At 55.9% G+C, this 52,168-nt stretch overlaps 4 protein-coding genes and 1 long non-coding RNA gene across 6 annotated transcripts; 3 read left to right on the top strand and 2 right to left on the bottom strand.

Moving 5' to 3' along the window:
* Positions 1-890: 890 nt before the first annotated feature.
* Positions 891-14,551, top strand: TMEM8B (transmembrane protein 8B). Its single transcript, XM_063128812.1, has 13 exons — positions 891-945; positions 1,787-1,976; positions 3,466-3,673; positions 4,005-4,138; positions 4,605-4,876; positions 5,835-6,187; positions 6,517-6,613; positions 6,872-6,979; positions 8,373-8,531; positions 9,147-9,325; positions 11,368-11,514; positions 12,676-12,792; positions 13,839-14,551. Exons 1-13 carry the CDS (start codon positions 891-893, stop codon positions 14,181-14,183), a joined length of 2,364 nt encoding a protein of 787 aa, XP_062984882.1. The 3' UTR covers positions 14,184-14,551.
* A 1,164-nt stretch (positions 14,552-15,715) lies between these two features.
* LOC134400396 (uncharacterized) lies at positions 15,716-16,769 on the bottom strand. Its single transcript, XR_010025578.1, has 2 exons — positions 16,521-16,769; positions 15,716-16,020 (listed from the first exon to the last, which is right to left on the bottom strand). It is a non-coding gene; the product is annotated as an uncharacterized LOC134400396 (long non-coding RNA).
* A 547-nt stretch (positions 16,770-17,316) lies between these two features.
* LRPAP1 (LDL receptor related protein associated protein 1) lies at positions 17,317-28,471 on the top strand. Of its 2 annotated transcripts, none has more exons than XM_063128344.1 (8): positions 17,317-17,507; positions 21,014-21,158; positions 22,497-22,621; positions 23,665-23,785; positions 26,594-26,755; positions 27,225-27,307; positions 27,545-27,721; positions 28,061-28,471. In XM_063128344.1, exons 1-8 carry the CDS (start codon positions 17,340-17,342, stop codon positions 28,124-28,126), a joined length of 1,047 nt encoding a protein of 348 aa, XP_062984414.1. In that variant the 5' UTR covers positions 17,317-17,339; the 3' UTR covers positions 28,127-28,471. The 2 variants fall into 2 exon arrangements, with proteins under 2 accessions (XP_062984414.1, XP_062984413.1); XM_063128343.1 differs by having other exon boundaries at positions 21,011-21,158.
* A 7,862-nt stretch (positions 28,472-36,333) lies between these two features.
* LOC134400394 (beta-1,3-galactosyltransferase 5-like) lies at positions 36,334-38,246 on the top strand. Its single transcript, XM_063128728.1, has one exon. The coding sequence runs from the start codon at positions 36,642-36,644 to the stop codon at positions 37,671-37,673; it is 1,032 nt and encodes a 343-aa protein (XP_062984798.1). The 5' UTR covers positions 36,334-36,641; the 3' UTR covers positions 37,674-38,246.
* Positions 38,247-40,677: 2,431 nt separating this feature from the next.
* LOC134400395 (uncharacterized) lies at positions 40,678-44,849 on the bottom strand. Its single transcript, XM_063128729.1, has 4 exons — positions 44,463-44,849; positions 43,743-43,823; positions 41,649-41,798; positions 40,678-41,102 (listed from the first exon to the last, which is right to left on the bottom strand). Exons 1-4 carry the CDS (start codon positions 44,800-44,802, stop codon positions 40,774-40,776), a joined length of 900 nt encoding a protein of 299 aa, XP_062984799.1. The 5' UTR covers positions 44,803-44,849; the 3' UTR covers positions 40,678-40,773.
* Positions 44,850-52,168: the final 7,319 nt, after the last annotated feature.

Genomic DNA, 52,168 nt, shown 5'->3' with positions numbered 1-52,168 from the left:
AGCACGCACAGCAGTGTGCTGTTGCTGGGGAAATCCCTTCCACAGGCACGTGCCCAGCTGCCGTGAGGACTGGAGCTCTGCCCAGAGGGAAGCCTGAGCGGAGTGGGGTGGCAGAAGATGTCGCCGTCCCTGCTAATCCGACAGGCCCGGATATGGCCCTGTGCACTATGGGCTCCACTGCACTGCTGGCCTCCAGGGAGAAGGCAGGCTCAGGGTGGGAAGGGAGCAGGTCTGTCCCAAGGAAGGAGGGAAGGCAGGCAAGGCGGCAGGCAGGCAGGTAGGCCTCACTGGGCCTGGGCGCAAAGCAAGGCAGGCAACTGATGGCCTTCCCTAGTGGGGGAGGTTAGGCCGGGGGAGGGTTATAGTACCTGCCCTGCTCTTCCTCCGTGGCTTGGAGTGCAAAGAAGGTGAAGGCAATGGGGCGCCCCTTCAGCAGCTCCAAGCAGGGGCAGGGGAGAGGGAGAAGAGCTCCCTCAATGTGGGAGACAAAAGGGGGCTGCTTGGGGTCAGAGGTCCCGTGCTGCCGGGCTGCTGCTTCTAGGCCAAACCTGAGTTTAATCATTAAGCCTCAAGCCATGGCAACCATCCTGTCTCTGGTGGCTCCTCAGAACTAAATCGGAGCTGCCGTTTAATGATTTAAAAGGTGTTCATTTGGGAGTGAAGCGGCTGGCAGCCCTCCTCCCAGCTTAAGCAGGAAGGCACCAGCGGGGAGGCCGCTGGAGCACTGGCCTGGCGTCCCCTGCACTGCCCGGCACAGCGATGCTGAGGGGAAATGGTTATTGGCTTGAAAGGGCTATTCAGGGGAGGGGGAGGGAGCCTTCTGCCTGGAGGACAACAGGCCTGCCAGAGAGAAGTGAGGCCTTCGTGTCCTGGGCACAGCTCTGCCTGGCATGCCGAGCCCAGCTGCCGAGGTGGCCAGGAGAGGTCTCTGGTGCTCTTCCAATGGTGGGAAGAAACCTCTTTCCCCAGGCACAGAGCAGCCGAATGCTGGGGTGTTTCTGAGCACAGCAGCTACAGTGCCTGTTCACCTAGAAGCTGCACTGGGTTACAGGAGGCTGGAGGAGGGTGGGGGGGGAGGGGGAGGAGGAGGCGGCCTTCCTTTCCTCCTGCCAGAAAGGGAGCGCTGGTGTGGCAGGGAGACTGCTGGGGAGGCCAGCCTGACGGAACACGAGGGAGGCAGGCAGGCAGGGCGGGAGGAAGGGTGAAGCCACGCAGTGGCATTTTCCTCTGCACCCGTGTCTGTGCGGCTGCCAGCTGAGGATAAGCTTTCATGCATCCAATAGAAGTGGACTTCAGACCATGAACGCTTACGCCAATGGTTACAAGTTAGTCTCTAAGGTGCCACAAGCCTCTTTGTTGTTTTTGGGAAGGAGGAGGAGGAGGAGGACCCAGTACGGGGTGCATTTCCTGCACTCCCCAGGAGAGGACAGTGGGAGTGGCCGAAGGGGCAGTGAGGTCCAATGGCTTCAGTCTGTAGAAATGTATCAGGGACTGCGGGACTGGAACTCAGCCCCTTCCTCCGCATTGTCTGCACCGAGTCTTCCGTCTACACACAATGTTCGTCTGTGCTGCATCCAGACTCCCCCCCCCCGCGCCCACAAGCTTTGCCTACAGAATCTGCTCTCAGATCCAGAGGGCAAGACTGGGTCCTGCCATAGGGGGGAGGAGAGGGGGGAGTGTCAGTGTCTGTGTGTACTCTGTGCTTAGTCCCAGGTGGCGGGGAGGAGTTCTGCAGCCCCCATGTCGCCGTCCTCCTCCTCCTCTTCTCTCTCTCTCTCTTTCTCAGAAGGACTCTTCGTCACGGACTATTTCACCCGGACCCCTCGCAAGCTGAACCCCTTCCGCTCCTTCACGAGCATCGAGCTCTTCCACTTCCGCATCCCCGAGGACACGGCTGTGGCCGTCTGGAACCTCATCACCTTCAAAGAGCAGGGGGGCACTTTTGGGGACCACTGCCCAGATCGAAGCATCACCGTGTGAGTCGGGGGAGCGCAGCAGGGGGCCGCTCCACGCCCTGCTTTTCTTGCCTCTTTTGCGTGCTCAGTCCCAGGCAGCTGCTCCCATGTCCAGGGTTTCCCAAAACTGGCCTGGCTGCTTCTTCCAGGGCCAAGAGACCAGTGCCTGAGAAGGCTTTGCCTTCCATCCTGCCGCGGCGAGACCATCATGTCACGTCTCCCCCTATATATCCCCCAACCTTCTGGCCAATTGGAAACAAGGGGAATTCCTGTCGGGATTCCCACCACAAGCATCTGCTAGTCTTGCGCGGGACTCGCCACCTCCGAGTCCCCCGAACTGTGGTGATCAAGCGGCTGTGGCCCTCTGGGGCCTGCTGGGATGGGGCTCTGCTGGCATCTTGATTTTATTCACTGTGAAGTTTGTGCCCCACTTCTCTGCCCTGGAGGACTTCAGGGGGAGGGGGCTTGTCTTTTCATGCCCCATGCGCGCCTGTAGCCGTTGAGCTGCCTCTCAGGCCGCCTACTCCTGGGGGGGAAGCTTGTGGGTCTGGCCCAACCCTTGCGGACAAGTAATGGGCAAAATGGGTCTCTGCTGCCTGAAATGTTCACTGAGCCCCCACATGACTCATCCTTTGCGTCGTCCACACCAAGCCGCTCACACACATGTGCAGTGCTGAGAATCGATATTAATAACCCAGCATTGAAATGAAATGTTCTACGAGTAAGTGGAAGACAGAACCACTTGCCCAGAGCCTTCAGCCCCCGCCCCTTCAGAAGAAAAGGAGCGGGTGGGTAAAAGAACCAGTTGCAAATCCAAAGCCCCGTCTCCCTCAGCAGAAGCCAGGAGGACCTGGGAGGAGGAGGGGGAGGGGGAGGAGCACCCCAATCCTTCCCCTCCCTCTCCCCCTCCCCCTCCCTGTGGGAGATGCCAGGCCAGGCCAGCAGCCAGGGGAGAGGGGGAGCGTGATTTGGGCACGCCAATAAGAGCTGACACATTGCAAGTGGGAACCAGGATGGACCAGTCACACTTTGGTTCAGCCACTCAAGCTGACCTGCCACAGAGGTCCTGAAGCCCCCTGCCCTGGGTTGCATGAGAAGTGGGTGCAGAAATGCTCCTCTGTTTGATTCCAGAGCAAGACCTGCCTGAGCCTCGGAGCGGATGGGCCACCAGCCAAGGTGCCCTGGGAAGGCCAGGCTCTCTTTCCTGGGAGGCTTGAAATGAGAGGCTGGGCAGGAATTGGTTACGGCTGTGGCACAGGAGACTACTGCCCTGCCCAAAGGAGGGGGTTAGACTAGATGACCCCTAAGGACCCCTTCCAACTCCCTCTCCAAAGTGATGAGAGCCTCCCTTTGGACCCTTCCAATATCCTCTTTGGCTCCATGCTTCCTTCTCAACCCAAGTCCCCCTGAAGTCTGCTCTCAGCGTCTCCCTCCTCTCTTACACATACCCTAATCCATGCCCTCCCCCGCTGTTGGCTCCATCCCTTACCTTCCCCCCTTTCCTTGGCAGGTATTTCCGCTCTGGGGCGCCCCCCGTCATTAACCCACAGCGCACCCACTTCCCCAGGGACACGGCCGTGCCAGGCTCCTTTTCCCTCACTCTCACCTGGACCTTGCCAAACAGGACCACGGGGGTCTTCAACATCACCGGCCCACTGCCAGGGGACTGGTTCCTGGCTGCCCACCTGCCCAGAGAGCAGGGCAAGATCTCCGTCAAGGTGAGACTCTGGAAGACCTGTGCCAGGCGCTTGGCCGGGCCGATTGGCGGGCGCCTCGATGCCCCCGAGGCAGAAGGAAGGAAGGCCTGGGAGGAAAGGCATTTGTGTGTCCATGGTGGAGGGAAGCGGCCCTCAGAGGCCAAGGGCTATGCCTGGCTTCTGGCCCCCTTTGCAGCCCAGAGGCCTGGGAATCAGGCCCACCAAGGCCATGCTGGCTTTGGTTTGCGTACCCAGAGACGTCCCGGGGAGCTGCGCTGGCAATGGACGCGGGATCCCTGCAGGGTCTGCAGCGGGCCTGGCGCCTTCTAACCGCCCCCCCTCCCACCTGCAGGGACTCGCCGAGGACTGCCAGTACCTCTTCCAGCCCCAGCTCATTGTCCAGCGCCTCGTGGGGATCGCGGTGCTGTACCCAGGCTACGTGACTGAACACGTCCTCTCCCCCCACAGCCCTTCCCTACTGTACAAGTGAGTGCTGGAGAGGGGGCGGAGGGGGGAAGGCGCTTCCCCTGGGGAGGGAGAAACAGCGCCTGCTCAGGGAGGGGGGCTGGGGAGGCCAAAGGGGCCCCTCCGGGCCTCACTGTCCCCTGCGCAGCTGAGGGCAGAAGGAAACAGCACGGGGGAGCCAGAGGGGGGGGGGGAGAATCGATCAGAAGAGCCACCCCATTGGGCTGCATTCATACAGGTCACAGCATTTCTTGGCAAAAATATGGGTCCCCCGGTTGGTGCAGAAGTGCCCTTGCCTCCCACTGGGAGCGACGTGCCCACGGCATGTGGCAAAGAGAGATGCAGAGCCCAGAACCAATCCTCCTGCCTCCCTGACAGAGAAGAAAGAGCCTTCCTCCAGCCGCCCAGAGCAAGTGGCGGGCACGCCCCCCCCCCCGAAGAGCTCTCAACTGAAGACCTCTCTCTCCCCCACCCACCCACCCACCAGGGTCTTCATCCCCAGCTACACCTCCCGGGTGCTGGTGCAGCTGCGCAGCTGCCACGGAGCCAACCAGAGCGGGGAGGGCTGCCCGCTGTGGCTGAAGGTGCGGGGCAAGGCGCCCCCCCTGCACAACTCCACCGCCGTCAACTGCCGGGAGCGCATGCCCTGCCGCCTGGCTCTGGAGCTGCCCTTCTGGCAGAACTGGTATTACGTGCTGGTCGAGAAGGGCCCGGCCGGGGCCGGCAGCATCAGCTTCCAGCTGGTGGTGCAACTGAAGGGTGAGTGGGGAGGGGGGCAGGGGAGGGGGCCCCTAAAATGCCCGTGCGGCAAGCAGGGAGGCAGGCAGAAGGTTCGGTCCCTGGCAGCACCTCCACTTCGAAACAGAGCTCCAGGAGCAGGTGACGGCAGAGCCCCTTCTCTGCACAGGCCCCCAGGGAGACCTGCCTGGGCTTAGATGGACGACTGGCCTGGCCTGGCCTGGGCAAAGCAGCAGCTCTGTGGGCCACTGAAAGGGCGAAAAGCGGGGGGGGGGGGAGAGAGAGAGAGAGAGAGAGAGAGAGCATGTGTTGGAGACAGAAGGTGGGGCCAGCAGGACGCCAGGGTCCCCGAGCCTTCCATGTTCTTCCCCTCGCCGTCCAGCCCAAACGGTATTCAGTGCAGGGCGTACAAAGCATCATCATCTCAAAAGAGATAAAACAGGGAACGCTAAACAAGAGCAGCAGCAGCAGCAGCCCTAGTAGTGAGAAGACCCTGGCCCTGGCACTGCCCCCCCCCCCCACACACACACAGAAGGAAAAGGGTTCCTGGGCTTGTGTTGTGGAAGTCAACAAAGACCAAGCCCTGGGGACGTCCTAAGAGGCCGGTCCACCAAGAAGGTGGCATCAGGGCAGAGAATTCCAGATGTCCGGCAGGCATCCGTTGACCTTCGGGCCAGAAAGGCCGCAGGGGTGAGCCCCACCCTGGACTCCACACAGCTGGGGAGGCCACGCTACCCTCCCAGGCAGTTGCAGTCTTAGAAGGGTCCATAATGGGTCCATCTTAGGGAAAGGGGCTTCTATGGGGAAAGATCTGGAAGGCAACGGATGAAGGCAACCTCTGGAAAGGGATGGGCCAAAATGAGAGGAGGCCTGGTCTGCCAAGAGCGATCCCTTTCCAGGAAAGTGGAGAGTGCCATGGGGGGGGGGGGCTGCTGCCGGGTGGTGATCCCACGGCCTGACTCTGGCCTGCCTCCCACAGACTGCTCCCAGCCAGGCCTCAGCCGAACCCTCTTCCAGGTGCCGGGTTCCAACCTGAACATGCCTCACTCCTTTGGCTCCCCGGGGGGGTTGGCCCTGGCAGACATCCCGCCCCCCTCCCTTCCGAACAGCACCCGGCACGTGGCGCCCGGCCCGCCTCCCGCAGCCAGCGAGCACTGCTGGCCCATCCGGCCCACCCTGCGCAATGAGCTGGACACGTTCTCCGTGCACTTCTACATCTTCTTCGGCCCAAACGTCTCTGTGCCCCCTGACCGGCCGGCCATCTTTGCCATCAACCTTCTGCCCGTGTTGGACAGTGGTGGCACCCTCAACATGGAGCTCAAGCTGAACGTGGTGAGCCTGAGGCCCGGGGGGACACGCAGCCAGCTGGGCCCGGGCCAGAGGGCCTCCACCGGGGATGGGGAAAGAGGCCCCCAGCCTGGGCCTGTGGGGAGGGAAGTGGGGCATGGTTGGGCAACGTGGTGGGAGGGCAAGGAGGCCGAGGGCCGGACACCGCCAGTGAGGGGCATCGGCAGGAGGAAGCGGCCCCTCCCTTCCCCAATATTTAAATATCCCTCCTTTCTGTGCCAGATGGGACCCTCAAGGCGGCTAACACACATGACTGAAACGAGAGCAGCCGCCTTTTACAAAATAGTAACACGACAGGGTGTCTGTTTCCGTAGTCCTCTCTGCGGGGGGAGAACGCCACCGTGTTCGCATGCTTGAACCATGAGGTCCCTTTGGCATCCGAAGAGAATGCATCGGTCACCTGTGAGACAGGTAAGGGCCAGGCCACAGCCACCCCTGCCCTGCCCTGCCCTGCCCTGCCCTGCCCTGCCCTGCCCTGCCCTGCCCTGCCCTGGGGGCCATTCCAGCAGGCAAAGGCTGCTGTAGCATGTAGCTGCTGCTGCTCCTGGCTTGCAAGGATACCGTTCTTGTTGTAGCGGAGAGCAGCAGGCAAGCAAGCAGGAGCTCCAACCTGGGGGTGGGGGTGGGGCTCCTCAGCCCCCTTGCTCACCTGCCGCTTTTCCTTGGCAGAGCTGCTGGCGGGGTTCCTCCTGTCCATCAACGCCACCGCCCCCCTCACCCGCTTGCGGATTCCCTACCCACAGACGGGGAGCTGGTACCTGAGTCTGCGCTCCCTGTGCACCACGGATCGGGGGTAAGACAGCCAGGCAAGGCAGCCTGCTTTGTGGCCTCCACAAATGATCTGAACGACACAAGCGCTCCCCATCTGTGCCTGTTTTGCAATGTTTATGCTGCTTCAGATGGCCGTACAGGCTGAGGGACCAAGAGTTGAGCAGGGCCATGCAGAGTCCTTGACTGGAAACCTGCCACAACCCCGCCCCCGGCTCCTGGGATGGCATCAGGAGTCCCCCGCGACCTCTGAGTCCACTTGGCTTTTCCTGTGGCCCTGTGGCTTCCAGGCAGAGGGAGTGCAGGGGCTCCAGCCCAGCCCAGCGCAGCCCCGCTAGAGGACACAGGCAGGCCCAGCACTTGCTCAGGGAGGTGGGAGGGCTTGGGGGCAGCAAGTGGAGGTCTGGGCCGACCCCCTGGCTGGCACACGCCCTTCTTCTGCAAAGGTCCTTCATGCCTTCCACTGAGGCCCCTGCATGCTGGCATCCACTTTGCAGAAAGGGAAGGAACCCTGGCCCAAGATGGCCTCTTCCCAGACAAGGGCAGACTTTTCTGCATCCCCGAGGCCTCCTTTATCTTGGCCCCAGAGGCAGAACGCGAGGCCTGGTTCAAAAGAGAGTGGGGCCCCAGATGCGCTATGGCAACGCTTTCGTCACACATGGGAATAAGAATGTGCAGCCCTCTGGGACTTCCCCGCCCACTATGGCAATCAACACCAACACTGTCCACCAGTCCTCAGCAGGTGGGCATGCGTGCGGGCGAGGAGCCAGCATAGCCACGGTCTGGCCAGAAACAGATGGGCAGGACCCCCCTTCCCTCTGTCTTGGTCTTCTTCAGATGTGTCTTAAGCCAAGAATTGTGGCTTTATATAGCTAGGTCATTAGTCCAGCTGTTGGCCAGGCCACTCGAACGGAGGCATGACGTCCCCTGTTCCCATTCAAGCTGCAGCAAGTGCAAGAGAAGGCGTCTCCCTCTGCCCAGGCGTGGAGGAGGCAGCCCTGAATCCGTAGGACCGACTGTGGCCGAATCTACACCAAGCAGGATATTGCACCATGGAAGTGGTATGTAACAGGCAGGAGCCCCAGACTAGACCGCGTTCATACTGCTATATCCTGCTTGGTGTGGCTCCTGCCTTTTATATGCCGCTCTCATAGTGCAATGTCCTGCTTGGTGTAGATTAATCCCCCCCCCCATGTTCATCCTCACTTCCATCCTGCCACCAGTTAAGCGACCCACACCCCAATACTTCCTGGAAACCTTCCAAGCCCCTGGCCAGGTGCAGGATTACGAGGGGCCACGGAAGGAGCCCGAGGCACACGCACCCCAAACAGGCCCTGGGACCAGCAGCCGCCCTCCCCCCCCCCCCGCGCCTCGGCCCCCCTGGCGCCCCGCTAACCGGCAGCCTCCCTTCCGCCCAGACTGGAGCCCTGCGCCAACGTGACGGCCGAGGTGTACCTGCGCACCTACCTCTCCCCCTGCCTCAACGACTGCGGCCCTTACGGCCAGTGCAAGCTGCTGCGCACCAACAACTACCTGTACGCCGCCTGCGAGTGCAAAGCCGGTGAGTTGGGATGGCGCCGGGGAGGCGGAGCTCAGGGGCCCTTCGCTGCGGCATCCCGAAAGCCGAGGCGGTCGAGGGGCCTCCCAGGGGGGCGGGGGGTTTGGCCTGCTCCAACAGAGCCTCGCCTCTTGATTCCAGAGCTGGTCGCGAGAGTTCAGTGGCGAGGTAAAGGCTCTCTGCACGTGCTCAGGGGCACTCCCTACACGCGTCCCAGGCTCAGGCTGCCCCCGAGCATCGCGGACGCCTTCCGGCCCGAGCTCCGGCGCCTAGTCAGCCCCACCTTCAGTGTATCAACTCCCGGGCTCGGGGGGGGGGGGAGAGGGAGAGGGAGGCTCTTTCCCACGGCGCCCTTCATGGGCGCCCCCAGGCCCGGCTTCCCCTTGCAGGCTCTCAGCGGGGGACACGGAGAGAGAGCTGGGCGCTGGCCTGCCTGCCTGCCTGCCTGCCTGCCTCCATCCCGGCCAGAAGAGGCTGGCGGGGGGGCGGGGGGAGGTGCAGGACGGCAGGAGCCGCCAGTTCGACTTGCGAGGCAGCCTGGCCGAGGCCCCCGCAGGCTTCTGTGCCTGACTCCGGACACCCACCCACCCCGCATCCCTCCATCCCCCCCCCCCCCAGGCTGGAGCGGCTGGGGCTGCACGGACAACGCCGCCGCCTTCTCCTACGGCTTCCAGCTGCTCTCCACGCTGCTCCTGTGCCTCAGCAACCTCATGTTCGTCCCGCCCGTGGTCATCGCTGTGCGGAGCAGCTACCTGCTGGAGGCGGCCGTCTACGCCTTCACCATGTTCTTCTCCACCGTGAGTGATGCTTTGGGGGGCTGCTCTGGGAGCCCCACTGCGGGGGGGGGTCGCGGGGAGGAGGAGCAGCCCCCCACACCCATGTCCAGGCTTTCTCAGGACGTCTTGCCCAGGGGAGGTCTTTAGCTGGGAAAAGGGGACCGAGTGCAGCCCTTTGAAGAGGGCCGGGGGTGGGGGGAGGTCTTCTGGCCCCCTCCTCCAAGCACGTCTCTAATCCCCCTTCCAAGCCATTCCCATGCGAGGCCCGTGCAGGAGCTTCTGGCAGTGAAATCCTGCAAGGGAACCGGGCTTTGCATGGAGGAGGAGGAGGATCAGGCCCCGCTTTGGTCAGCTTCCAACGGGCTGCCAATCCCTTCCCGTGGATGACCTCAGACTAGGTGGAAGAATTCTGCCTCCCCCCAGGCATCATTTAGATGTTCATGAGTTTCACTCCGGTCCTTTAGAAGTTCTTCTCCTAAACCAAGAAGCCACAAACACTTTATTCTAGGTGAGAACGGACTGGCACACTGATTTGGGGTGGGAGGCTGGACTGCGTCAGCCTGCAGCTGAGTCCCTCCAGATAGAGAGCTGGACGTCAGAGAAGGGGGTCTAACCGAGCCTTGTCCCTGACATGCTGCTTTTCTAAGTGCAGGGAGTTGCTTTGTACAGAGGAGCTCTCGAACCTGGGAGCTCTTCCGCACTTTCCCTCTCAATGGCCCGGCTCAGACTCCCAGTGCAAGTGGGCAAAGGCCCCGAGGACACGGCCCGCATGTCAGCAGCATTTGGGGCTAACCAAGCAATGGACCAGCATCTTCTGGCCCAAAAAGACGACCAAAAGGCAAACAAGAAGCACCTGTTTGGACGAGGAGCAATCCTGGGAGAGCAGCGTTCTGCTCTCGTCTGCCTTGCCTGGCTGGCTCCATGTTCTGCTCTCCTCCGTGGTGCCTTCCACTGCCGCCACCGAACCAGCCGCCACTCGTGCTTTCTGCTCTGCGTTTGCCAGGTGTTCCTAAGCGGTCCCTTCTCCTCCAGCCTTCTGAGGGGCAGCTGGTCTTCCCCGCGACCCCAGAGAGTGGAGAAGGAGTTTAGTTATGTATTATTTTTTACTACATTACTATAGTGCCCACTAACCAGAGCTCTCTGGGCAGTTTACAGTAAGTTAAAACCATAAAATACAACACAATAAAACATAGTATGAAATTTTAAATGTTTGAAAACACTAAGTAAAACCCAGGAGCAGTTACAGCCCAGGGAAAGCCTGAATGAAAAGGTGTCTTTTCAGGAGGTGTTTAAAAGATGCCACATTTCCTGCCCCCTGAACTGCACGAGGGAGGCTTTTCCAGAGGGTGGGGGCCGCTACCAAGAAGGCCCAACGTTGAAGTTCTTCATGGCGACATTCTGCTCACTTTGGAATGACCAGCAAGAGCTCCTCTGACAATCTTATAGGTTGCCTGAGTGTATATCTATCTATGGGAAGGTGGTCTGCTAGGTATCCTGGGGCTTTATAGGATATTAATAGTATAACCTTGTACATGGCAGCCTATCGGGATGCATGATTGGTCACTTCAACTTCTGCTCCTAGCAAAGAACCTGGTCAAATGACCTCTGCATCATTCAGGACTCTCTGTTTACAAGCCAGAATCACCAGAGGTGATGCTCAGCCTCTGCATTGTGCTGGCAAGTCCCCGCCCACCCCTCCCCAATCAAACCTGGAACTCACTAAATCCACAGCACCCAGGTCCCCAGCAAGAATGTGGCTCCAGGAAAGGCCCTGGGCAGAGAAGCAGACATGACGGACACCTCTGTGTGGGTCATGTGGACACACTCCATCCACCATTGTGTAGAAGTGAAGACCTGCAGTGGAGTGACCCCCCAGGGGTTCATGGAGAGGCAGGTGTTAGGCCCAAGGCGGCTAGCTGGACATGGCAGTGGGGAGCACGTTCACTGGCTGGCCCTGGGTCTGGCTTGGCCTGGGGCTGCCTTCCACAGCTCCTGGAAGAGGCTGCATGGGTGGGGTGAGGAGGGTCTTTGCACGGCTGACCCACGCTCTTCCCTCCCACTAGTTCTACCACGCCTGTGACCAGCCAGGCATCGTGGTCTTTTGCATCATGGACTACGACGTGCTGCAGTTCTGTGACTTCTTGGGCTCCCTCATGTCTGTTTGGGTCACCGTCATTGCCATGGCTCGGCTCCAGCCGGTTATCAAACAGGTAAGGGAGGGGAGGGAGGGGAAGGGATGGTGCCATTGGGTCTTCCAGCCAGAGGCCGAGGCCAGAAGGGCAGGGGAAGGACTCCCATGAGATCGCATCTCTTTCCTTCTTACTGTTCCTAAATGCCTCATAGACAAATTCTCTCTAGGCATTCTGCAGACTAGAACGCGGTCCCAGTGAAAAACCAGCACAGCCCTGGCAGCCAAGTGCCAAATGCCATAATAGTGAGGAGCTTGGGAGGTTGATAGTAAAAGAAAATGGTTTTTTAAAAGATCAGGATACCCTGAAGTATAGAAGTAGAGCTTCCAAATCACAGGAGGTCCTGGTTCCTCTCTATTCGGCCCTGGTTAGGCCTCATCTAGAGTATTGTGTCCAGTTCTGGGCTCCACAATTCAAGAAGGATGCAGACAAGCTGGAGCGTGTTCAGAAGAGGGCAACCAGGATGATCAGGGGTCTGGAAACAAAGCCCTGTGTGGAGAGACTGAAAGAACTGGGCATGTTTAGCCTGGAGAAGAGAAGATTGAGGGGAGATGTGATAGCACTCTTCAAATACTTAAAAGGTTGTCGCACAGAGGAGGGCCAGGATCTCTTCTCGATCCTCCCAGAGTGCAGGACACGGAATAACGGGCTCAAGTTAAAAGAAGCCAGATTCCGGCTGGACATCAGGAAAAACTTCCTGACTGTTAGAGCAGTGTGACGGTGGAATCAGTTACTTAGGGAGGTTGTGGGCTCTCTCACACTAGAGGCCTTCAAGAGGCAGCTGGACAATCCTCTGTCAGGGATGCTTTAGGGTGGATTCCTGCATTGAGCAGGGGGTTGGACTCAATGGCCTTGTAGGCTCCTTCCAACTCTGCTATTCTATGATTCTATGAAGAAATGCCTGGCTGCAAAAGCAATGCACAGGTTGCCCGGTGCCATTTTTGATGCTGAGGCCTGCAGCACTGTCCGCTTTGCCTGGCTCCTGCTCAGCAGAGTTTCTGGGTCCCTTGCTAGCCCAGCTACTTGGGTCTCCCTTCCTTTTGAGAAAGCAAAGGGTGATGCCAGGACCTGAATCTGGGGTGTTCTGCATGCAACCAGCCGCTGAGCCTCCTGGGTCCCCCAAGAGGAGGAGGATCAAGCCCTGTTGGGGATTCACGCACACACCCTCTCCTCCCTGGGCAGGTGCTGTACCTGCTGGGCGCCATGCTCCTCTCCATGGCCTTGCAGCTGGATCGACACGGCCTCTGGAACCTGCTGGGACCCAGCCTCTTTGCCTTGGGGATCATGGCCATTGCTTGGGTAAGGACATGCTGCTCTTTGCTCCCTTCCTCACTCCGAAAGGCGAAACCTGGATCCCGGGTCCCAATCCCTTTGCGTTGCACAAACGCTACACCTGAGCCCTTCTCACCTCTAACGTTTAGGAGTTCAGCATCCTGTTCTCCAGTCTACCCCACCCATCCCTTGACAGTCTTCCTAGCGTTGCTGCCCCACTGATGTCACTAGGCTCACACTGCTGGGGTTCTATGGGGACAGGTTGGGAGAGAAACATGCAAAGCGGCCTGGCTAAGGCCTGACACTGCTTGTTCTGGTTCAATCCAGGGGCGGGGAGCTTTGCTTACAGGGGCAGTCATAATGGGGTGGGGTGGGGTGTACAACCTCTGCCCTCATTTTAGTCTTTTGTCCTGCTTACAATTCCAAGGGGTGAATTAGAGGCTGAATGGGGTAGAAGACCACCACTGACTTCTGGCAAAGCGTCACCTCTTCCATCTGAGAATAAGGCTGCAATTCTAAACGCAGGGGGCCTGTTCAGAAGACACCTCAGTCCCTGCTGGTTAAGGTTTTTGGTTAAACAGCAGGGTTTAAGGTGTCTTGTGCAATGCGCTTTGCTAAACCCTGCTCACTCACTAACCCCAGTCAGACCAGCTGCTGCAAGGTTAGTGGTTCTAAACATGGGTTAAACAGTGGCGTGCAACAGCACGGCTTGTGGTTAGTGCAAACCGAGAACCACAGCAGTTTTTGAACAGGCACCGTTACTAGGGAGTAAGCCCTGTTGAGCACAGCAGGACTTGCTTCCTAGGAGAAATGCCAAGTGCCCATGTTTGCATTCACGCGGTTGGCAGCTGTGGTCCGCACAGGGCCACCCTGACCCCCGAAAGGCACAGCCAGGATGCGGCAGAAATGCCCCAACATTGCTGCTGGGCATAGATCGGTGACCCTGAGAGGAAACCCCCCCCCAACACCATCCCCTTGCAATGGCCAGGGGGGGATCTAGCCCTGCCCACCTTCCCCAGGCCCTGGGCCTGGCCTTTGCCCAGCTGCTCCTAACAGGCTCCTCTGGCTCACAGACGGCTCGCAGCATCCGCCGGCGTCACTGCTACCCACCCACGTGGCAGCGCTGGACCTTCTACCTTCTGCCCGGAGCACTGATTGCCGCCGCTGCTGTGCTGCTCTACGCCTTTGTCGAGACGGAGGAGAACTACTTCTACATCCACAGCATCTGGCACATGCTGATTGCTGGCAGCGTGGGCTTCTTGCTGCCCCCTCGGGCCAAGGCCAGTGCCACCAGCCTGGCAGGCCCCCTGCCTCGCAGGAAGGGCTGTGGCTACCAGCTATGCATCAATGAGCAGGAAGAGCTGGGCCTGGTGGACCCCATCGCCGGAGCCTCCGTCACCAGCGTCTGCACCAGCTGATGGAGGGAGGCTGCCTAGGGGGCTCTGGACAGACTGGGTCTGCTCCCTCTCGCAGGGGGCCATGGACACAAATGCCCCACAGCCATAGACACACGTCCCGTTGCTGGGGCTTTGCGCCAAACTCCCCCCCCCCACCTCCCAAGTGTCCTCTGGCCTCCCGTGGCCAATGGAATGTCTGCTCAGATGGCTGGCTGGCGGCTGGCTCTACAGTTACAGGCAGCGGAGAAGGGGGAGCCCTTCCGCCTCCACAGGACCCCCACAATCGGTGATGCAGGACCTGGGCAGGAGGCTGCCTGTGCCACAGTTCCCTCTTGTCCTCCCAACAGCCTCCAATGCACAACTTCTGCAGACCTAGCCATGGGCAGAGCTGGAGCAACAGGAGAAAGGAAAGGCACCTTCCCATGTGCCGCCCTCTCCAACCGCCCAGCGCGAGGGGCGCCGTGCCCCCCAACGGGAGTGGGATTAGGAGCACAGAAGAATGCTGGGCAGCTGCCTCCAGGCTTCCCGGGAGCTTCTGTGGGGTGCAGATGACCCCACAATTCCACACAGGAAGGTTGTGGCATCATCATTACCAGGCTGTAGCCTAGAGCCCTGCTGTGTAGGGCAATGGTCTGCCTGGAGCGTGTCGCCTTCTCCCTCTCTCAGCTGTTTCACGGCTTCCCACACCTCAGACGGCAACGATGCGTTGAAACCTGAGAAGCCCCAGCCCCAGCCCCAGCGAGAGGAAGTGTGCGAGAACAGGAAGTGTGCGAGAACAGCTTGCTTTTGCGAGACCACGTGTGGGCTGCTGGGATCACACAATGGCAGAAAATGCAGCTCCGGCTGATGGCTCAGAGACACTGGGGCCCTGGAGGCTCTTTCACCCTGCAGACATCAAGCCCTGGACCCTGAGAGGAGGTCTTGGTCGGCTTCTACCCACCTCTTCCCCCCACCCACACCAAGCCAAGAGCTGCAGAGGAGAGCTGCCTGCTAGAAGAGGCTGTGTGCATCTGCTGAAGAACCAGAGGCTCAAACTAGCCGGGCAGAGGCGGGCACCTGGGTCATTTCAGCTCACGGCTTGCCACAGCATGTGCAGGCACGATGAAGCTCACCATGGCTGACTGAGGCGGAAGGGCAAGGGAGACCCCCAGTGCTGGATGAAGCCTCCGTGGGCAGGCAGGGACCCTCTCTTGCCTCCCTGGAAGTCCCCCAGGCAGCGTTCCCTTCTTCCCTCCCTCTCAGATACAACTCACAGGCCCACTCAAGGTCATCCGAGGAGCACCCACCCACCCACCCACCCGCCTGGGCCTGCCTCACTCCCTGGGCAGCGTGCTCTCTGACCTCCCCATGGGAAAGGCAGTGGGCCCCTCCCCTCCCCCTGGTGCAGTGGGTCAAATGGCTCTTTGCCAGGGGGCAGGCCAAAGATAAGAGTTCAGAGGTCATCCATAATGCCACCTCTCTCCCCAATCAATGGGGTGGATCAAGGACGTCACAGGCATGCGCTCATGTGCACACACACTGCTTCTGAGGTGTGTCCATTTCCCAGGCACAGAAAGAAAGCATTTATTTTTAATTTTAAAATTAGATTTGTATCCTATCCAATCCTCAAATAAACCAACGGAATAAAACAGCCAATAAAATACAAAATATGGTTGATTGGGGCAAAACGTTCTATATCAGCACAATTCCAGCTCCACTGAGACAAACGCATGAGACGTCTAGAGCGGTGGCAGGGGACGCACGTTCACCACATCAAGCACTGGAACAGCTGGCATCTTCCACAGGGCAAGGAAAGCAGCGGTGCTGTGCAGGGTGGGAACCGCCAGTGTTGGGTGAGATCGGAGGGGGCCTTGACGTCCTGCAAAAGGATGGATTGCGTGCAGTTTGGCTTACTTGGGGTCTGTCACACAGCTCCAGATGCGGGTGAAGGTGGACATGCGTGTGCGTGCGTGGTTGGGCCAAAAGGAAAGCAGGTGGGTGGAGGGGCGAGTACAGGAAGGCAGGTCAAGGTCTGATCTTAGCACACACTAGACCGGGGTGGGCAGGAGGTAGATCTCCAGATGTTTTCAACCTCAACTCCTAAAAGCCGCTGCCACCGCAGGGCCAAAGGTCAGGAACACTCAGGGTTGAAGCCTAAAACATGTGGCCATTACAGTTTGCCCACCCAAGCGCTAGACTGGGGGTTGGGCCCGTGGACACACATGGACATCTGAGCAGCCGTCGTGGGCGCCACCATAACAGGACGGCCACGGTTCAGCCAGAGGCATTGCTGTGAAAGTCAGGTGGCGGCGACAGCAGCAGCAAGAGGCTCCCGCCTGGCTTTGAAGCCATCCCAGCTGCCAGGAAGAAAGTACACACCTGTTTTAAAAGAGAGGGGAGCAGGGCGCCTGGGCGCGCACTGACCACCCTGCACAAGCCCAGCTCCTCTGAGCCCTCGCAGACCCAGGGAAGGGGGTTCTGGAAGCCTTGCTCCGGAAGTTCGTTTCCAGGCACGGACACGGCCTTTTCTGTCGTGGCCCCAATCGTCATATTTCCAGGTGGGGGCGGCGGGGCGGAGCGCCACTTCCACGGCCTCCCTGGGTTGAGACGGACTCCTGGGGGCGCCAAACCCCCCCCCCGCCCCACACAGAGACCTCCTTCAGGCAGCTGTCGAGTGGGGGCGGCGGGCACAGACCCCCGACGGGCAGCCCGGGGGCGGGAGGAGACGGCCCCAGCAGCAGCACCGCCGCCGCCTCCCGCACCCCGAGAGCCGGCCCGGGGCTGCCTTGTCGCCCCCGAAGCCTTGGGGGGGGGGGGGGCAGAAGGCGTCGCGGGCGCTCTCACAAGATGGACGGGGGCCGCCCTCGGGGCCTCGGGAGTCGCTGCTCAGGCCGGCCTCGACTCCCTGCCGTGGCCAGAGCGGCCGAGGTCGAGGCCGAGGCTGAGGCGCTTGCGGGGCTCCTAAGGGCAGGCTTCGCGCCGGTCTGCATTTTCCTAGCTCTGCGCTCCGTCCTCGCCGACAGCTCATCCGGGTCCTACGTCGACGCATCACGGAGGCGGCCAATGGGAACGCGAGGAGGGGCGCCGCCGCCGCCGCCTTCCGGACTACCGCTCCCAGGATGCCCCGGGCGGCCCTGCTTGGGAGGCTCCGCTCCCTCCCTCCCTCGGTGTCGCCCTGGCCGTCCTCCGCCGGGCAAGATGCTGCTGCTGCTACTGCTGCTGCTGCCGCCGCTGCTGGCCTCGGCGGGGAAGTACTCGCGGGCGGCCAACGAGGAGGCGGCCGGGGGCGAGGGGCCCGCGGGGTCCGCCGCTCCGGCCCAGTTCCGCCTGGTGCGGCTCAACCAGGTCTGGGAGAAGGCGCAGCGGGTGAGTCCGCGGGGCGGGCGGGCAGGTCGGGGCAGCCCCAGCAGCCGCGGCAGAGCCCTGCGCCGGATCAGGCCCCCGGGCCGCCCAGGGCAGGCGACCCTCCCGAGGCCCATGCTCCCCAGCAGCCCCGTGTAGCCATCAGGACCAGCAGCCGTCGGAGGCCTCCAGCAGCTTCTCCACCCCCACCCCGGTTAAAGCCAAAGCTGCCCGTGACCCATTTATCCGCGTGCTCCGCGAAGGGCCGCCTTTCACCTCTCCTGTATCCGCTTAGTGGGATCGTGGCCCCCCTGGGTGCTGATACTGGCGGGGGGGATGTGCCCCACCCCTGGGCGTGCGCAGCGCGTTTCATGGGGGGGGGGGGTACAGGGTTGGGTGGCTTTATTTAAAGGTGAACATTTATTGTATACCCAAAATAAAGGATGTTGTTTCTATCGTTCATTGATTGAACACTGCAGGCACTGATGCTCTCTACTCCGCATTCAGCCCTTGCCCCTGGCAGAGAGGTCCTCAGCAGAGCGGTTCCTTTTCATTCCCGCTGCTGTTTGGTGGCAGCAGGAGACCCAAAGGACCGTTCCTGTTGCGGCCGGATCCTCCTCTGGATCCCTACTCAATGGGCCCCCAATTTTGTGCTTATTGCTTTGGACATTAGGGTGTGCCTGGGCACCCCTGGGCACACCCCTATGGCCCCACCCCGTCCACGTGCTCCACACCAGGCATTGTTTTGCCCACCTCTGTCCTTCCTTCCTTCCTTCCCCAGCTGAACCATCCCAGCGGTTGTCTCCTTCCTTCCTTCCTTCCTTGGGGAGCTGCTGCTGCAGCAGCCCCTGGATCGTTTCAGTTGCCCTTTTGCAGCGCTACAACATCCCTTTCTTAGGTGCTGTAAGCGGTGCTGCTCATGGATGTCGGCTGTTTTATTTTCCTCTCTTGTCCTGACAATCCTCAACTTGTATTTTGGCTTCTCCTCTGCTGCCTCCAGCCAGCCGTCCACCATGTGCCCACAATGGCCCTTGCTGGCCAGTCACTGCCATTTCAGGCCACATCAGCATTTCGCGACCTTTTGCCCCAACATGCCTCACTTGACACTTGCTGACATGATTGTTTTAGCCACCTTATTGTTTAACTGGGCTGGGGGGGGGGGGCTCCCCCCTCCCTCCCTCCCTTTCCCCTCCTCCTGTTCCCCCCCCCCCACACACACACTATGCCTGGCATCCTGGGACTTTGCTGCCCAAGTTGCCTCCTCCGTGTGCTCCTCACTGGCTGCTGCCACAAAGGCTCTCCATTAAGAGTGGCTTCAGCAGAGCTGTCTGCCAGCTCCAGGGCTTCCTTGCCCACCCGCCCCTCTTGTGGCTGTGCATCCCTTACAGGACAGCTCAAAGAACCCAAATGGCCCCAGATGTGTGGGGAGGCTGGCGGTGGCCTCTTGGGGTCTCCGGTGCATCTCGGAGCATGACACAGCAGAAGGCCTGGATTCTGTATCATGCTGGTGCCTTAGACAGAAAGGTGGGCTTGGCTGTAGCATGCCCGCTGAGCAGCCAACAACCCCACACCCCGGACATTGACCAGTACCAGGCACCCCGCAGGGAGACCATTGTCCTTTGCGAGGCTCACGCTCTCCTGACCTGTGCAAGGGCCAGAGTGTGAGCACGCGCGCACACACACACATACACACACACACACGGGTGTTACTGATTGATTGGCGGCAATATTAATCTTTAACACGATCCCATCTTCTAGTGGAACACACAGCGGTCAGAGATGTTAATATTAACCTGGGCTCCATCAATTTTTGACCACACTAAGCTGCTTTCCAGGATAAAGATGGACCCTTTTGGCTCCAGCAACCTTATCTCTGGCCTCCTACCAGCCATCCTGCTTCCTGATGGCTTGTTGGTTATCTCAGGAGAATTCAGTTAAATGGCACATTTGCATCAAAATAAAGCAGCCACCGAGAAGCAGCAAGTGGAGTCCTGATGGTGAGAGGCCAGAAGCAAAACAAGGGAAGGCAGAGGAGGTGGCCATAAAAATAAAATAGAAACCTGCTACCTCCGCATCAGAGTGGGGATGCTGACAGCCGTTCCGGTTGGGGCGAGTGTGGCGGATGGTCTGTCAGCGTGGGAACAAGCCAGTGGGAAGCCAGGAGCCGGCCTCTCCCCGTCCCCCATGTAAGCATCCACAGATTCCTGCATTGAGCAGGGGGTTGGACTCGATGGCCTTAGAGGCCCCTTCCAGCGCTACGATTCCATGATTCTACGTGTTGCACCTTTTGAAACCCTGAAAGAGGATCCTTCTCCATGCCCTTTCCCAAAGTATGGCAGGCTGTCAATGCAGCCCTTGGGACGCCAATGCAGAATGGAGCCCTTTGGGCTGGTTTAGCTTCTGCCATATTACTCGCCTTGCCTGGAAGGCGTTCTTGGATCAGAGCCATGGAGGAAGGAGTGGGAAGGAAAGTTTTTAGGAGATTTAGTAAATTTTAAAGTGCAACTTCTGTAATAGTTTAACTTCCTTGCTGGACAACGTCATGAAGGCTATAGGTTGCCTCCTGTATCTGAGGCAGGATGCCTCTGTGTACCAGTTGCTGGGGAACAGGAGCTCCGGGGGGGGCACTCTTGGGCGTCCCGTTGGGGTATCTGGTCGCCCCTGTGGAAGTGGCATGCTGGACTAGGTGGGCCTTTGGCCTGACCCAGCATCAGGACTCTTCTTCTGCTCCCAGTGTTGCAAAGACCCCCAGTGCAGCCTGAGCCCCGTGTTGCATTTTTATGTAGAACATATTTCACACCCGAGATTTAAAGGTTGCGGTAAGTGTCGGCCATGAAAGATGTTCTGCATAAAAATGCAGTATGGGGCTCGGGTTTAAATTCTGCTCCTGATGGCCTTGGCCCACTCTGGGGGCGGACTCTGTTTGGAGTACTCTTCCAAATCCACCTGAATTGACAGCGCTCATCCTATGGCGCAAAACACCCGAGAGGAGCCTTTTGGGGCTCCCGATACCCAGGGAAGGAGCCGCGGGGAGCCTTGCCGTTTGGCAGCTCCCGTTGGCCCCTTACAATCCTAGTTGGGGCATAGAATGGGCCGTCCAGCTGAGAGGACGGTAGACATGGCCGTTGGCTGTGGATTGTCTGAACAGAAGAGCATCTTGTGCTTTCCAAGGAGAGACCTAGTTTGTTGTCGAGAGCCTTGGAGGGAAGTGGAGCGGTTCTGAGAGAGTTCAGAAGGCCGCCATCCCAAGTCACTCTCAGGCATGTGTCTCGGCCCGGGCGATAGATAGCAAGGTGGGCAGACCCTGGGCCCTGCCTTGTGGCAGCCAAGGGCTGCCCCACCTCTTGCACCCTGCTGCCGGCGCCCAGTGCCTGATTCAGCTCCGTAAGCCCTCCGGAGGCTCTCCGCCACCTTCAGCATAGTTCCTTCACTGCAGAGCGTTCCGTGTGTGTGTGATACAGCTGCACACGGCTAGGTTGCCATTCCCTGTGCATCTGACTCTCCACCACCTCCCGCTTCTGTTTCAGCAGCTTCATCTCTCTGCTGTTAAATTGGCAGAGCTACATAGTGATCTGAAAATCCAAGAGAAGGATGAGCTGAGCTGGAAAAAGCTGAAAGCCGAAGGGCTGGATGAAGATGGGGAAAAAGAAGCCAAGCTTAGGCGCAACCTGCATGGTAAAGCATCACATGGTTCCGTACTCCAAGCGTTTCAAAGCCGGGCCACTGAGATGGTACAAAAGGGTGAAAGCAGCCTAGCTTGCTTTTTCACCTTCCCACTGGAAATGTGGACGCCTAGTCGTGCAAAGCAGTTCGGAGAGGCTGCTGTGTACAGTCAATGACGCTGTAGCCATGGCATCGTCCTTCATGCTCTTGGTACCTGGGCCTGCCACAAAAGGTTGCTTGTTTGTTTTTGCTGCCCCTGTATTCCTGGGCAGGAAAAACCGTTCCCTATTCTGACTGTTGGGAGCTGGTTCCAAACCCTGGACTACTTCCAGTTCGGATCTCCTGACTTGCTTTCTGTTAGGTTTTCTCAGGTAACGGCCTGGTTCATGTTGGCTCTGGTGCGGAGCCCTTCTGGGCACATCCCGCTCCTGCCTGCAGAGTCGGTTCCAGCAGAAGGGGGGGTGGGGGATGGACCCATTTTGTCTCTTCAGTCCTTGCATTATTGGGTCCGCAGGGTTCCAGGTTTATCCCCAGTGCATTTTAACATCTACCTGAAGCCCCTGGGCGAGGTCATCCAGGGACTTGGCGCGAGGGGCCACCGGAATGCTGATGGCCCTCCGCTGCATTTGTCCTTGTTGTCTGAGTCAGGTGAGGCAGCAGAAGTGTCAAGCACGGGGTGGGTGGGATGGAGCCTGGATGCAGTCGTGAGCTGGAGGGAGGCCAGGAAATGGGAAATGAATTCTGGCAAGACTCCGTCATGGTGGCCGGGTGTTTCTCAGGGCTGGGAAATTCGAGTTTCCCTCTTTGGGAAAGTTTGGGGATGCTCCTAGATAACAGCTTTGTCGCTATAGGCCAGGTGGGCTCGGTGGCACAGAGTGTGTTTGCCAGCTGCTGCCATTTCTGGTCGGGTGACAGCAGTCCATCCTCTGGTGACCTCCCGGTTGGATTGATGAGATGTATTGTCCGTGGGGCTGTCCTTGGTGATGACGCAGAAGCCTCGGTTGGTGCTACAGGAGCAGGGCCCTGCTCCCATAGCATCAATTTAAACCATTTGGGTGTAAATATTCCCCACCTGCTTTATGCTCAAGAACTGGCAGAACATTAGAGCCACATATACACCCCTTCCCGGTCCACCCATGTGTTTTCAGTTTTTCAAGGCAAAAGCACATCAGGACCTCATAACAGTTAATGCGTCACTCATATGTATTCAGTGGTCCTCTTGGCCGTGGGCATTGCTTTGCTCCACCAATCCTGTCCTGGCTCTTGGAGAATAACCATGCCGGCAAAGTCCTTGGCCTGGGCTGAAGGCTGCTGCTGCACTGCTTGTTCTGGCTTCTGTTTCCCCTTCAGTAATTATGGCTAAATATGGAATGAACGGAAAGAAAGATGCACCGTTGGGGGCCACCAATTACATCAAAGACGGCCTGGAGAATGATATGCTTGACGACCCCCGGCTGGAGAAGTTGTGGAACAAGGTGGGGCCTGAGTTCTCAAGCGGGGGTGGGGGTGGGGGTGGGGGTGGGGGTGAAGGGCGTCCTTGTTCCCCAGGGAGGCTTTTGTTTTCAGTTCTTCTGTTAGTTTTGCCATCAAAGGAGGAACCTTTGACATTCTCACTTTTCCAACATGCCCTGTTGCAATGCTTTGCCTCTGGCCTGCCGTGGTGAATGCGGATGCAACGTCACTTCCACACGACTCTGCTTGTTTCTCTCCCCTCCCCAAATCCCCCTCTCTAAGTGACCTGACACCCAAGTGGAGGCAGAGAGAATGTCTGGCACTCTGTCTGGAGCCCTCATGGTTATGGGTGGCACTTGACAGATGGTAATCTCAGGCGTCGCGGTTTAGGGGGGATTTCCCTTCATCAAGGGCAGTTGCCCTGGCATTGTGGAATAGTTCCTTGGGGAATTTTGCTGGCCGTTGACCCGGGGGGACAGAAGGCATATGGCCTGGCAACAAAACTCGGTTTCCTTGTCCAGGAAAAAGTAATTAATAGGTCCTGAGAACGTAAGAGGAGCCCTGCTGGATCAGACCTGCAGCCGATCTCATCCAGCATTCTGTCCCCGCCGTGGCCCAAACAGCTGCCTGTGGGAACCCCCAAAGCAGGGCATGAGCACAGCAGCCCCAGCCCCCCCCCCCCCGCTCATGGTCCCCAGCTGCTGGTATTCAGAGCCCCCCTGGCCCTGATAATGCAGGTCGAAATGGGTGTGCATCATGACCAGAAGCCAGCGGAAGCCCTGATCCTCCGGGAGTTTGCCTCTAATCCTCTTTTCAAGCCCTCGAAATTGGTGGCCATCACTACATCTTGTGGAAGTGAATTCCATAGTTTAGCTCTGTGCTGTGTGAAGAAGGACTTCCTTTTGCTCTTCAGCTTCATAAAGCAAGATAATCCAAGGAAATATGCATCCCACATCACAGTCAGTGCCTGCCAAAACAGGATATTCCATAAAATGTGAAATCCCTTCCCTAAGACAATTTCATGTGGCCAGTATGGAGATTCTTATTCCTTGCATCTGTCTTCAAGGCCAGATCCTCAGGGAAGTTCTCGGATGAGGAACTGGATAAACTGTGGAGGGAGTTCATACACCACAGAGAGAAAGTCCATGAATACAATATCCTGCTGGAGACCGTGAGTCGAACGGAAGGTACCTGAAAGTTTGCCTGATGGGTTTGGGGGCAGAGAGGCCAAAGAGCATTTGTGGGCGAGGCCGCATCCACACAGGCGGATTTGAACCCGCAGCCCCAGGGTTCAGCTCCTGCCTGTCTGTCTGTTACGCTTATACGCTATCCTTCAATAATACAACCACAGTACAATACAACAGAAAAGAACCGATCTACCCAATGGAATAAAGCAATGACACAGTGAAAGCAGATAACGTCAGGTGAGAGAAGTTAAATGCCAGCCAGGCATAAACATTTTTTCCTTGCCCTGAATTGGCTTTCTTCTAGTCAGTGGCTAAACTGGAAAACTTCCTGCAAATATGCTTGAGAGGGGTTGGCAGGAGCGCCAGAGTTGCGTCAGCACAGCATTGCGACAGGCGGCGTTATGCCCTGCCTCATCTTACGCCCTTCAGTGTTTGTGGGGATTTTTCTATTAAAAACAGATTTTTCTGTGGCTTGGTTTTGTTATGCTTTTTAAAGGATGCTTTTGGCTGGATGAAGAGAGAAAGCGTCCCATGAAGGGTGAGGGGCAGGTTTGTGCAACGGATGGGGAAGAATTGGAGGCACGAGACACATCTTCTGCCCGTCAGTGCTTCACGTCCAGTGCAGAGAGCCTGTCTGTTGCGCTTTATCAGCACCCCTGAGAATCTGTGCCTTCGCATCCTTAGACCTGCCTTTGGCTCATTAGATGCCCCCTTAACATAAATATAATAGAATATAATAATACAACAGTGAAGCAATATAACCCAAAACAGAATGTGCAGTCGGCAGTGTCCGTCTGTCCTATGCCCCCACGATCCCAAGGCCTGAGGTGGAAAATAGATGGGTCCTGCTGGTTGAGACCAAGGCTCCGTCCAGTCCAGCATCCTGAGAGATTAAATGGAGGACTTGGGGCCCCATGGTTGGCTTGAAAGCTCCGAGGAGATGAAAGGATTTGCCCATTTTCTAATCTGCTGGGGATTCAGTCCTGTCCGTGGCTAGAAGGGCCTTGTTGTCAGAAGAAAAGGCAAGGCTGGCTGAGAGCCCCTGAGCCTAGAGTTACTCTTCTTTATGTAGAAAGCACCTGGACGGGAGATCTTTCCCCAGCATGGCTAACAAAATATCGACAACCAGAAAGCAGAACATCTATATGGCAGGAATTCTTTTGTCTCCGAAGACCCAATTTTTTCTCAGTTCAGATATTGCTTCAGATTGTCTGCAGAATCTCACAACAGCTTCTGCAACTTGGTGCAATAGGAGTAGTTCAGCTTGAAAATACTGAACTCTGGTAAATTTAACAGCAAACCTCAGACTGATGTTAGAGTTTAAAGCCAGATTCCAGCTGGACATCAGGAAAAACTTCCTGACTGTTAGAGCAGTACGACAATGGAATCAGTTACCTAGGGAGGTTGTGGGCTCTCCCACACTAGAGGCCTTCAAGAGGCAGCTGGACAAGCATCTGTCGGGGATGCTTTAGGGTGGATTCCTGCATTGAGCAGGGGGTTGGACTCGATGGCCTTAGGGGCCCCTTCCAACTCTGCTATTCTATGATTCTACTTCAGAGCTGAGAACGGTTCTTCCCTTTGTCTTTCTTTGGTGGGTCTTTAGTACTGTTTCCCCCAAATGTTGCCTCGTGTGAGGGGGGTCTCGTCCAGGTGCTTTACGGCCTCTTGGATTGACATGGTCTCCGCTGCTGCCGCCACTGCCACCCCTGCCCCACATAGCTCTTTGCTGAAGGGGGTGAGGCGCTCTTGAGTACCCACACTCAAAGGCCAGCCCAGATGGATGCTGCCCCTGCAGAATCTGGGGGGCGGGGTAGTCACACAGTTCTGATTCTGAGCATCAACCCTTTTGCCCAATATTTTTGCAAACATTACTATATAACATTGAATATAGAATTATAAGAACATACGAAGAGCCATGCCAGGGCCCATCTAGCTCCGTGTTCTGCTTGCACAGTGGCCGACCTGCATTGAGCAGGGGGTTGGACTCGATGGCCTTCTGGACCCCTTCCAACTCTACTATTCTGTGACTCTATAACCAGCTGTCAACCAGGGACCTACAAGCACAACACGGGTGCAAGAGCTCCCTCCCGCCCATGTTCTCCTGCAGCTGGTGCACGTAGGCACACTGCCTCTGATACTGGAGGTCGCACAGAGCCATCGGAACTAGTAGTCATCTCCTCCAGATATTTGTCTAACCTTCCACCCTTTAAAGCCATCCAGATTGAGGGGTCGTCGCTACATCTTGTGAAAGCCCATAGCCTGACTCTGCGCCGTGTGGAGAAGTCCTTCCTTTTGTCTGTCCTGAATCTCCCACCCATCAGCTTCATTGGGAAGATTTATTTATTTATTTGTTACATTTATGTACCATCCCATAGCCAACGCTCTCAGCAGTTTACAAAAGTTAAAAACAGTAAACATTTAAAAATCATACAAAATTTTAAAACAGAAAAACAACAGTATAAAAACGACAGTATTCATTTAAAAACAACAGTTCTGGGGTCTGTTAAAAAACAAACTTAATGTTGTTAAATGGTGTTAAATGCCTGGGAGAAGAGAAAAGTCTTGACCTGGCGCCTAAAAAATAACCGTGTTGGTGCCAGGTGAGCCTCATCGGGGAGATCATTCCACAGTCGGGGGGCCACCACCGAAAAGGCCCTCTCCCTTGTTGCCATCCTCCAAGCTTCCCTCGGAGTAGGCACTCGGAAGAGGACCTTAGATGTTGAGCGTGATGACCCCGTTGTGTTCCAGTATTATGGGAGAGGGAGGAAAAGTCTCCTTACATTTGGTGACTTACTTTTTCATTTCCAGACATCCAGAAAAATATGATCAGCTCGTTGGAGGAAGAGAGCCCGCGCAAGGAGGAGCTTCTGCACCGCAAGCACTCGGAGCTCAAGGAGCGGCTCCACAGCATCAGCCAAGGCTTTGAGCGCCTGCGCAAAGTCAGCCACCAGGGCTATGACGCCACCAGCGGTGCGGCTCCCGCCTGTGGGATTCCCTCGTGGCTTACAAAGCGTCTGGGTGGGGTGGAGGCGGATCTCGGCCAATGGCTGGCAAGGCCTTCACAAGCTTCACCACATGCTCCCCTCCCCCACCCTCCCTCTCTCCCATGTGCGCTCTCTCTCTCCCTCTCTCTCTCTCCCTCCCTCCCTCTCTCTCTCTCCCCAATGGAAAGCAAATGGAGCCAAGGCCAGGTTCTTAGTCGTGGTTTGCTAGTGGGGAAGGTTTCATTGAGTGGGGGGTGGGCGGGCGGGCGTTGGACTCGGTGGCCTGATAGACCCCTTCCGAGTCTACTATTCTATCGTTCTATTCTATGACCAGCCGTAAGGTCAGCGCCTGTGGTTTGCACGAGTATTTACTAGCACTGAACAAATCACAGTAAATCCCATTGGCTCTGGAGCTGCATTTTGACTCAGAACGATATTTCCTTTGTCCCCCCCAGAATTCGACGAGCCCCGAGTGATTGACTTGTGGGACATGGCCAAATCAACCAACTTCACGGAGAAAGAGCTCGAGTCGCTGCGGGTGCGTTGGCTATAACCTGGGTTTTTTCCTTTGTTCGGGGTGGATGTTGATTCCCTCCATACTCTTATTTGCATCCTATCCAGTGAGATGCAGCCCCGTCGCTGCTCCCTCCCTGCTTCCCAACCCGTGGGGTCAGTGAGCTCCCATTGACCCCCTCGGGCTGCATGAATAAGGAACGAGGTTTGGGAGCCAAGGGCCCGCCAGGCGCCTGACGCGCGTGTACCTTGACTGCCCTAGGAGGAGCTGAAGCACTTCGAAGCGAAGGTGGAGAAGCACCACCACTACCAGAAGCAATTGGAGATCTCTCACCAGAAGCTGAAGCACGTGGAGGGGACGGGAGACGAGGAGCACATCAGCAAGAACAAGGAGAAATACTCCATGCTGGAAGAGAAGACGAAAGAGCTGGGCTACAAGGTGGGTGGGGCTTCCTCACGGGGAGGGCTCCGGGTCTCGCCCCGTGGCTTCTCACGGCACCTGGGATGCTCAGACCTTCCGCTGAACAGGTGGAGCTCAATGGTGGGGGCAGCCGCCCTCCCCCCCCCCATGCATGCAGCAGATGTGTGGAAGGAAGGTCTAAATGTGGCTTGTTGCTGTGAAAGGTGGGCAGGGGGGTGCGGACTGCAGCTCCATTAGAAGACAAAGTCCGCCACGGTTTGAGGTTTGCCTCCCCGCTTAGGCACCTTGACTGGGCTTTCTGCTTAGAAAACCAGAATATGATTTTTAGCAGAAATGAACATAGTTTTGTCCCCTCAGGTCAAGAAGCACCTGCAAGACTTATCTAGCAGAATTTCTAGAGGCCTTCAACACAATGAACTCTGAAACTGTCTTGTTGAAGTGGGATCTTTGTACGATGCCTGCACTGACTACGTCCTGAGATTTATACAATGATGTGAAATTCTGATGCAAATTGTCTAAGAAGATGTCTTTTCCTGCTGTGTTTTTAGTTGCTCTCCTGGTCTCTGTAGTCGCTCTTTCATATCGGCATCTCTGTAAATCCTATGATAAAACCCTTGACAGACGAAACAGCAGCCTCTGAAACGACGGAGCATCCAGGAAGACAAGACCATGGAGGAGAACTCGCTGAGCTGCTGGAAAGTGCTGTTGGGAGGGAGGGGGTTTTGTTCCACGGTGTTCATTCCTCGTTTTGAATAAAGAATGAAAATGAGACCGTGCCAGGAGCCTGCTGGGCTTGGAACAGGAGTGACGCAGGGGGTGGGGGGCAACGCGGCGGGTCTCGGCTGGGACACGGAAGCCCGTCTTCTCTCTCTCTCTCTCTCTCTCTCTCTCCTGCCAGCATAAGATTGTGCTGAGAGGCTGAGGTGCGGCAGGCGAGTGGCCCAAGAGCCACTGGCCAAAGGCCAGGATCCTTCCTCCTGCTCTTTCCTTGAGAGGAGCCGGGGGGAGGCGGAGGGGGGCGGCAGCAGCAGCAGCAGCAGCGAGGGCTGCCCCAAGGGCTGCCACTGCTCTTGCTCCTGCCGCCACCAGACGGTGTGGATCCGCCGTCTCGCGTTCTTTCCTGCACTCGGTTTCCCCCAGCCACGTGTGTGACACCGCTGGGCTTCTGGGGGAATCAGTTCAACGGAAGCACCACCTGCTGAGGGATGGACTTCCTTGGCACCGCGTTGGGAATTCGATCCAAAGGGCTGGGAGTTTTCCAGGAGGGAAAGTGTCAGCCAGGTGGGGGTCCTTGGGGCTGGGCGTGGGAAGGGAGGTGTGGCACTGACCATTGCACTCCGTGTCTTCGTTGCACGTGGCTTTTACAAAATGGGAAACGGTCCCGTGGTCACAGTCCCAGCAGCTACGTTGCCTTGCTGTGCTTTGCATTCTCTCTCAGTCTTCCCATTCACTGCGGTTGGCCACGGCAGAGGAGGGGGCTCAGGGTGGGGACGGGGCATCTGCTTGGCACAGTGGGCCGGCTGCCTCCGCACAGGAAGAGGCACCGAGCCAATCTCCAGGTGGGGGCGGTGGGGTCAGCGTTGGCTTCGTCTGAAATTCCGCAGCTTTTGCTCAAACGTGGATTGTGTAGGCTGAAATAAGAGAGGATTCCAACACATTTACATGTAGTATTGGCATTTTAGCGACTGTAGTATCATCTTCATTTGTTTTAACAATTCCTGGTTTTGATTAGTCTCTTTGATCTCTGAATGTATGGGAGCAGTCTATAAAGGAATGAGATGAAGGTGTTTCGTCTTGCCAGTACAATGAAAACAACGTCCTGCGACGTTTGCCAAGCCTGCTCCCCGGAGCCCTTTTTCTCGGCTGGCCCCTTGGCTGCAATGGATGGGGGGGGGGTAGTGGCTTCCTTTCCCCAAGGCATGGGCCAGCGAAGGCCCAGCCGGGTAGCAGCTGCTATGGCCCCGTGTGCGGATTCAGCCCTGCTGGCAAAGCTCTACCTAGAATCATAGACTAGCAGAGTTGGAAGGGGCCTACAAGGCCATCGAGTCCAACCCCCTGCTCAGTGCAGGAATCCACCCTAAAGCATCCCTGACAGATGGCTGTCTAGCCCATCACAAGTAGTAGCTTGTTCCTTCCTCCGCCAGTCTTTCAGAGAGAAGAGAAGGTGTGCTGTGCTTCACAGCTCTCCCAAGTTGCAGCGTTGGGGGAGGGAAGAGAAGAGGGCGGAAGGTGCTCTGCTGACCACTGTTAAATAAGAGGAAAAAGCCGATTGAAAAGCTCATAAATAGTGTTCTCTCTCTCTGGACTAATGATCAATCCAACAGCATCTGTCTTTGTTTTTTAGATCTTTATTATTCTCTGGAATTGCAAGTTTAAGCCTCTGCCCACGTGTGTCATATTTTAGCAGAAGATGACTTTTGCACCACAAAAGGTCATTTCGTAATCAGGCATTGCAAAATGAGCTGTATGAAGAAAGGCTGTTTGGCCTTCTGTGCTCCATGCTGGTATTCCAGAACCCAGAAACAGAAGCTGGGGCCAAGAGACCCTGGCCTGGGAGACAGGGAAGCATGTGGCCATTTCATAAATGTACTGACATTTCAGAATTCTGCCTACACAGCGCTGCGTTTTCTAAATGTTTGCAGAGGAGAAAAAGCGCTAGCTGTGAGGACAGAGGGAAATGAAATGTCAGAAATACAGACGGGTCGTTTGTGAAATTATGTCAGAGGCTCTAGGCAAAATAGCACTGATAAACATGCTGGCATTGAAGAGAGAGGGGAAGGAGACCTTCCTTGTGCTAAAATTGTATCCTCCGTGATTTCCTGCCCATCCTGGGCGAGGATCCTTCCCTCTCGCAGGCTTTAGGCCTCACCTTGCTTCGAGGCGACCCCAACCCTAGAACAGCCACAGTAGGCCATGTGAGAAGGACACAAGCCACGGACCCGGGCTGGCCTTCTCTGTCCCCTTCCCTACTCAGGCCACACAATTACAGGAGGGCCTAACCCATGCCAGCCACAATGGCTCCACCATAACTTTCAAGGTGCCACAAGACACCCTTGTTCCAGCTGCAGCAGACTCAGACAGCCGCTACGCCTTCCTTGCCTGGAGCCTGGGAAGGGAGAAGGTCGCTCCCTGTTCTTCTCCCACAGGTTTGGGTTAGTTTGGCCCTCCACTGCTTCACTTGAAGGTGGAAGGTCAGCAGAGCAGCTGGCCGTCCGCTCCTTGCTCCAAGCAGCTCCGTTGGCCTGGCAGTGGGGCCCTCATGCCACGCCGGCCCCACGCATTGTGCTGATGCCCCAGACGCACACACAAAGCACACACACAGTTCCAGACAGTGCCCTGCATACCTTTTTATAGAATTATAGAATCATATTTGTTCACCGCTCCAAAATCTTCAGCTAGGGAGCGGTATATAAATATTGCAAATAAATAAATAAATTTTCTATTTAGATTATCAAATATTCAACAACTGACACGAACCACTGGGCCCAAGTCCCTGTCTAAGGAAGTTTGCCTTTGCTTCCCTGCCCTGCTGGCTGGGGTTCCTTTCTTGCTGTGGGCCAAGGCGAACGAGCCTCGTTTTACAGGGGGCGGAAGAGGCTTCTGCTTGCCAGAAAGAGCTGCACGGGGGTGTCGAGAGGCAGGGGGCTACTATGGCAGGTTTTTTTATTATTATTTAGGACGAGGGGCTGCAATCAAGGACCAAACGCAGGTGTGCTGTGTGTTTTAATAGTATGTGGAGCTTCGGCAAGGGTTGCTGGGATGAGAACACCTGCTAAGATTCACCGTCTACCCTGGCACTGGGGGTCCGGAAGCCTTCCTCGGCCTCTCTCGCACCACTCCACCCTCGGCACAATCCCCACCGGCTGTTTGCTGCTGCCTGTCATGGGTTAGAGGGGGGGCATTTCCTACAGAGAAGCTGCCAGCCAGGGCAATATTGTGGGGCCTCCAGAGCCAGGCGGTCTGCACTTTGTGGACATGATGGATGGAGCATTTGGAATTACTCTGGGAGCATTTGCAGTGTCCAATGGTCACCCTGGGAGCCTGGCTGCTGATTCTGAATAGCAATTTAATTATCTCTCCCTGATTTACTATAGAGGCGCTTTTTCTCTCTTACTCCACTTGGTGGCTGGCTAGGAGAGAGCTTATGAGACTGATGGATTCCTCACGGCCTGGGCCAGGAGTGGGCAGAGCATGCAAAGGAGAGACAAGATCCTGGGGAGCAGGCTGGGTTTGCCACCAGGCCTCGCACAGAATGGGCCCAACGTCCCAAGATGCAGAGTTGCTGGCTGGCTGGCACAGGTGGGGGCCGCGTTGCATGCAACCCTTTTCTCTATATGGAAAGTGTCTCTATGGACGGCTCAAGGGAAATGTCAACCCAGAGTGCAGCTGCTGTGAAAAAGGCCAATTCCATGTTAGGCGTAATCAGGAAAGGAACTGAAAACAGAACTGCCAAGATCATACTCACTTGATACAAATCTATGGGGCAGCGACCACACTTGGAATACTGTGTACAGGTCTGGTCACCGCACCTAAAAAAGGATGCTGTAGAGTTAGAAAGAGTGCAGAAAAGGTCAACTAAAATTATTAAGGGGCTGGAGCATCTCCCTTATGAGGGAAGGTTACAGCACTTGGAATGGTTTAGCTTACAGAAAAGGTGAGACATGATAAAGATGTTCAAAATTATGCATGGTGTGGAGAATGTGGGTAGAGAGACATTTTGGGGGTTATCCGATAGGGTGACCATATGAAAAGGAGGACAGGGCTCCTGTACCCTTAACAGTTGCATAGAAAAGGGAATTTCAGCAGGTATTATTTGTATATATAGAGAACCTGGTGAAATCCCTTCTTCATCACAGCAGTTAAAGCTGCAGGAGCTATACTAGAGTGACCAGATTTAAAAGAGGGCAGGGTACCTGCAACTTTAACTGTTGTGATGAAGAGGAAATTTCACCAGGTTCCCCATATAGAGGCATTCAGGAGGCAGCTGGACAACCATCTGTCAGGGATGCTTTAGGGTGGATTCCTGCATTGAGCAGGGGGTTGGACTCGATGGTCTTGTAGGCCCCTCCAGCTCTGCTATTCTATGATTCTATATATACAAATGACACCTGTTGAAATTTCCTTTTCAATACAACTGTTAAAGATACAGGAGCCCTGTCTTCCTTTTCATATGGTCACCCAATTATCCCATGAAGCTGATTGGTGGGAGATTCAGGACAGAAAAAAGGAAGTTCTTCTTCACACAGTGCAGAGTTAAATTATAGAACTCACTACCACAGGATGTAGTGATGGCAACCAATTCGGATGCCTTTTAAAGGAATTGGACAAATTCATGAAGGACAAGGCTTTCAATGGCTATTAGACCCTGATGGCTTTGTGCTACCTCCAGTATCAGAGGCAGTGAGGCTACGTACACCAGTTACTGGGGAGTATGGAGGGAGGGTGCAGTGGTGCTCACGTCCTGCTTGTGGTTTCCCTGTTGACAGCTGGTTGGCCACTGTGTGAACAGAGTGCTGGACTAGGTGGAGCCCTGGACTGATCCAGCAGGCCTTTCTTATGTATCAGTCCCAGTAATACTAGGGTGACCCTATGAAAAGGAGGACAGGGCTCCTGTATCTTTAACAGTTGCATAGAAAAGGGAATTTCAGCAGGAATGGTATTAAAGGCAAAACTGAAGTACTTTGGCCACATAATGAGAAGACAGGAGACCCTGGAGAGGAGGCTGATGCTAGGGAAAGTGGAAGGCAAAAGGAAGAGGGGCCGACCGAGGGCAAGATGGATGGAGGATATTCTGGAGGTGACAGACTTGACCTTGGGGGAGCTGGGGGTGGCAACGGCCGGCAGAAAGCTCTGGCGTGGGCTGGACCATGAAGTCACAAAGGGTCGGAAGCGACTGAACGAATAAACAACAGCAAAAGCACCTGGTGATAAAATTCCCTCTTCATCACAACAGTTAAAGCTGCAGGAGCCCTGCTGTCTTTTGTATCTGGTCAAGAGTACAGGTCCTGCAGCATTAGCTGTTGTGATGAAGAGGGAATTTTATCACCAGGTGCTTCGCGTGTATGAACCTGCCCGAACCCTAAGGTCATCCTCAGGGGTCCTTCACCATGAGCCCCTGCCAAAGGAAGTAAGGCAGGTGGCTACCAGGAGGAGGGCCTTCTCTGCTGTGGCACCCCGGCTGTGGAATGAGCTCCCTAAGGAGGTTCGCTTGGCACCTACATTATATGCTTTTAGACGCCAGGTGAAGACCTTTTTATTCTCCCAGTATTTTAACAGTCTATACATTAATTTTAACTTTTCTGTTTTAAATTTGTATTTTTGCATTGCTGCCGTTTTTATCTTGGTTGTGCTTTTATATTGTATTTTATATTATGGTTTTGCTTTGAATTGTCTTAAATTTGTAAACCGCTCAGACAGCTTCAGCTATGGGGCGCTATAGAAATGTAACTAGTAAATAAATACATTCCCTTTTCTATGCAACTGTTAAAGACACAGGAGCCCGGTCCTCCTTTCCATGGGGTCACCCTAGAACTGCGGCTTCTGCTGTTTGGCCCTCCGGAGCCACCCGTCGCGCGGGGCAGGGCAGCCTAGGGGGGCTTCTGCTGCCCGCGATGGGGCGCTGCATTCGGGAGCGAGGGTCGGACGAGGGGGCTCCGGGGAGACGGACCTGCAACCTGAGGAGGGGGTTTGGGCTGGAGCAGCGGGAGGATTCCCAGCCCGCCCAGCCCCAGCGCGAAGGGCCACCGAGCGTCCCACCCTGCAGGGCTGTCGTCGTACGGAGCCCCCTGGAGGCTCGCTCTGCCTTGCGTCACAAGAGCGCTCTTTATAGAGGGACTCGCCATGCGGCGCCTCCTTTCCCTGGGCCACGTCTTCCTTTTCTTGTCTCTGCGGTGTCTCTCTTTCATTGGGCGGCATAAGGGAAACGCACCACCCTACGCGCCGTCCACTTTTGCTTTCTCCTGATTGGCCATTGAGCCGTCAATCTGGGCCACGACGGGATCAGCCAGCCAGCCAACGGCCTCTACCTTGGAAGCGAGTGGGCGGGCGCCGCCAAGGAGTTTCCGTCGCCTAGGCAACCAGGTGCTTTGAAGGCGGGCAGGAACGCCCCCTGGCGGGAGGCCCCTCGCAACGAACAAGCGCCGCTGCGCCCGGGGGCTTGTGGTGACCCCTCCCTGCCTGGGGCAGAAAAAGACCCCGGGGGCCCAGAGAGCCCCCAGTCCCCTGGACGCCCCCAGGGGAGCCTGACTGGCCGGGAACGCTTCCCAGGGGTGGGGTGGGGTGGGGGCGGGTGGAGCCCCTCGCCCCCCAAGTGGCCTCGGGGGTCCCCCGGAGGGGCTTCTTTCCATGCGTTCCCGGGGGGCGCCCAGGATCCCGGGGAGGGGAGGGCAGTCAGGGCTCCCCCGAAGCTGTTCTGAAACGAGGGGGGGAGTGCCATGGGGCGGACGCCTGGCTTCAACCCCCCCCCCGAGTTTAAAGGCCCCCTCCAATGGGGAGGCGGGGAGGGCTCCCACCTGAGAATACGGGGTGGGGGGACACCCCGACATGCTGCTCCTCCACAGCCCCTTTGAAGACGGCGGTGAGGAAATGGGGAGCCCTTGCTGCGAAAAGAGCCCCCCGCCACCCTCTTACCTGCCCGAGGAAGGCGTCAGCCTCAGAGGAGCCCCACACGCAGCCCTGTGCCAGGGAGCTCCCTGACAGGGCCCGGCCATGCATGGAGCACCAACCCTGGGCCCAGGGCCCGTGTGCCGGACCGGAGGCGCCCCTGGTGTGGGCCTCTGGCTTTGCAGGTCAGCTCCGCTCTGGACTCGCAGGCAGCTTCCCGGTGGCCTTGCTGTCTGCCCCCCCCCCCCCCCCGTCCTCCTCGTAGGGGCTCTCCTCGGGAGTATCTGGCTCACGAACAGCACGAGAGAGAAGAGAGAACATCTGTGGAGGCTCCCAGAGCCAGGGACGGGCAGCTGATGCCCCTCCAGATGTTTTAGGTCTGCAATTCCCCTCCCTGCTGGCTGAGGCTGATGGGAGTTGCAGTCCAACGACATCCGGAAGGCCACCTTGGTCCCCCCACCCTGCTCTGTAGATGATTAAGAGGTGCGTTACAAGCGTGCATTTTGCTTCCCCAGCCCCGGTGTTGAGGCTGGCGTTACCTTTCCCTTTGCAGGTTTCCAGGCGGGGAATTTCAGAAACGAGGGGCCGCTGCGGAGCCTGCTCCATAAACTTGAATCGGTGCCGAAGGAATGCTCCATTGGCTTTGATGGTCACTGCGATTAGGCGCCATCCTTGATTCCACCTAGAGAACGATAGTTATTGGGTGGATTGGAAATGGATCCGATAAAAGCAGCACGCACCACCTGGCATTTCACTTCTGGTGTGTATCGTCGTGCAGGGCCTGCGCAGCCACGAAGGCTTGTGGCCGGCATCTGCGGTGACACCCTTCCTCTTCCCCTGGTGGCATCACCTTGAGATTTGTCTTTTCTTTTGCTTAGGAAACACATGCGGCGTGGGACGGGGGGGCGGGACACACACACGTGGTCCAGAGCAGGAAGAGCCAGAAGGGAGCCACTGCCCCCGCTGCAAATCTGCCAAGGCCGGCTGAACACCCAAGGGTGGCTCCCCAGTTCCTCCCAGGGGACCTGCCCTTGCCGCGTGCTCAGTCAGCTCAGCTGAAATGCAGGCCAAAGGCTTGAGGGCTCCATCCTGGGGAGTGCTTGTTCTGCTCGTGGAGGCCTGATCACCCTTTAGACTTTGCCGGGTTAATCCAACACAGACCTTGGCTGCAACTGGCTCTCCTTTTCGCAGCTGCCCTTTGACCGGACTGCCTGTATCAGTTAGGAAAGCGCACGCCAGTGGTGCCCCAGGAAGGCCAGCAAAGGCATCTCGGCGTCTCTGCCTTCAGCAACAGGATGTGACTGCTGGGGCTGCCACGCGCTGCAGCCTCTCTCCCATGGCCCTGGGGCGTCCCTGCAGCTGGAAGAGGGTGTTTTGCCTGAGCGCCGTCCTGTCATTCCTCTTCTGCTGCCTATTCCTGCTGCCCAATGCCACCCACAGGGAGCGGCAGGCCTCTGCCCGCTTCTTTGCTGCCTGGCAGGGGCCCTCTCAGAGGACTCATCCTGTAGCGGCAGCTTCAGCCCCTGGGGGCGTGGACTTTGGGCCTCTGTTCTCAGGCGCTCGCTCAGAGCCACACTGCGAGCCCCAGCAGGTGCTCCTGATCCTCGTGACTTCAGCCCCAGGCAATGCAGCGCCTCGGCAGGTGATCCGGAAGACCTGGGCCACCCAAGACAGGCGCCAGCCTTACCCGTGGCAGGCAGTGTTCCTGATTGGCCAAACCACACCTGAGGGGTCTGCCTGGCAGGTCCAGCAGGAGCAGCGGGAGTTCAGGGACATCCTGGTTGGGAACTACCTAGACACCTACCGCAATCTCACCCTGAAAGTGATGCACGGCCTCAAGTGGGCTCTTGAGCGGTGCCGGCCCAGCTATGTCCTTAAGACAGACGACGACTGCTTTGTCAACACCGAATGGCTGCCGGAGTTCCTGGCCAGGAGGAACGCCATCAAGACGGGGCTCTACGCCGGCTCCCTCTTCCCTCGGGAGAAGCGGCAAGTCATCCGGCATCCCTCCAGTAAGTGGTACGTTTCGAACCAAGATTACCCCCCGAATGAGTACCCACCGTACGCCAGTGGCGTTGGCTACATCCTGTCCCTGGATGCGGTCCGGCGGATCATGCAGGCGGCGGAGCACGTCCGCCCCATCCCCGTGGAGGACGCCTACTTGGGCATCTTGGCTCAGCGGGCCGGCCTCCGCCTGCAACCGAGCGCACGCTTCGCCAAGCAGAACGCGAGATGGCGGCTCTGCAACTACCGCTACCTGATGGTGATTCACCACCTCAGTGCACGGGAGCAGGAGGCCGCAACCCAGAGCGTGCGGGAGGCCCGCAGCGCCTGCCGCGAGACCCTCGAGATCACCCAGTGGAAGTGAGCAGCACGATCGACCGAAGGGGAGGCTCTCCCCGTGCTGCCCCCACAAGAGCTTTGCTGTGTCCTCACTGGCCACAGCCACTGCTGCTCCCCCCTGGCAGCCACCTCCTGGCCTGAGAGACAGGCGCTCCTAGGGCTGCCCAAGACTCTGCCTGACGTCCCGAGTCCCTCTTGCCAGTACCGTCTGCTCTGGCCGGCTGGCAGCAGGTTCCCAGCATCTGGAGCATGGGATGCCTTCCCAGCGCTGCTCTCCCAAGTCCTTTGAAATGGAGCTGCCAGAGAGTGGCTGTGGGACCTGCTGCCTGCATGCAAAGTACGTGCTTGAGCCTCAGCGCTCCCTTCATCAGGACAGGCTGCTACAGCCCTAACTGTGGCAGGCCCTTGGTCCCTCTGAGAGATGCTTGCTGTCCCAGGCCTCGGCGCGCGCAAGAGAGAGTGAGCAGCCTGGAGCAGCTGTCTTGCCCAAGCCGGAGATGCCCAGGGTTCTCCCGGGGGACCTTCTGCTTGCCACGCGTGGGCCTCCCCACGGAACGGAGGTCCTCCCCCAGAATCCATACCCTTCCTGCCTTCTACCTGGTCCAGTACCGGGGGGCCTTGTGACGGGGGTGGGTGGGGGACTTCCTTTCCGCCATTGCCTCTCCTCCCCGCCTTGAGAGAACCTTGCTCTGGGGGGGCCAGAAGGGCAGAGCTGATTGTGCAGGGGCGACTGCATGGAGAGGCAAGTCTGGGGAGGGCTGGGTTCTTTAAAATCCCTGCACGTAGAAAATGGGTACGTCAGGGAGAAGGGCAGAGTAGAATCTTTCTCCATAATATCTAGTTTAGGTAGCGAATGTTGTTTTCAATTCAGTCCAGTGACACCATCACCTGAAATGGTACAGCACAGGCAGGGTGTGGGGGAGGCTTACTGCCTCATGTGTTTCATGTGAAACCAGGCCTCAGTCATCAGTATTAGAAGAACACTGAGGAAACACTTGGCAAAGCCATAAGAACTCAGGAAAAGCAAAGGGGGTGCTAAAGATCCAGCCCCCCCCCCCCCCGCCCCAGCCCTGTTTTTGCCAGTGATGCCTCCTGTGACGTGCCTTAACTGGGCCCCTGGCAGAGTTGGAGAACTCTGGGCCACGGGAGACGCTGTGCCTTCGACCCCCCGACTCTGAGTAGATTCCCCTGCCGCCACCCCCCGCCAGACATACCACACGGAGAGCCAGTGTGGTAAAGTGGCAAGAGCATTGGGCCTGGGAGCCGGGAGACCCGGGTTCTAGTCTCCACTCGGCCAGGAAGTTCCCTGGGTGACTCTGAGCCAGTCACAGGGTTGTTGTCGTGAGGATAAAATGGAAAGGAGGATTATGTACACCGCCTTGGGTTCCTTACGGAGGAAAAAAGGGCAGGATATAAATGCAATAAATAGATACCTGTGTGGGGTGTCAGTCAGGGTGGGGCTTCCACCAAGGGCCACTGCCCAGCTCAAGGTGGCCTTCTAGGAGGAGAACCAGGGAGCTTCCTTGGGGGATGGGGGGGGGCAGCTTCCCCTCCACTCTCCAGCCCAGGAGAAGAGTTTGTGCCTTTTAGGAGAGCTGGGAATGGCTGTGCCTTCGGGGCAGCCAGACACACAGTGGGGAACTGTTGCAAGTCAACGTGAAATGCAAGGTGTCCAATCCGTTTGGTGTTGTTCAAATAAAATGATAATAAAGTGTAATTCAAATGTAATAATTTTTTTAACAATGGGAAGTGCCCACCTGCTTTGCCATTCTTCCTTTTGCCCCACTTGAAGCAGGTGTCCATCTCATGAAGCAACTGGGCACAACCCTGCTCGAGGTATTTCAAAAGAAAGGCAGCCGACCAACTGGCATGGGGGGGTCAGGAAGCATCTCTGGGGGTGATGGGGGGGGGAGGCTGCAGCCCCTGCTTCAGCTGTGCCCCTTGCTGGAGTCGGAAAACCTAAAGATGGTGGTTCCGAGGCTCGACTAGGGCTACCTGTGTGCCTAGTCTGGACTGTGGAATGGCCTGGCAGAGGAGATTCATCAACGTAAGTCCTTTAGCATTTAAGAAAGCTATAAAGACTGATCTCTTCTGGCAGGCCTATCCAGTGGAATTTTAGGATGCTTTTAGTATGTTTTTCAGGAAGTTTTCATAGAATCATAGAATAGCAGAGTTGGAAGGGGCCTCCAAGGCCATCGAGTCCAACCCCCTGCTCAATGCAGGAATCCACCCTAAAGCGGTGTTTTGATCAATATTTTATGTATTTTATACTTGTTGTTCCTCACCTCAATCAGGATGGAGAGGCGGGTAATAATAATAATAATAATAATAATAATAATAATAATAATAATAATAATAATAATTCTGTCCATGCCTGGCTGACGTCTATGGGATGGTTTCAAAGCAGCCGCCTGCCTCCCTGGACCAGTCGAGGGATCCAAGAGATGCATAAAAGCGCCTTGTGGAACAGCAAATGGCTCCAGGCAAAGCCAGAGGCCAATAGCAGGGCCTCCAGAGCAGCGGGCCAGGCACCACCGTGCGTAAGGGGAGAGCAGGTGGGCAGTCTCTGCAGCTGTTCCACCACAGAGGGGGTCCGGTAGGGAGTTGCAACCCCAAATTCCGCTTGCAGGGTGCAGCCAAGTCCTCCTGTGGGATTGGGGCCCTGATGGCTGTCACCCACTTACACCCGGGTCTATGGCAGTGCTTCACCACCACCACCATCCCCGCCTTCCCCCTCCCCACTGGAGATTTTGCGTCCATCTGCCTGGCCTTTCCCAGCCTCTTTTTGTCCGTCTCCATCAGCTGGACCGTCCCAGCCGGTCTTGCCGCTTCCGGGCCTCCCTCCCTCCCCCTCCCCCCGCTGCCTCCTGGCCCAGCCAGTACTTCCATAGTCCTCCGCTTCTGACCGCTGCTCCGATATTCCTGTGTGGGAAAGGGGGCTGCCATGCTGAAAACCTTTTCCTGGTTTTAATATTTTATTACAAAAATAAACTCGTACAAAAATCTGAGGGTTTTCCTGTAGCGTCGCGAACATCGACTCTGCCTTCACACAGAGATGCCAAAGGAGTCCCTGGTGCGGAGTCCACAAACCTCTGCAAAGGCGGGTGGGTTCAGGGTCGGTCGGCTCAAGGCGGGTGGGCCAAGCAGCGAGGGGCCGGGAGCGACCCAGCCTCCACCTTGAGACAGGGAGAGGTGGGCGGGAGGCCAGGGGAGCAGGCCTGGCACGGACCTCCGTAGACGGGATCAGCCCAGTTGGTGGTAGAGCAGTCCTGGCTCTGGTACAGCAGCTCCTGCAGGCTTTCACCCACTTGCACCAGGTTGTCAGAAATGCAGTGCCGGTGAGAGACGGTGTCGCTGGCCAGGCTTTCCAGGAGCAGCTGCTGCTGCTGCGACGTGCACAGGATCTGCACCAGGATCTGCTGCATGCTCTGGAGCAGGCTGACCATGCAGGGCCCTGCAAGGAGAGGCAGCAGCAAGGGTGACAACCTGTGGGTGCCCAAGGGCACCAAACGAGGCACATCCTGGCCTGAGCAGACAAGTGAGGATTTTTAGCATCGCCTGTTATATTTCAAAAGCATCTGCCCCATGCTGCATAGGCTTCTTGACCATTTTCCCTCCTACCAAGAGATATGATGCCAGGACAACACCTGCCCTGAAAAAAGGCTCCGAGGCACTTCACGTCCCGCACCCCCAAACTGCTCCCTCAATCACGGTGTCCCTGCAGAAGGCAGTCTGAGGGCGCATGGAGTGCCAGCCTCCCAGGGCCTCTACCCACCCCACCCCCGAAGTCTAGCTCAGACCAGCCCAGCAGAAAGAGCAGGGCAGCATTTCAGAAAACTGACCCCCCCCCAACCCCGGTCAGACAGTGCAAGACCATTGCTCCCAAGGTGGGGGATGGAGCCCGGGCTGTGTGCCCTGAGGCCTTTGCCTTCACGGCTGGCTCCCCCCCCCCCCCGGGCAAAAGGACCTGAGCAGCTCGAAGTAACACAAAGCCACTCACCTGGCGTGCCTGGTGCAGACAAGGCCTGCTGGCCCATCGCTGCCTGTTCCTCTTCTGCAGCCTCTGGAGAGCCCTTCTCCCTAGCAGGGACTGGCTGGGCCTGGTCTCCTGCCAGCCCCACCAGGGTCTCCTGGCCCTCAGCTGGTAAACCTGCAAGAGTCAGAAAAGGGCTTGCTGTGATAACAGCTGCATGGATTTTTTAAAAATCCGTCCTGTCTGTATTCCACAACTTGTCAGGCAGCGTCCTTCGGTCACTGACACCACTGGATTTTTAACCAGAATTTCATTCTACCTGCACTCGTTTGCATTTGCAGGAATGTGCATTAACATCTGTGCATCGCTGCATTAGTGCTAATTTGCAGTTGTGCAAATGCAAATTAGTGAAAATCCAAAAAACAAAAGAAAAAGTGAAAAACGGGTCTGCAAGTTCTCAGAATCAGTGTGACCTGGGGGAAAAGGCAGTCTACTACAGAAGCTGTAGGTTGGATTTATACAAATCTGAACTCAATTTGAATCCATTGCAGAGTTCCCCAACATCCTGGACTAGACTCCAAGCTGTGCTTTGGCTGTGGGCAACATCTCTGTCCTTGCTGCATTTGTGTGGCAGAGAGCAGCAAGGCAATGAGCCAGTGGGATGGAGTGCATTTGGACACAACCGTGTGGAAGAATCATGGGAAACAGGGATCACAGAGTCAGGAATGGGGGGTGCACAAAGCCCAGGGTATTCCAACCAACGGCAGCAATGTGCCAAATACTTCAAGTATTATCCAGATTCCGGCTGGACATCAGGAAAAACTTCCTGACTGTTAGAGCAGTACAACTCTGGAACCCATGAACAAGGGAGGTGGTGGGCTCTCCCACACTAGAGGCCTTCAAGAGGCAGTTGGGCAGCCATCCGTCAGGGATGCTTTAAGGTGGATTTCTGCACTGAGCAGCGGGTTGGACTCTGGCCTTAAAAGCCCCTTCCAACTCTATGATACTTGGCTCAGCCACACTGAGCCAAGTATCCCCCATCTTGTAACTGTGCCTTTGGTTTCTATTTTCGAGATGTAGAACTTGGCATTTATCCCTATTAAATTTTGTTCTGTTGTTTACAGCCCAGCACTCCAGCCTATCAAGATCACTTTGAAGTTTGTTTCGGTCTTCCAGGGTATTAGCTATCCCACCCAATTTGGTGTCATCTGCAAATTTGATCAGCGTTCCCTGCACCTCCTCGTCCAAATCATTAATAAAAATGTTGAAGAGCACTGGGCCCAGGACTGAGCCCTGCGGCACCCCACTCGTTGCCTCTCCCCAGTTTGAGAAGGTACCATTGATAAGTACTCTTTGAGTCCGATTCTGTAGCCAACTGTGAATCCACCTAATAGTTGTTCCATCTAGCCCACTTTTAGCTAGTTTGTTAATCAGAATATCATGGGGCACTTTGTCAAAAGCTTTGCTGAAGTCAAGATATATTATGTCCACAGCATTCCCACAGTCCACAAGGGAGGTTACCCGATAAAAGAATGAGATCAGGTCAGTCTGGCAGGATTTGTTCTTGACAAATCCATGCTGGCTTCTAGTAACCTTGACGCAGCACATATTCAAACTATAGAATTTGCTACCACAAGATGTAGCACTGGCCACAATTCGGATGGCTTTAAAAAGAGTTAGACAAACTCCTGGAGGAGGCTATCAATGGCTACTGGTCCTGATGGCTCTGTGCTACCTCCAGTAATAAGTGGCAGTAAGCCTATGTACAGCAGTTTCTGGGAAACATGGGTGGGAGGGTGCTATCGCACTCATATCCTGCTTCTGGTTGGTGACTGTGTGAACAGCATGCTGGACTAGATAGATCCTTGGTCTCATCCAGCAGGGCTCTTCTCTTCTCATGTTCCCCCAAGCACGTCATGAGGCACACAGCCCTGGAGGTCCTTACAGAGGCATCACATCACATGGCCAGTCACTGACCCACCAGGCCTCCGAGGTGCCAGCACCAATACCCCAACTCAGGACCGATTCTGGTGCCCACACTTGGTGCCCACACACCCCTCCGCACCTATGAACGGTCAGGCCACTCTCCCCCTTCCGCCCTGATGGAGTTGCCTGCTGTACCTCGTGGCTGTGGGGAGGGCGGCGATGCCTCAGTCTCCGGGTGGGGCTTGTTCTGGCACGAAGGCAGCAGCTTCCCGAGATCTGGAAGGAAAGAGGTGGGGGGAGGAAGTCACAGGGAAATGCTGCCTGGCGCTAGTGTCTTCCAGAGTGGCCCTCTTCCAGGAAAGAGGCACCGCCAGAAACACACCAGCGGGCACTGCCCAAGGCGCTTTTGGGGACTGCAGAGATGTCGGGATGGGACTGAAGGGCTCAGACAAGCAAGAGGGGGGCCCACCACAGGCCTCTGCCAGTAGGATCCAGCAGCGGCTGGCTTCCTCAGGTTCCTTAAGCTATGGCCTGCGAGTGCGGAGACAAGGTGGGCAGCACACGACCTTGTGACCGCTGGAGATTCACCGCCTGCCAGCTTCCATTTTTAAGAAAAGATTCTAGGCCTCACTGTTGAGAAGAAAAGCTTGAGACAGTGCAGGCAAAGGTCGCTCAAAGCAGAACGGCTGGTGGTCCCCAATGATTGGGTGGGGGGAGGGGCTCAGCCCTACTCCCTGCAACTGCTGCTGCCACTACTCCCACCCACCCCCACCCTGCCCACTTCCCCTCTTAACTCCCCCTGCACCACCCGGGCACCTACCACCAAACGCTGGATCCTGCAAGCCTCGAGCCAGGGCCAGGGAGAAACACACACCTCAGCCCCTCCCTCGGGGGCGGCGGGGCGGGCTTTCTTACCTGGCAGGCGTCTTTCCCCGAACACGGGGCACCCGGCCGCTTTCCAGATCTTCTTCATGGTCTTGTAGTGGGGGGGCACCCGCGGAGAGTGGCCCCCCGCCTGCTGGCACGTCTGCCACTCGGAGTAGAAGGCCTGCTTGAGGGCCTTCCACTTGGAGCGGCACTGGGCCACGTTGCGGCTGTAGCCGGCGGCCGCCAGCCCCCCGGAGATGGCGCGCCACAGGGCCTCGTTGGGGCGCGAGGTGGAGGCCATCAGCAGCGCCGCCGCCCCGCTGCCTCTGACCAGCGCCAGCAGGCAGCCCACCTCCTGCCAGGTCCACGCGCGGCCCCTGGGCATCATTCAGGGGGGCTCCGAGAGGCGGCACCTGCAGGAAGCCGGAGAAGCAAAGGGAGGCGCGTGGGCCGGGGGCGGGGCGCAGCGCGGCGACCCCGAAGCAACGCTTGGGCCATGCTCGCGCGAGGACCAAGCCCGGTGCAGCCCAGGCCCGGCCCTGGCGCAGGGGTGGGAAGAGAAGGCGCTGCAGCCCCGGGGTGAGAGGGCGCCCCGGCGAGGGCAGGAGGCCCTCCAAGAACCGGGCCCCTCCGGAGAGGTCTGCCCGCTCTGCGGGAGCAGGACGGGAAGCGGTGGCCGTCGCCCACCTGGCTCGCCTGCCATGAAGGGGTCCCGCGGCTCCGTGCCAGGGGGGCAACCCTGCAGGTCCCCGCCAGGCTCAGCCCGCTGCGCTTCCGGAGGGGCGGCGGCAGCCTCGCCAGCCCTGCCCGCGACCCCGGCTCTGCCCGCTCCCGCCGCCTCTGCGCCTCCGCAGATGCCGCACCTGGCTCCGGGCCCCCCGGGCTTTGCAGCGCGCCTGCCTCGGGGCCGCTTCTGCTCCGGCCGCGCCCTGGGCAGTCATGCGGGGTGGGTGGGGCTCCCCGCGCCCTCTGCCCTCCGGACGGACGACGTCCTGCTGACGGAACGGCACTCTGCACACGCTCAGGGGCACGTTCTTTAAGAGCCTCCGCGGCTGTGGCTGGTGGCCGCGCCAGCGGCGAGGGCGCCCCGCGGAGCCCTGTCTGCCGCCGCCAGGCCCCGCTCCGAGCCGCAGCGCACGTGTGGCGGAACTGCGCGGCAGGTCGGCGGCTCCCGGCAGCTGCGGCGCTTGCAGTCGGCGCGGCCGGGCACCGCTGGAGGCGGCCGGGCCGGAGGAGCGTGCGCGGCCGCGGGGGGGGGGGGGGTGGCGACGCGGCCGGCGCGTGGCTCTGGGAAACGTAGTCCGCTTCGGACCGGCGGGCGCGCGAGGCTCTTCGCCGGCAGGTTGGCGACGGAGCCGAGGCGACGTGCTCCCCGCCCCGGACAAGGCAGCGGCCCCGGCCTGGCGGAGGGGGCGCGCGGGCTGATCACCCCGCCCCACGGGCGGCTGGAGAAGGGGCAGACCCGCCCCCAGTGCAGGTTAATGACAGGGTAACTACTCTAGTGGACAACGGGAAGGCTGTGGCAGGGTTTTTTTTAGTGTGCAGTTGGAAAAAAAACATGTGCAGTTGGAAATCTGATAATGTGCAGTTGGAAAAAGTGGTGAAAAAAAGATGCTATGTGTTATTATGTGTATGTGTTTATTAAGAACTTAACAACAGACAAAGTCAGGGATGGCGTGTAACTCAAATTGTATAAGGGTGGACTGTGCTCAGTTCTCATACAGCAAATGCCCAAACCATTCTAAAACAACAACACCCTTTTTCTTTTTGGACAGAACCTCCTCTTCTTCACCTCCATCTTTGGGCAGGTGATGCTTTGTCGCACCCTTGTAAATACCGTTAAAGTACTCCTGTCCTTGTGCTTTAGGCCTGTCTTGTACCCTATGTACTTTCTTCTGCAGCCAATGCAAAACAGCTTGTCTGGGGTCCCAGTCGGCCAGTGGTGACACGTTTTAACGAATATAAAGATATAAGTTATCGGTTGACACAGATAGTCAGGCCCTACTTTTACTTTTGAGTGCAACACTTGCACTTATGAGCCTCTGGACATCAGCACTATGATCCTCGCCCACATCCTCATGGGTGAGGATCGTAGTGACATTCTTGTGATTCGGTGACCCTGGAAAGATCTTGACCTTGTCTCTCAAAGCCATGGTGCACACACTTTCAATGTCCAATATTTCTTCCTACTCCACTCCCAATTCTGTGAGATCCAAGTCTGCTCCCAATGTGTCACAAAATGGTTTTGCATTATTTATTTAACTGGTGGTGCAACTTACACCTCTTGGCCTCCTCATTATTGGGATCAGTCCTTTCAGTTGTTTTGGTCCAGTCTCATCCATTTCAGTGCTTTCATGCAGAGCCTCCACCCACCTACCAAGCAGAGGTATCTCTGTGAGAGCATTGGTTTTAGATCTGACCACCACTGTCATCCTCAGCAGGTCCAGGATGGTGAAAGCATCTGCTTGAAGCTGCTTCTGGTACCTGCTGGACACAGAAAGGAAGTCTGCCAGAAATGCCATGAGTTTAACGTTTTCCTCTGTGACGAGGGAAGTAAAGAATCCCTTGCTGCCATCCTCCTTCAATAGTTCGAAGTACGTAACAAGTGTGTGCCAAGAGTGAAGAATTGTATCCATGAGGGAGAAGGAGTACTCTGTCCATCTTACCTCAGAGATGATGGTTGGGAGTGATAGCAAGCAAAGTTTGTTTGCTTCAGCCAAGTCATTCAGTTCTCAGGTGTGCACACCTGATACATGGAAGAAAGAGCAGATTGAACCCAGCTTCTGAAAAACGTGGCTCACTTCAATGACAGTGTTGCACACTTTTTCCATGCCAGGTTGAACCTGTGGATGGAACACCAGGTCTTGATGAGTGGGATGTTATTGTCAGTGCCTCACATACATTCCTCAAACAGGTGGCACAATCCTGCTTCCTCCCCAGTGTCAACTGATGCTCCATCAGTCACAATCGAAGAGGCATTTTTGAAAATATTCTGTGTGGCAGTGTCTCCAATCACACCCTTGCAACTCTCTTCAGTTGTAGACATGAGGCCCTGCACCCCACGCATTGTTGGCTCTTGTGCTTCCAAGAAGTATTGCTCTTCTTCTCCAGATTTGAGAACCACTTTGGACAATGTATAAATTTTATCTATATGTGTCCTGCCTACTGATCCATCACTGCAGTGACAGGGCTAATGTGTCCTTGTACAACTTTTTCTGGAGACACTCCTGGTCATTCTCTACAATGCATTGGAGGAAATCATGATTACCATTTGGACTCACATATTGAAGATCAATAGGAACATCATTCAGCAGCTGTGGAGAATTGAATGAGAAGGCCTGGGAAAACTGGCTGATAACACGTGCAGGAAAGGAGTGTCCACTCAAGGTGGGGGGTTTTTTGGCATCTGCATACACATGAAGCATTAGACCTCCAACCTTGTCAGCCAACTTTTCTGTTGCTTTCTAATAGCTTTGCCCATATTGCTTCCCTGAAGATCTCCACTGTGGGGAGAGAAGCAATATGATGGGCCGTTACATATTCAGCATGGAAGTTGATCGCCAAATGAGCATTTACAGTTTCTTTCCAATAAACTATGGCAGGCATTTTTGAAGTATTCAGGAAGATCTTTACAGTGTTCTGGTTGCTGTAACATGGGATACATCAAACGTAGTGATGCCCTTTTAAGTGTATATCAGAGGAACATGTGTTCTTTTCCCCTTTGCCCTTCGATGATTTTGACGATGATCCAATGTCTCCAATAGTGATGGCTGTAGTCTGTGGTTGGTCCATGGTGCTGCCACTGCTGTGAACCTCTACATTGTCCTGGTTGTTGCAATGTCACCTACTCCCAGAGCAAATGGAACTACTGATGTGTCTTCTTGAAGCTGTAGAACTGTCCTTGCTATCTTGTCCATCTCTACTGACAGGTTTTGCCTGATGTTTAACAGCACCTGACTTCGACTTGACAACGAGGCATCCTGTGACATCCTCTCGGCCATTACTGAATGTGAACACACACACACACACACACACACACACACACAAAAGCATAAAGACAATTATGAAGTCTGTGTCCCAAAAAGACCAAAAAGGCAGAAGAAACAATCACAGAATGCAATTATGCACTTGCACTTCTGCCACCAGATTTTGTTCCATCACTTTGTTGTTCAAGCAGGGGGAAGCCTGGAAAATTGTCCTCTAGCAACACTCTCTTTGAACTTGGGGTTGTATGTCTGCAACCTGCTCTAAAGCCTAAACTTTTCTTTAAACCAGAATTCCTTGGATTTAGGCAAACAGGAGGGAGGTGTATTGTTTACAGATCCAGTCCATTTTTTTTGGTAGTAGCTGTTAAGGCCAGCCGGACACTGGCGTTGCTCCAGCCCCATGCAATCACACACACAAGCTAGCCTGGCCAGAGAGCCATGATGAAATCTGGCAGCAGCCGGCCTTGTACATAACATTCCAGCTTCATAATAAATAAGTTTGCTGTACCTCAACTCTTTCCTGGGTAGTTCCTGAATACCACAGACTTTACAGGAGGAGGATCTATTCCCTCTGGCCCTCTCTCCCTTTGGAGCAATCTACCAGACACACAGTTCTGCGGCTTGTATTGGGACAAGCAACAAAAGCAACTAACAGCTAACACATCTTATTTTGTGGCCCTAAGCGTCCAGGATTACCTACACCAGAGTCCTCCCGAGTCACTCTTTTCAGAGACTGAAGCTGCCCCAGGCCCAGGCAGTTTTCTCTAGGAGGTCAGAGAACTTAACCAAACCAATCTTAAATTGCCTCTTTGCTGTACGTCAGAGAAAATGGAGACTTACCAACTTTTTTCTGTCTTCCTCTTCCTGTCTGCTCAAGAAGTGACTCAAAAGCCATTCTCATGTCATTGGTCCGGAGAGAAGCTTCTCTCTTGCAAACAAACTAAGTAGCTTCCCTTAACTGCTGTGCTTGCTTGTAAACAGACTAACCTCTTCACTCCCAGGAAATTCCATAGGATTGTAGTGTTCCCTTGGAAGGTTTCCCCTGAGGTGAGGTTTGGGAGTTAAGCAATTACAGTGTCCAAATAGGAGTTGTTAAATCACGTAGTGAGAGAGAAAGCCGTCATCTTTGTTCAAACCACGTTGTATAGCGTCCGGTTTCTTGATAATTTCCAGTTCAGTGTTTCTTGTTGGATTCTTCCTCTGTGGTGTATTTGTTGTAATGCAGTGGTTTTCAAATCAGCGGGTGTTCAGGAAATGTGTGAACATTTCACACATTTGTGAATGTGTGAAATGTGGGTTGTTTTATCTGTGCCCACCCTGTTTTGATGTAAGCCCTTTCTATTAGAAATTAAGTTCTATAGCAATTTGACCCAAACTGTAATGGAAAATATATTGAGCAACACTTGCTCAACCAACAAGAAGTGTTGACACATTAGTCAGAGTGTGAGCCTCCCAGCGAGGACAGGAAGAGTAGTAACCACAAAGGAACAGATGTTCCAGGATTGCAATACCCATCTATGTATTGTTTTTCTAGTCTTAGAATTATCTGCACTCTGCACATGCATAAATGCCTTGTCTGTCATTGGTTACTGTATTGCAAAACTGTATTATGATTGGTTTATTATATGAGGAAGTTCTGTTGTTGCTTCTGAGGATGTTACCCTATAAGTATCTTAGCTTTGCCTGCAACTAGTGGGCAGTCCTTCAGATCCTCTAGGGTTTGCCACCTTGCAGCGCTGCAGGCTGCTCGTAATAAAACTTTTCCAAGATGAGAGAAATTGTGTCTTGAGAGTCTTTGACCGCCACTCAGCGAACCAAGGGAACCTGCCCTTTCGGGTTCCTCCACACGGGAGTGAGGGGAGATGTCTGACAGGGCATTTCTGCAGTTGGAAAATTTGCTTAAAAAATTCCCTGGGCTGTGGACACAATCTACCTCAATTTCAGCAAAGTTTTTGACAAGGTTCCACATCACATTCTCATTGACAAGCTGCTAAAGTTTGGCTTGGATGGCTCCACAGTACGGTGGGTCCACAACTGACTGGCGAACGGTGCTCAGAGAGTCAGCATTGATGGCTCTTCATCAGGTTGGAGAGCAGTAATAACCAGCGGGGTACCACAGGGTTCTGTCTTGGGGACAGAATTATTCAACATTTTTATTAATGACCTGGAAGATGGGATTCATGGGATTCTTATCTAATTTGCGGATGGCACAAAACTTGGAGGTCTGGCCATGACCCATGATGACAGAATGAGATTGCAGTCTCAACAGCCATTTCTTCCCAGCTGCAGCTGAGGGAGGGGTGAAACGCTGAAACCTGGCTGGGACGAGCTGCTATTAGGCTCCTCTTCTGGTGGCCTGGTACTTTATTTATTTATTTATTTATTTATTTATTTATTTTATTACATTTTTATACCGCCCAATAGCTGAAGCTCTCTTTAAGGAGGGTTGTGTCCCTTTTGGAACGTTAAGAATTTGTGTCTGATGAAGTGAGCAAACAATTCGTTAAAAAACATATCAATAAAACATTCAAATATAAAACAACTCAATACATGAAAAATGAATTCAATATTACAAAGAAACAAATACTAAGCAGTATCACAATTAATTGGGGTGGGTGGGGAGACCAATAAAAAATATCTGTAGTCTGTAGTCCCGGTCTTACCCCACCTCAAGGGCCTGAAGCAGCCTGGCTATATACAGTTCAAGGGTGTGGGGAGTTCCATCAGACATTCCTCCCAGCAAAGATACAAGAAATCTGGCATACAGCTCACTATTTAAATACGTTACCATATTTCAACACCTTTGCATATGTGGGCCTCCAGACATAGAGGACGTTATTCAACATATATGCACAGGTGTTAATATGCAAGAGCATTTCTGTACATCCCATCCCGATATGAAGGCGGCCTTGTCTGGAAGCGTAATTCCATAAATCCTTAGCTCAGAGTGAGTCAAGGAATTAAAACAGTTCAAATGACCCGCTACGACATGGTGGTGAAGCATTTTGAGCCAAACATTCAGGCTTAGCCTGTCATGTGAACCATGCCTACATAACCACAGTTTAAATACACACACTAACCATTTTCTGCAAAAGGATTAGCGGACTAACCATGGCTTAGTGTGCTGTCTGAAAAGGCCCAGTGAGAGAAAACTCATATACCCTTATAAAGATGTTACCACCTATCATAGCAATGGTACCATCTTGTTTTCCACATCTTTATTTTTTATTTATTTTATTTATTTATTTTTTAATTCCCCATTCAGAATTTCAGAGCGGTGGATAAAATAAAAACATTAAAAGTACATTTTAAAAGAAACAAAGTGCAAAATAAACTGCAGCTGGTCATTAAGGGAAGGTTCCTGGAACAACAACATTTTCAGGAGGCGCCGGAAGGAATACAAAGTTGGCACCTGCCTGACCTCCAGAGGCAGGGAATTCCATAGGAGGGGGGCCACCACACTGAAGGCTCTTTGCCTGGTGGAGTCAAGTCAGACAACAGGTCTATGTGGAACCACCAGGAAGGAGCCTGCCCTTGGATGACCTCACTGACCAGGCAGGTTGGTAAGGGAGAAAGCGCTCTCTCAGGTATCTTGGTCCCAACTTGTTTAGGACTTTGTATGCTAGTACAAGAGCCTTCAACCTGGCCCGGTAGCGAATAGGCAGCCAGTGCAGTTCCCTCAGCAGAGGAGTTACATGCTGGAAAGGGGCAGCTCCAGACAACAGCGGAGCTGCTGCGTTCTGACCTAGCTCCAGCTTCTGGAGCAGC

Source organism: Elgaria multicarinata, chromosome 6, assembly GCF_023053635.1.
Source record: "Elgaria multicarinata webbii isolate HBS135686 ecotype San Diego chromosome 6, rElgMul1.1.pri, whole genome shotgun sequence".
NCBI lineage: Eukaryota > Metazoa > Chordata > Lepidosauria > Squamata > Anguidae > Elgaria > Elgaria multicarinata.
Note: the sequence above shows the minus strand (reverse complement) of the source record. Positions and strands in the feature narration are given on the sequence as shown.

Excerpts from the sequence above, each read along its gene's own strand:
- LOC134400395 (XM_063128729.1), bottom strand. The coding sequence starts at position 44,802 with ATGATGCCCAGGGGCCGCGCGTGGACCTGGCAGGAGGTGGGCTGCCTG. Across the intron at positions 43,824-44,462 it reads CGGGGAAAGACGCCTGCCAG|ATCTCGGGAAGCTGCTGCCT; the intron begins GTAAGAAAGCCC and ends CTTTCCTTCCAG. Across the intron at positions 41,103-41,648 it reads GTCTGCACCAGGCACGCCAG|GGCCCTGCATGGTCAGCCTG; the intron begins GTGAGTGGCTTT and ends CTCTCCTTGCAG.
- LOC134400394 (XM_063128728.1), top strand. The coding sequence starts at position 36,642 with ATGGCCCTGGGGCGTCCCTGCAGCTGGAAGAGGGTGTTTTGCCTGAGC.
- LRPAP1 (XM_063128343.1), top strand. The coding sequence starts at position 17,340 with ATGCTGCTGCTGCTACTGCTGCTGCTGCCGCCGCTGCTGGCCTCGGCG. Across the intron at positions 17,508-21,010 it reads TCTGGGAGAAGGCGCAGCGG|CAGCTTCATCTCTCTGCTGT; the intron begins GTGAGTCCGCGG and ends CTTCTGTTTCAG. Across the intron at positions 21,159-22,496 it reads GCTTAGGCGCAACCTGCATG|TAATTATGGCTAAATATGGA; the intron begins GTAAAGCATCAC and ends TTTCCCCTTCAG.
- TMEM8B (XM_063128812.1), top strand. The coding sequence starts at position 891 with ATGCCGAGCCCAGCTGCCGAGGTGGCCAGGAGAGGTCTCTGGTGCTCT. Across the intron at positions 4,877-5,834 it reads GCTGGTGGTGCAACTGAAGG|ACTGCTCCCAGCCAGGCCTC; the intron begins GTGAGTGGGGAG and ends TGCCTCCCACAG. Across the intron at positions 9,326-11,367 it reads TCACCATGTTCTTCTCCACC|TTCTACCACGCCTGTGACCA; the intron begins GTGAGTGATGCT and ends CCCTCCCACTAG.